General features: G+C 42.9%; 3 protein-coding genes across 14 annotated transcripts; 2 read left to right on the plus strand and 1 right to left on the minus strand.

Annotated features, from left to right (window-relative positions):
• Positions 1–14,002: 14,002 nt before the first annotated feature.
• On the minus strand, positions 14,003–16,771 carry LOC116417418 (uncharacterized protein DDB_G0283357-like). Of its 2 annotated transcripts, none has more exons than XM_031930438.2 (5): positions 15,467–16,771; positions 15,185–15,400; positions 15,052–15,096; positions 14,670–14,978; positions 14,003–14,604 (listed from the first exon to the last, which is right to left on the minus strand). In XM_031930438.2, exons 1-5 carry the CDS (start codon positions 15,706–15,708, stop codon positions 14,154–14,156), a joined length of 1,263 nt encoding a protein of 420 aa, XP_031786298.1. In that variant the 5' UTR covers positions 15,709–16,771; the 3' UTR covers positions 14,003–14,153. The 2 variants fall into 2 exon arrangements, with proteins under 2 accessions (XP_031786298.1, XP_031786299.1); XM_031930439.2 differs by having other exon boundaries at positions 14,410–14,615; positions 15,467–16,023.
• A 6-nt stretch (positions 16,772–16,777) lies between these two features.
• Positions 16,778–23,735, plus strand: LOC100679448 (probable serine/threonine-protein kinase cdc7). 11 transcript variants are annotated; one of them, XM_032598880.1, is made up of 9 exons: positions 16,778–19,005; positions 20,253–20,692; positions 20,917–21,199; positions 21,288–21,458; positions 21,527–21,808; positions 21,914–22,009; positions 22,076–22,312; positions 22,417–22,662; positions 23,153–23,735. In XM_032598880.1, exons 3-9 carry the CDS (start codon positions 20,924–20,926, stop codon positions 23,702–23,704), a joined length of 1,860 nt encoding a protein of 619 aa, XP_032454771.1. In that variant the 5' UTR covers positions 16,778–19,005; positions 20,253–20,692; positions 20,917–20,923; the 3' UTR covers positions 23,705–23,735. The 11 variants fall into 11 exon arrangements, with proteins under 11 accessions (XP_032454771.1, XP_031786289.1, XP_031786290.1 ...); XM_031930429.2 differs by having other exon boundaries at positions 20,253–21,199; XM_031930430.2 differs by having other exon boundaries at positions 20,256–21,199.
• Positions 23,736–23,743: 8 nt separating this feature from the next.
• On the plus strand, positions 23,744–26,091 carry LOC116417417. The gene is made up of 6 exons (XM_031930437.1): positions 23,744–24,041; positions 24,112–24,246; positions 24,313–25,226; positions 25,292–25,531; positions 25,613–25,882; positions 25,944–26,091. Exons 1-4 carry the CDS (start codon positions 23,776–23,778, stop codon positions 25,456–25,458), a joined length of 1,482 nt encoding a protein of 493 aa, XP_031786297.1. The 5' UTR covers positions 23,744–23,775; the 3' UTR covers positions 25,459–25,531; positions 25,613–25,882; positions 25,944–26,091.
• Positions 26,092–70,887: the final 44,796 nt, after the last annotated feature.

A 70,887-nucleotide genomic window follows, 5' to 3' on the forward strand; every position in this document is an offset into this window, starting at 1 on the left:
AGAAAAAAGTAGGTATCGCAAAAAGTATACCAAAATGAACAGAAACGAATTCTTAGTCGATTGGACCATACTCGTATTTTTGGGTAGTTTCCAGAACCCAATAACCCAATAACCCAATAACCCATTAACCCAAAAAGGCAGAAAAAAGTAGGTATCGCAAAAAGTATACCAAAATGATCAGAAACGAATTCAGTGTCGTGGACCATACTCGTATTTCTGGGTTATTTGAACTTACAAAAAAATTTGAAAAAGATGTCATCTGAAATTTGCTCTCGTTTCCATAACCCAATAACCCAATAACCCAAAAATACAGGAAAATGTAGGTATCGGAAAAAAGTATACGAAAATAATCAGAAACGAATTCTAAGTCGATTTGACCCTACTTGTATTTTTGGGTAGTTTCCAGAACCCAATAACCCAAAAATGCAGAAAAACGTAGGTATCCGAAAACATATAACAAAATAATCAGAAACGAATTCTAAGTTGATTTGACCCTACTCGTATTTTTGGGTAGTTTCCATAACCCAATAACCCAATAACCCAATAACACTAAAATGCAGAAAAAATTAGTCATAGGAAAAAGTATGCCCAAATGATCAGAAACGAATTCTAAGTCGATTTGACCCTACTCGTATTTTTGGGTGGTTTGAACAGAAAAATTTGAAAAAGATGTCATGTGAAATTTGCTCTCGTTTCCATAACCCAATAACCCAAAAATGCAGGAAAAAGTAGGTATCCGAAAAAGTATAACAAAATAATCAGAAACGAATTCTAAGTCGACTTGACCCTACTCGTATTTTTGGGTAGTTTCCATAAACCAATAACCCAATAACCCAATAACACTAAAATGCAGAAAAAATTAGTCATAGGAAAAAGTATGCCCAAATGATCAGAAACGAATTCTAAGTCGATTTGACCCTACTCGTATTTTTGGGTAGTTTCCAGAACCCAATAACCCAATAAACCAATAACCCAATAACCCAAAAATGCAGGAAAAAGTAGGTATCGGTAAAAAGTATACGAAAATAATCAGAAACGAATTCTAAGTCGATTTGACCTACTCGTATTTTTGGGTAGTTTCCATAACCCAATAACCCAATAACCCAAAAATGCAGAAAAAATTAGTTATCGGAAAAGGTATACCAAAATTATCAGAAACGAATTCGAAGTCGATTTCACCCTACTCGTATTTTTGGGTAGTTTCCGGAACCCAATAACCCAATAATCCAAAAATGCAGAAAAAATTAGTTATCGGAAAAAGTATACCAAAATTATCAGAAACGAATTCAAAGTCGATTTGACCCTACTCGTATTTTTGGGTAGTTTCCAGAACCCAATAACCCAATAAACGAATAACCCAATAACCCAAAAATGCAGGAAAAAGTAGGTATCGGTAAAAAGTATACGAAAATAATCAGAAACGAATTCTAAGTCGATTTGACCCTACTCGTATTTTTGGGTAGTTTCCATAACCCAATAACCCAATAACCCAAAAATGCAGAAAAAATTAGTTATCGGGAAAAGTATACCAAAATGATCAGAAACGAATTCTAAGTCGATTTCACCCTACTCGTATTTTTGGATAGTTTCCAGAACCCAATAACCAAAAATGCAGGAAAAAATTAGAAAAATATTAGAGAAATCTAGAAAGACGCGTAAAAATTGTAAAAACTAGTCGGAGATCAGTAAAGTTACCTAGAAATAGCGAATTACTCAAAAATGGCAAAAATGCGCAAAGCTTGGGTGAATTCTAAACCAACAATAGCACGCGAATAATGCAAATTGAATCAATATTAGTCGCCAAAATAGGCTAAAAAACCGCAGAAACTAACTCACCCAATAACCCAAAAAGCTAATTAGTAACCCAAGTTGGGTTATTGGGTTCTTCGGTCATTGGGCTGTAGGGCTTATTGGGTTTTACCCAATAGTAACTTTTTCCGCTCGATCGAATGAAGCCAACAACCCACCCCCTTCGCCCTCAAGTTTCCGAGATACAGCATACGACTACTCGATATGTACTACCATATGTACTATTGACTACTTATCAATGGTCAGTATTCGAAGGCCTTTCCGAATCAATGCTCCTTTCCCCCTTTCTCCCCTCCAAACAATGTAATTCTATGTTTAGGTACCTAATAAAATTGGGTTCCTATATATCTGATAATGATAAATGAAAGAAGAAAAAAAAATAAACATTTTTGGTTTTAAAAATTTGTCCGTTTTTTTTTTCATTAAGACTTGAAAATTTATTTTGCATTTTTGAAAACTGGAGCGAATTTCAGATGACATCTTTTTCAAATTTTTTCTAAGTTCAAATTAGAAAAAATTTGAAAAAGATGTCATCTGAAATTCGCTCCAGTTTTCAAAAATGCAAAATAAATTTTCAAGTCTTAATGAAAAAAAAAACGGACAAATTTTTAAAACCAAAAATGTTTATTTTTTTTTCTTCTTTCATTTATCATTATCAGATATATAGGAACCCAATTTTATTAGGTACCTAAACATAGAATTACATTGTTTGGAGGGGAGAAAGGGGGAAAGGAGCATTGATTCGGAAAGGCCTTCGAATACTGACCATTGATAAGTAGTCAATAGTACATATGGTAGTACATATCGAGTAGTCGTATGCTGTATCTCGGAAACTTGAGGGCGAAGGGGGTGGGTTGTTGGCTTCATTCGATCGAGCGGAAAAAGTTACTATTGGCTAAAACCCAATAAGCCCTACAGCCCAATGACCGAAGTATTTTTGGGTAAGTTCAAATTACCCAAAAATACGAGTATGGCCCAATCGACTAGAATTCGTTTCTGATTATTTTCGTATACTTTTTTCCGATACCTACTTTTTCCTGCATTTTTGGAAACGAGCCTGGTACAAACATTCCCCAAACTATCATCGGCAGTCTTCGGATTGCCGGAGCTAGCGTGCGAGTGTGTGCGCGTGTGAGTGATACTCGAGCAGGGGCGAGAATAAACATTCCCCAAACTATCATCGGTTGTCTTCGGATTGCCGGAGGTAGCGTGCGAGAGTGTGCGCGTGTGAGTGATACTCGAGCAGGGGCGAGAATAAACATTCCCCAAACTATCATCGGCTGTCTTCGGATTGCCGGAGGTAGCGTGCGAGAGTGTGCGCGTGTGAGTGATACTCGAGCATGGGCGAGTAGAAACATTCTCCAAACTATCATCGGCAGTCTTGGGATTGCCGGAGGTAGTGTGCGAGTGTGGCGCGTGTGAGTGATACTCGAGCAGGGGCGAGTATAAATATTCCCCATTGTTTCATTCAGTCTAAGGATTGTTTGAAGCAGTATAGTGTAGTGAAGTGGCAAGCAGCAGCAGTATCATCGATGACTAGGCGGCGGACGACCCGGATCATCAAGTAACAGCGGGACATCACATCGGTGGCAGCGGCGGACTAGGACGAGTACCAGAACACAGGGACCAGGAGAAGGACCAGAGGACATCGCGGGATCGTGGGTAAGTACCTCTCTCTGAGAGTACATAATATAAAGTATGTCAATTATCGTTTCGACGATGCTTGACATGCAAGGGGTACTTTTATTGTTGATGTTGTTTTTGTTGCTGGAAACGAAAACGACATCAACAACAAGATGGAGCCTCGAAACAGCTAGGGCATTAGGAAAGTGTACGTGGGATCTCTTAGTGCCAAAGCCCAGGGCACCCCACGTATGCGAAGGGATGGAGTCGGTAGGGCCCGCCAACGCCCGCTCTATCTCGAACGTAGCTTAGGAGGTTAAGAGGTGTTGCGGCGGGGATGATAGGGCAGCGCCGGTTGGAACCATTAGGGTTCCTCCTGGGATAAGAAGTTTGGTGATCAGGCCAGGCGATTCTTGAAATCACTGCCTATAACCATCGAATTCTTATCACCGGACTAACGCCAGCCAATCATCGTCACGCGACAACGATCTTGTAGATAGGTCTCGTGAGACAAGATCGGCCTCATCGAACAACGATTAGGTCTCAAAGTAGGGTGCGTCTACGCGAAGGTAACACAGCCGACGTTGCTTTTCACGTAGATCCTTTGTAGGTTCGGTTGGTTACGGGCAGGTAGACAATTTATAGTAATTCATCATCAAACAGTGTCATTTCGTTTCTCGCGTCCGGGTAGGTAGGTAGGGTGGCTCTCAAAGGAATATACGTATTAACGCTTAATAATAATAATACAGTGCGTCAATACGAATATTCCACGTACCTATCACCGACGTCCTCGTCGTGAGAGCTTGTAACGACATGTTTGAATGTATCTTGTCGGCTAACGGTGAAAATTTTTGAACATCCGGAAAATTTGTCGGAAAATGAAGAAACATTTGTACTTTTTCTCCCTTTTTAATTGAGTGAAGCAATTTGGGCGGGATTTAAGATTGTTGGGTTAATATTGGGTTATTGGGTTATTGGGTTATTGGGTTATTGGGTTATTGGGTTATTGGGTTATTGGGTTATTGGGTTCTTCGGTCATTGGGCTGTAGGGCTATTGGCTTATTGGGTTTTATTGGGTAACTTTTTCCGCCCGATCGAATGAAGCCAACAACCCACCCCCTTCGCCCTCAAGTTTCCGAGATACAGCATATGACTACTCGATATATACTACCATATGTACTATTGACTACTTATCAATGGTCAGTATTCGAAGGCCTTTCCGAATCAATACCCCCTTCCCCCTTTCCCCCCTCCAAACACTGTAATTCTATGTTTAGGTACCTAATAAAATTGGGTTCCTATATATCTGATAATGATAAATGAAAGGGGAAAAAAAAACATTTTTGGTTTTAAAAATTTGTCCCTGTCTTTTTTTTCATTAAGAAAAACAGACTTGAATATTTTTTTGCATTTTTGAAAACTGGAGCGAATTTCAGATGACATCTTTTTCAAATTTTGTCTAAGTTCAAATTACCCAAAAATACGAGTATGGTCCAATCGACTCAGAATTCGTTTCTGATCATTTTGGTATACTTTTTCCGATACCTACTTTTTTCTGTATTTTTGGGTTATTGGGTTATTGGGTTATGGAAACTAGAGCGAATTTCAGATGACATCTTTTTCAAATTTTGTCTAAGTTTAAATTACCCAAAAATACGAGTATGGTCCAATCGACTCAGAATTCGTTTCTGATCATTTTGGTATACTTTTTCCGATACCTACTTTTTTCTGCATTTTTGGAAACTGGAGCCTGGTACAAACATTCCCCAAACTATCATCGGCAGTCTTCGGATTGCCGGAGGTAGCGTGCGAGTGTGTGCGCGTGTGAGTGATACTCGAGCAGGGGCGAGAATAAACATTCCCCAAACTATCATCGGCTGTCTTCGGATTGCTGGAGGTAGCGTGCGAGTGTGTGCGAGTGTGTGCGCGTGTGAGTGATACTCGAGCAGGGGCGAGTATAAACATTCCCCAAACTATCATCATCAGTCTTCGGATTGCCGGAGGTAGCGTGCGAGTGTGTGCGCGTGTGAGTGATACTCGAGCAGGGGCGAGTATAAATATTCCCCATTGTTTCATTCAGTCTAAGGATTGTTTGAAGCAGTATAGTGTAGTGAAGTGGCAAGCAGCAGCAGCATCATCGATGACTAGGCGGCGGACGACCCGGATCATGAAGTACCAGCGGGACATCACATCGGTGGCAGCGGCGGACTAGGACGAGGACCAGAACACCGGGACCAGGAGAAGGACCAGAGGACATCGCGGGATCGTGGGTAAGTACCTCTCTCTGAGAGTACATAATATAAAGTATGTCAATTATCGTTTCGACGATGCTTGACATGCAAGGGGTGCTTTTGTTGCTGGAAACGAAAACGACATCAACAACAAGATGGAGCCTCGAAACAGCTAGGGCATTAGGAAAGTGTACGTGGGATCTCTTAGTGCCAAAGCCCAGGGCACCCCACGTATGCGAAGGGATGGAGTCGGTAGGGCCCGCCAACGCCCGCTCTATCTCGAACGTAGCTTAGGAGGTTAAGAGGTGTTGCGGCGGGGATGACAGGGCAGCGCCGGTTGGAACCATTAGGGTTCCTCCTGGGATAAGAAGTTTGGTGATCAGGCCAGGCGATTCTTGAAATCACTGCCTATAACCATCGAATTCTTATCACCGGAGTAACGCCAGCCAATCATCGTCACGCGACAACGATCTTGTAGATAGGTCTCGTGAGACAAGATCGGCCTCATCGAACAACGATTAGGTCTCAAAGTAGGGTGCGTCTACGCGAAGGTAACACAGCCGACGTTGCTTTTCACGTAGATCCTTTGTAGGTTCGGTTGGTTACGGGCAGGTAGACAATTTATAGTAATCATCATCTATCAGTGTCATTTCGTTTCTCGCGTCCGGGTAGGTAGGTAGGGTGGCTCTCAAAGGAATATACGTATTAACGCTTAATAATAATAATACAGTGCGTCAATACGAATATTCCACGTACCTATCACCGACGTCCTCGTCGTGAGAGCTTGTAACGACATGTTTGAATGTATCTTGTCGGCTAACGGTGAAAATTTTTGAACATCCGGAAAATTTGTCGGAAAATGAAGAAACATTTATACTTTTTCTCCCTTTTTAATTGAGTGAAGCAATTTGGGCGGGATTTAAGATTGTTGGGTTAATATTGGGTTATTGGGTTATTGGGTTATTGGGTTATTGGGTTATTGGGTTATTGGGTTATTGGGTTATTGGGTTATTGGGTTATTGGGTTATTGGGTTCTTCGGTCATTGGGCTGGAGGGCTATTGGCTTATTGGGTTTTATTGGGTAACTTTTTCCGCCCGATCGAATGAAGCCAACAACCCACCCCCTTCGCCCTCAAGTTTCCGAGATACAGCATACGACTACTCGATATATACTACCATATTTACTATTGACTACTTATCAATGGTCAGTACTCGAAGGCCTTTCCGAATCAATACCCCCTTCCCCCTTTCCCCCCTCCAAACACTGTAATTCTATGTTTAGGTACCTAATAAAATTGGGTTCCTATATATCTGATAATGATAAATGAAAGAGAAAAAAAAAATAAACATTTTTGGTTTTAAAAATTTTTCCCTAAGTCTTTTTTTTCATTAAGAAAAACAGACTTGAAAATTATTTTTTGCATTTTTGAAAACTAGAGCGAATTTCAGATGACCTCTATTTCAAGTTTTTCTATGTTCAAATTACCCAAAAATACGAGTATGGTCCAATCGGCTTAGAATCCGTTTCTGATTATTTTCCTATACTTTTTTCCGATACCTACTTTTTTCTGCATTTTTGGAAACTGGAGCCTGGTATAAACATTCCCCAAACTATCATCGGCAGTCTTCGGATTGCCGGAGCTAGCGTGCGAGTGTGTGCGCGTGTGAGTGATACTCGAGCAGGGGCGAGAATAAACATTCCCCAAACTATCAGCGGCTGTCTTCGGATTGCCGGAGGTAGCGTGCGAGTGTGTGCGCGTGTGAGTGATACTCGAGCAGGGGCGAGTATAAACATTCCCCAAACTATCATCGGCAGTCTTCGGATTGCCGGAGGTAACGTGCGAGTGTGTGCGCGTGTGAGTGATACTCGAGCAGGGGCGAGTATAAATATTCCCCATTGTTTCATTCAGTCTAAGGATTGTTTGAAGCAGTATAGTGTAGTGAAGTGGCAAGCAGCAGCAGCATCATCGATGACTAGGCCGCGGACGACCCGGATCATCAAGTACCAGCGGGACATCACATCAGAGGCAGCGGCGGTCTAGGACGAGGACCAGAACACCGGGACCAGGAGAAGGACCAGAGGACATCGCGGGATCGTGGGTAAGTACCTCTCTCTGAGAGTACATAATATAAAGTATGTCAATTATCGTTTCGACGATGCTTGACATGCAAGGGGTGCTTTTGTTGCTGGAAACGAAAACGACATCAACAACAAGATGGAGCCTCGAAACAGCTAGGCATTAGGAAAGTGTACGTGGGATCTCTTAGTGCCAAAGCCCAGGGCACCCCACGTATGCGAAGGGATAGAGTCGGTAGGGCCCGCCAACGCCCGCTCTATCTCGAACGTAGCTTAGGAGGTTAAGAGGTGTTGCGGCGGGGATGATAGGGCAGCGCCGGTTGGAACCATTAGGGTTCCTCCTGGGATAAGAAGTTTGGTGATCAGGCCAGGCGATTCTTGAAATCACTGCCTATAACCATCGAATTCTTATCACCGGAGTAACGCCAGCCAATCATCGTCACGCGACAACGATCTTGTAGATAGGTCTCGTGAGACAAGATCGGCCTCATCGAACAACGATTAGGTCTCAAAGTAGGGTGCGTCTACGCGAAGGTAACATAGCCGACGTTGCTTTTCACGTAGATCCTTTGTAGGTTCGGTTGGTTACGGGCAGGTAGACAATTTATAGTAATCATCATCTATCAGTGTCATTTCGTTTCCCGCGTCCGGGTAGGTAGGTTATTGGGTTATTGGGTTATTGGGTTATTGGGTTATTTGGGTTATTGGGTTATTGGGTTATTGGGTTATTGGGTTATTGGGTTATTGGGTTATTGGGTTATTGGGTTATTGGGTTATTGGGTTATTGGGTTATTGGGTTCTTCGGTCATTTGGCTGGAGGGCTATTGGGTTATTGGGTTTTATTGGGTAACTTTTTCCGCCCGATCGAATGAAGCCAACAACCCACCCCCTTCGCCCTCAAGTTTCCGAGATACAGCATACGACTACTCGATATATACTACCATATGTACTATTGACTACTTATCAATGGTCAGTACTCGAAGGCCTTTCCGAATCAATACCCCCTTCCCCCTTTCCCCCCTCCAAACACTGTAATTCTATGTTTAGGTACCTAATAAAATTGGGTTCCTATATATCTGATAATGATAAATGAAAGAGGAAAAAAAAATAAACATTTTTGGTTTTAAAAATTTTTCCCTAAGTCTTTTTTTTCATTAAGAAAAACAGGCTTGAAAATTTTTTTTGCATTTTTGAAAACGAGCGAATTTCAGGTGACCTCTATTTCAAATTTTTTCTAAGTTCAAATTACCCAAAAATACGAGTATGGTCCAATCGACTCAGAATTCGTTTCTGATCATTTTGGTATACTTCTTCCGGTACCTACTTTTTTCTGCATTTTTGGGTTATTGGGTTATGGAAACTACCCAAAATACGAATAGGGTCAAATCGACTTAGAATTCGTTTCTGATTATTTTCGTATACTTTTCCCGATACCTACTTTTTTCTGCATTTTTGGATAATTGGGTAATTGGGTTATTGGGTTATTGGGTTCTGGAAACTACCCAAAAATACGAGTAGGGTCAAATCGACTTAGAATTCGTTTCTGATTATTTTCGTGTACTTTTTTCCGATACCTACTTTTTTCTGCATTTTTGGGTAATTGGGTAATTGGGTTATTGGGTAATTGGGTTATTGGGTTATTGGGTTATTGGGTTATTGGGTTATTGGGTTATTGGGTTCTTCGGTCATTTGGCTGGAGGGCTATTGGGTTATTGGGTTTTATTGGGTAACTTTTTCCGCCCGATCGAATGAAGCCAACAACCCACCCCCTTCGCCCTCAAGTTTCCGAGATACAGCATACGACTACTCGATATATACTACCATATGTACTATTGACTACTTATCAATGGTCAGTACTCGAAGGCCTTTCCGAATCAATACCCCCTTCCCCCTTTCCCCCCTCCAAACACTGTAATTCTATGTTTAGGTACCTAATAAAATTGGGTTCCTATATATCTGATAATGATAAATGAAAGAGGAAAAAAAAATAAACATTTTTGGTTTTAAAAATTTTTCCCTAAGTCTTTTTTTTCATTAAGAAAAACAGACTTGAAAATTTTTTTTGCATTTTTGAAAACGAGCGAATTTCAGGTGACCTCTATTTCAAATTTTTTCTAAGTTCAAATTACCCAAAAATACGAGTATGGTCCAATCGACTCAGAATTCGTTTCTGATCATTTTGGTATACTTCTTCCGGTACCTACTTTTTTCTGCATTTTTGGGTTATTGGGTTATGGAAACTACCCAAAATACGAATAGGGTCAAATCGACTTAGAATTCGTTTCTGATTATTTTCGTATACTTTTCCCGATACCTACTTTTTTCTGCATTTTGTGGATAATTGGGTAATTGGGTTATTGGGTTATTGGGTTCTGGAAACTACCCAAAAATACGAGTAGGGTCAAATCGACTTAGAATTCGTTTCTGATTATTTTCGTGTACTTTTTTCCGATACCTACTTTTTTCTGCATTTTTGGGTAATTGGGTAATTGGGTTATTGGGTAATTGGGTTATTGGGTTATTGGGTTATTGGGTTCTTCGGTCATTGGGCTGTAGGGCTATTGGGTTATTGGGTTATTGGGTTATTGGGTTATTGGGTTATTGGGTTATTGGGTTATTGGGTTATTGGGTTATTGGGTTATTGGGTTATTGGGTTATTGGGTTCTTCGGTCATTTGGCTGGAGGGCTATTGGGTTATTGGGTTTTATTGGGTAACTTTTTCCGCCCGATCGAATGAAGCCAACAACCCACCCCCTTCGCCCTCAAGTTTCCGAGATACAGCATACGACTACTCGATATATACTACCATATGTACTATTGACTACTTATCAATGGTCAGTACTCGAAGGCCTTTCCGAATCAATACCCCCTTCCCCCTTTCCCCCCTCCAAACACTGTAATTCTATGTTTAGGTACCTAATAAAATTGGGTTCCTATATATCTGATAATGATAAATGAAAGAGGAAAAAAAAATAAACATTTTTGGTTTTAAAAATTTTTCCCTAAGTCTTTTTTTTCATTAAGAAAAACAGACTTGAAAATTTTTTTTGCATTTTTGAAAACGAGCGAATTTCAGGTGACCTCTATTTCAAATTTTTTCTAAGTTCAAATTACCCAAAAATACGAGTATGGTCCAATCGACTCAGAATTCGTTTCTGATCATTTTGGTATACTTCTTCCGGTACCTACTTTTTTCTGCATTTTTGGGTTATTGGGTTATGGAAACTACCCAAAATACGAATAGGGTCAAATCGACTTAGAATTCGTTTCTGATTATTTTCGTATACTTTTCCCGATACCTACTTTTTTCTGCATTTTTGGATAATTGGGTAATTGGGTTATTGGGTTATTGGGTTCTGGAAACTACCCAAAAATACGAGTAGGGTCAAATCGACTTAGAATTCGTTTCTGATTATTTTCGTGTACTTTTTTCCGATACCTACTTTTTTCTGCATTTTTGGGTAATTGGGTAATTGGGTTATTGGGTAATTGGGTTATTGGGTTATTGGGTTATTGGGTTCTTCGGTCATTTGGCTGGAGGGCTATTGGGTTATTGGGTTTTATTGGGTAACTTTTTCCGCCCGATCGAATGAAGCCAACAACCCACCCCCTTCGCCCTCAAGTTTCCGAGATACAGCATACGACTACTCGATATATACTACCATATGTACTATTGACTACTTATCAATGGTCAGTACTCGAAGGCCTTTCCGAATCAATACCCCCTTCCCCCTTTCCCCCCTCCAAACACTGTAATTCTATGTTTAGGTACCTAATAAAATTGGGTTCCTATATATCTGATAATGATAAATGAAAGAGGAAAAAAAAATAAACATTTTTGGTTTTAAAAATTTTTCCCTAAGTCTTTTTTTTCATTAAGAAAAACAGGCTTGAAAATTTTTTTTGCATTTTTGAAAACGAGCGAATTTCAGGTGACCTCTATTTCAAATTTTTTCTAAGTTCAAATTACCCAAAAATACGAGTATGGTCCAATCGACTCAGAATTCGTTTCTGATCATTTTGGTATACTTCTTCCGGTACCTACTTTTTTCTGCATTTTTGGGTTATTGGGTTATGGAAACTACCCAAAATACGAATAGGGTCAAATCGACTTAGAATTCGTTTCTGATTATTTTCGTATACTTTTCCCGATACCTACTTTTTTCTGCATTTTTGGATAATTGGGTAATTGGGTTATTGGGTTATTGGGTTCTGGAAACTACCCAAAAATACGAGTAGGGTCAAATCGACTTAGAATTCGTTTCTGATTATTTTCGTGTACTTTTTTCCGATACCTACTTTTTTCTGCATTTTTGGGTAATTGGGTAATTGGGTTATTGGGTAATTGGGTTATTGGGTTATTGGGTTATTGGGTTATTGGGTTATTGGGTTATTGGGTTCTTCGGTCATTTGGCTGGAGGGCTATTGGGTTATTGGGTTTTATTGGGTAACTTTTTCCGCCCGATCGAATGAAGCCAACAACCCACCCCCTTCGCCCTCAAGTTTCCGAGATACAGCATACGACTACTCGATATATACTACCATATGTACTATTGACTACTTATCAATGGTCAGTACTCGAAGGCCTTTCCGAATCAATACCCCCTTCCCCCTTTCCCCCCTCCAAACACTGTAATTCTATGTTTAGGTACCTAATAAAATTGGGTTCCTATATATCTGATAATGATAAATGAAAGAGGAAAAAAAAATAAACATTTTTGGTTTTAAAAATTTTTCCCTAAGTCTTTTTTTTCATTAAGAAAAACAGACTTGAAAATTTTTTTTGCATTTTTGAAAACGAGCGAATTTCAGGTGACCTCTATTTCAAATTTTTTCTAAGTTCAAATTACCCAAAAATACGAGTATGGTCCAATCGACTCAGAATTCGTTTCTGATCATTTTGGTATACTTCTTCCGGTACCTACTTTTTTCTGCATTTTTGGGTTATTGGGTTATGGAAACTACCCAAAATACGAATAGGGTCAAATCGACTTAGAATTCGTTTCTGATTATTTTCGTATACTTTTCCCGATACCTACTTTTTTCTGCATTTTGTGGATAATTGGGTAATTGGGTTATTGGGTTATTGGGTTCTGGAAACTACCCAAAAATACGAGTAGGGTCAAATCGACTTAGAATTCGTTTCTGATTATTTTCGTGTACTTTTTTCCGATACCTACTTTTTTCTGCATTTTTGGGTAATTGGGTAATTGGGTTATTGGGTAATTGGGTTATTGGGTTATTGGGTTATTGGGTTCTTCGGTCATTGAAAACTTCACGAATAATCGGTTAAAAGTGCTCTAGAACCGTCTAAAACGGTTCTCCTGCGCGAGATTTAGCGTTTCAGCTACCCAGTTTTACGAGATATCGGTATATAACCCAAAATGGGTTATTGGGACATTGGGTAATTTACCCAAATAACCCACGAATTATCCCAAAATTACCCACCCGACGACCCAGTTTACCCCAAATGGGTAAACTGGGGTTTACCCAAATAACCCAAATGGCAACCCACTTTACCCCAAATGGGTAAACTGGGTAGCTCAATGAGATATTTTGGGTTACGAGGTGGGTTATTTTGGGTAAAAGTGGAGAAATTCCCGGAAATTGATTGATTGATTGAATTTCCCCGTGGATTACCCCACTTTCTCGATTCCCGCGATAATTAATGCACGCGCGAAAACGTCGACGGAAAGCGCAGCACGCACTCTATCCAACAGGCGCTCTAGTTCAAAAAACTCTCGTGTTGTTTTCTGTTTCCTAAATTACTTTTTTGTTACAATACACCCAAACAGTGCACATACACCCAAATTTTTAAGCTGATTTTTCAGTTTTACACGGCGCCGTGTAAAAAAGAACCATTTAAGTCACACGTATCGTAATGTACTTACATAGGTTGTTCCATTTCTTACTGCTGTTCTTGCTGCCGCTGTCGTTGTTGTTGCTGTTGTTGAACATAAAGAAGAAATAAATTAATATAATCCATTTTCTGACTCGCAAAAAAAAAAACAAGTTATGAAAACGTCGAATTTCCACACCACCCAGGGGGTATCGACGCGGCGCGTTGGGTTTTTTACGTGGTCCCTTCGCCTAGAGCCCTACACACCACGGGATTTTATGTACTGGGGGAATAAAAAATCATTCGTTAATTAAAATCTAATTTTATTAACCATAAAACAACATTAATAAATTAATATCCTACGTGTGTATGTGTGTGTGTGTGTGTGTGTGTATCCGCGTGTATGTAAGTATGTGTATATGTGTGTGCATGTGTGTGTATGCGCATGTGGAACGTATGTATTTGCGTGTATATGTGTGTATGTGTGTATGTGTGTATGCATGTGGAACGTATGTATGTGCATGTGTATGTGCGTGCATGTGTATGTGTGTGCGTGCATGTGTGCAACAAAGCTTCATCGTCGTCTACCCCTTCGGGTAGGATCATTTTTCCTCATAAGGTAGCTCCCATATGCCGCATCATAAAAGGCTTGGGCTTCCTCTACAGACAGACCGTACAGGGAAAACTTCTGTGCCCCCATCTCGCAAACATGCTTGTCTACGGTGCGTAGACACGCATGGTATGACTTTTGCATACGGTCTGTCTGACGAGGAAACCGCCCGCCCGTCAACCTGAAAAAATTGGCTGCTACATATAGTGCTTTACGCACATGTGTAGCAGTACAAAATTTCAGGTTGCCGACCGGGTAGCCTTCCAGATCCGGCATCGGTTCTAACTCCCTTATGAAGTCCCGATTGTGGGCAAACTTTCCCCTAGACCTCCTCTGCGGTCCACGGAAGCCATTCGCTACCGCTTCCGGTATCGGGTGAGGAGGTAAGGGGGGAGGTAGCTGCTCTTCTTGGTCACTGAAAAGAAACTTTGGAAAGAGTAGAGTAAGATGACAACACACACGAATTAACTATTCACTTACTCTTGCAGCTGTGCCTGCTCCTGTTGTGGTGGTGATTGTTGGTGTTGTGGTGGTTGAATATGTTGTGGTGGTTGTTGGTGTTGTGGTGGTGGTTGTTGATGTTGTGGTGATTGCTGTTGCTGTTGTGGTAGTGGTTGTTGGTGTTGTGGTGGTTGAATATGTTGTGGTGGTTGTTGGTGTTGTGGTGGTGGTTGTTGATGTTGTAGTGGATGTTGCTGTTCTGGTGATTGCTGTTGCTGTTGTGGTAGTGGTTCGAGGTGTTGCGGTTGTTGCTGCTGCTCCTCCTGCTGTGCTCCTCCTGCTGTGATCCTGCAATTTAGAGATAGATATTTATTTAAATTAATAAGTCAAAACACAAAAGGAAATCAGAGGAAAAACTTACGCATTCCTAAGAACCAAAAATTCCTCCAATTCATCAAATAGTGATCTGTAAAAAATAAAGTCTCCTATAAAAACCTTTATAAAAGGTAAAATAATAATATAAATATTTGAGAGTTAGATATTATTGAACATACAATTCTGGTGGAGCTGTCGGGTCTACGTTCTCTTGGTCGCCGACATACTCGGCGGCCAAGTTTCGCCTCGCCCCACGACGAGCTCTGGAGCAGCCGTTGGAGCCAACAACCGGTTGGAGAACCGACGACCGTGGCGTAACCGCGGCTCGTGGCGTCATTGGCCTCTCCAACGAGGATGTTGGCGTTCGGGGCAGCGGCGAGTACAGCAATGAAGGGCTATCGCAAACAATAAAAATATGATTTTAGTAACTAAAATATAAAAGGAAAAAAAAGAAAAAATACCTCAGCCTAGCCTTCTTCGCAGAAACTTGGCGGCTTCTGCTGCTGCCACTGCTACTGTTGCTGCTGCTGCTGCTGCTGTTGTTGTTGCTGCTGCTGCTGCTGCCACTACTGCTGCTGCCACTGCTGTTGCTGCCACTGCTGCTGCTGCCACTTCTGCTGCTGCCACTGCTGCTGCTGCCACTGCTGCTGCTGCCACTGCTGCTGCTGCTGGCAGTGGGGTTGCTGCTGTTTATTTTGTTCATGTTAATTACTACAAAATAAAAAAAAAAAGTTCTTTGGGTGATTTTCAGATTAAAGGGCGGTAGGAGGTGTTAGTTTCGAGGGCGCTACAGACAAGTGAAGAATTCATACTTAATTTCATTATTACAAAAAATGTTTGGACATTTTTATCCAAAAAGTCCAACCTTTTTTTTGTAATAATGAAATTAATCATGAATTCTTCACCTGACGCTATTAACATGTTGCAAACCGTCAAATTATTGCATAATCATAATTTGGTTTGCATGATAATACTATTGAATCTGAAGAAAAAGCATGCATCAAACAGAGATAGAGGATAACAACGGTAGCTCACACCTACACAGCTATTCCATGATAGTACTCCCTAGCTGCTAATAGACGAGAGAGAGAGAGAGAGAGAGAGAGAGAGAGAGAGAGAGAGAGAGAGAGAGAGAGAGAGAGAGAGAGAGAGAGAGAGCGAAAGAGTGCATGCCTGGTACACGAGGACTGCTCCCAACCCCACGGCGGATGATAGCTCACACCTCCCGCATGACGCGAGATTACCGACCTAACACCGAAAGCGACCGCGAACCGGATTATGCGATTCCCAACCCTCACGGCGGATAGCTCACACCACCCTCTTATGACGCGATACCGACGCGAACCGAAGCCTCACCATTAGCCGCTGCTGCAGAAGCAACGTTGCCCGGCTCACGCGACTTGGACGCTAGTGAGACACATGAAGTAGAAGTATCCTGTCCGGAAGATACTCTTACTTCCGTGAGCCAAAAAAAAAAATCAGAAAGATTCTTCTGCTTCGACGAATAATAGCGAAAAGTGTAGCATCTGATCCCTATCAATTGTTAGCAAGAAATAAGAGTTAGCTAAAGGAAATAAAAAGTGAATACCGGAAAGGAAAACGATCAGCGCAATTGTTTTAGTGTCCCAGACGAAATTATTAGTTACATGGAATTTTAGGCTAATTATCTCGCAAATGATGAAGAAAAAACTAAAAATAGAAGCATAGAAAAAGTAAAAGAGCATTTGGTTCTGAGAGAAGAAAAATAGAAGGCCCTCACCATCAGCCGTTGCATGTACGATGTATATTTTATATATACATGCGCGCGTACGCGCAACGTTGCCCAGCTCTCACGATCGTGGACGTTGGTGAATAGGCGCATGGAAAATGCGCTTGCATAGAGCGCTATAGCATGTCTATGCAATATGCAAGCGCAGCCTCCTTGAGAGCTATACGATGAGGCCGGCCTAGCTCGCGCCCTAACTGCAAGACCGTTTCGGCAGACAATAGCAGCGAGTGCAATGTGGCGCCCGAAGGACGCTGCTGGTGGCATCGTAGTCTGGTGATTATCGGGATCGACCCACCTCTTAATCAAGAGGTGTTACTCTAACGGCCCTACACCAGAGCAGAGTACCGCGTGCGGAGCCGGCTCCGACCAGCCTTACGCTGCATTCCCCGCCGAACCCCGATTTTTTACAATTAAACAACTAATTACATCTACCTGGCTACGTCGGGTCGAAGGTCGGGCGTGTGCTGTGCCCTCGCGATAGCCTAACACCCTCTTCCCTCGCACAGGTGGGGTGTCGTGAGATGGTGACACCGGAAAATTGGTCAAGTTGGGATCGATCACCGAGCCCGCCTGCTTTTGCAAGAACAAGTATTGACTGCAAAATTTATCTGTTCTTGCAGAAGCAAGCGAGCCCGAGAACCAAGTCCCGAATGCCCACCTGCACTGAGTGCTTTCCCTAACTAGTTCGAGACTCCAGACACTCAAGAGTGAATGTCGAGTCCCTTGCATACAAACGGTCGAGCAAATGCACAAGACATTTGCTCGACTATTTGTATACTTAATAATATGTACTCCCAGAGGGAGGTACTTACCCATGTTTCCGCGATGTACTGGTCCTGGTCCGCCGCCGCCGCCGATGTCCACCTGGTACTGGTCCTCGATGATGATGATGATGATGATGTTGATGGTCCGCTGCTGTTGCTTGTCACTGCACTACACTTCAATTAACTTCACACGGGGATATAAGTGGGATGCAATAGGAATTAGAGGTATATTTTAAGTCGCCTCGTCTCGACTCAGGGAAAGGTACGGGAATTGTAAAAGGGGTTTAACTTGTAACGCGCTGCCCCATACTCAGCGCGGTGTGCAACTACGGCACACAGACGTGAAGAACTTTAATTTATATGGCGCAGGTACTCGCTCTGCGCTGCAAACGGATGCACTAACTCCAGAGAAGTTTAATTTATATAGCGCAGCTCCTTGCTCTGCGCTGCAAACATCCCCACGAAACCCCGTAGAACTTTAATTTATATAGCGCAGGTTCTCGCTCTGCGCTTCAAACACATCCAGAGAAGTTTAATTTATATAGCGCATTTCCTCAGCATTATAAAGGAAGGCATTCCGTGCTTTTACAGTTATATCGTGGTGCGAGCGGTTTTGCCGTGATGACCAGCCGTTTTTCCGTGGTAACAAGCGATTTTACCGTGGTGACCTGCGGTTTGCCGTGGTGACCTGCGGTTTGCCGTGGTAACCAGCGATTTTACCGTGGTGACCTGCGGTTTGCCGTGGTGACCTGCGATTTTACCGTGGTGACCTGCGGTTTGCCGTGGTGACCTGCGGTTTTGCCGTGGTGACCTGCGGTTTACCGTGGTGACCAGTGGTTTTGCCGTGGTTTGCCGTGGTGACCTGCGGTTTACCGTGATGACCAGTAGTTTTGCCGTGGTGACCTGCGATTTGCCGTGTTAACCAGCGATTTTACCGTGATGACCTGCGGTTTGCCGTGGTGACCTGCGATTTTACCGTGGTGACCTGCGGTTTGCCGTGGTGACCTGCGGTTTTGCCGTGGTGACCTGCGGTTTACCGTGCTAACCAGTGGTTTTGCCGTGGTTTGCCGTGGTGACCTGCGGTTTGCCGTGGTGACCTGCGATTTTACCGTGGTGACCTGCGGTTTTGCCGTGGTGACCTGCGGTTTGCCGTGGTGACCAACGATTCTGCTATAAATACGGCCGCGCTCAACGCTACCGATCATTCGTTCGCCGACCGCCACATGAACATCATAGGAGTAACAAGTCAGCAGTCCACGTCACTCCAGGCTTCAGGATATCCAGGGTCGCTCGAGACCGTCTACCGCTCATAGGGACTTTGGCTTCCTGGTCACCAGGGTGTTAGGATCTACAAGGTCATCCGGTCTCAAGGCTCTACAAGGCCATCCGGTCTCAAGGCTCTACAAGGCTACATCCGGTCTCAAGGCTTCCAGGGTCATCCACATCCACGGAAACAGTAATTTGAAGGGTATTGTATCATCTTTAGAGATAGGGCAGTAGGAGTATATGCAGGACCACCAGTGCCAAAGCCGAGGGCACCCTGCATATGCGAGGCGCAAAGTCGGAAGAGCCCACCAATGCTCACTCTGTTGCCGAAAAATTAGGAGGTTAAGAGATGTTGCGAGGGGATGACAGGGCAGTGCCGGTTGGAACCATTAGGGTTCCGCATGGGATAAGAGATGACGGTGACCAGGCCAGGCGATTCTTGAGATCACTGCCTATGACCATCGAATTTCTTATCACCGGAGTAACATCAGCCATCATCGCCACGCGACAACGATCTTGTAGATAGGTCACGTGAGACAAGATCGGTCTCCTCGTTCATCACTAGGTTCGTAGTAGGGTGCGTCTACGCGAATGTAACACAGCCCACGTTGCATTTTCGTAGATTCTCTAGGTCCGGGTAGGCAAAATAACTGGATAGTCGATTCTCTCTGTTAATTATGTAATACTAAGTCCAGCGCGATACGCGGGCGTAGTTTTGTTGCCCAGTTCGTTACTTGGACTTCTAAAACTTTCCTTAAAATTTTACAATATGTTCTTTAAAAAGTGATACGGAATAAGTAAAGCCGCTGAAAATGCTAAATTCATATTTCTGATTTGGAATGATTTGAAAATAATGATTTTATTGTTATAATTACAATTACAATTTAAATTTTGGTGCCATAACACAGATGTCGCTTCATAACCAATAAACCTTGGCAACTAATCAGAATCACGTATTAAATGCATTGACAGCAAATGCTTCATGATATAGGCCATCACGTATTTTTTAAGAGGGGAATGTAAACGCTTGCTGAAGTTAGCCTTTAAACTTGAAGGGATGTCGTGTCCAAGTATACTGTTCTTCTATTACAGATAATTTTTTCAACCCAGCGCTCAATGATAAATGTTAGGATTAATAATTTTTTCTACCGAAGTAAAGTTCAATCGCGCTTTTTCATTTTCTTTTAGATTGGGAATACAAAATATTTTGTGGCGGTTTTGCGCAGCTATAAAGACGACACCCTTAAAATGAATTATATATAAGACCGAAAAATAAAGAAAATATCTAATTCTTTCTGATTGATTATCTGCATTTAAATCGAGCCAAGTAACTTGAGACGGTTAAGCGCGGAGAAGCTTCGCGGCGGTGTTTTTATCGCGAAATATTTGCACTTTCTGTCTTACGTGCGTCTATTACTTTTCCCAACTCATAATGCGATATTTTTTTAGTAGCTCATCGTTGTCTACGCTCTCGCGATGAAATCAACAGCAAATCGTCCTAAACGACGATCACAACGGCGAAATAGAAAAATACGGCGTCTTTTTGATCGTCTTAAGGAGAATCCTCGGTCGAGCGACGATTCTCAGATTGTGCAGGTGCGAAGAAACAGTAAATTCGTAGTTCCCCAGCCCACATCTGCTTTACCATCCCCGGCCGACTTGGGATTAGTTCTTTCAGGCGAAGAACGTTTGAAATTCCCAAAAAGTCCGACGCCCGAGTCAGCCGCGCCCAACCGAGAGAATCCCTCGCGACCGCCAGCCAAGTCGGAGGCAGCCCTCGGTGGAGGTGTACGGATTCCCACAAAACCAAAACTGTTTGTGCCACCTTTGCGGCCCGTGCTAGCTGAAAAAAGTCCATTCCAACGACTTTCCAACGACCGTCTGAAAAAGTAATCAACGACACTCATTGCAATTAATTACGGAAAAATAAATCAATCGGCTCTTTTTAGGGCCAACAAACAATAACGTAGCATACGAAACGTCCCTTGTCCTCTGTACAAATTAAAAATGGCCGATTTTTTTGCATTCGAATATGTCAGATTCGATTGGATTTTTTCTTTCCGCGTATGCAAGTAAATATTTTAATTCATTACTTATACTCATTATGAAACAGATAAACGATGGCCGGAAGAGGCAAGCAATGGCCAAGAAATTATCTAAATCAGAACCAACAACCTTTCTACGTAGAAAATGACGACGATGATGATTACGTTGATGATGATGATGATTACGAGAATGAGAAGGTTACTCTCGCAGGGCTGCTAACAGAGATGAGTGACATAGATAAAGATATGGAGGTGCTTGTTGAAAAAAAGAAGGCAATAGTAGATAAAATGAAAAGGATAATCAGTACTGAAAAAGATCAAACCAGTTCCCATCCGCAGACTTTATATCGCGTAAGGCCAAAAATCGTTATTTTAGAAATCTGAACATTAACGTTTTTAATTTTGTAAGTTAAAATACTCATGGATCATAATTTTGTAGCCTCCACCATCATCATTCTCCAATAATAGTAAAAGAATAAAGAATCAATCTCGCGCTGTACTTCCGTTTACGGCAACATCATCTGCTGTGGGTTCAAATAATAATTCGAATAGGCAGTTACCGCTTCAACAGAGTTATTCGTATAACGACGAACAGCGACATCGTCAAATGGTAATTTACATTATTTATTTGTTTCTCTTACGGATAATAGTATAATATTTTTTTACAACTTAAACCAGCTTCCCTTTGAGGATCAAAAACTACAAAAACAACAGCTCCAGCAGCTAAATTATTATCAGCAACTTCAGCAGCAACAATTATTAATGACCATGACGATGAACAATAATGTCAAATTAGGGATGTCAAGTTCCGTCCTTTCTGAGTCCAACCCGTCTACCTTTATTTCTTCTACACAGCATCCTCATGAGCTCCTTCAGCAACAGCAGCAGCAGCAGCAGCTGCAATCCGAGAATTTGATGCGATATATAAAAAAAAGAAGTCAGCATTATCCAATTGATCAGGTCAAATTGAAATGAATTTTTGTTTACAATATTCATACATGCATATACGTATATGTGCAAGCATTAAAAAATAATAGAAAAATAAAGTAGTTGTATTCGTTTTAGATGGAATCCACATCCCTATCGAATAATGTGTTGTTATCGAACAACGAACAAGGGCAAACTAATAAAGATAATACAATAAGGCCATTCGATGAAAAGGTATGGCAAAACAAAATTGAGTTAAATTGACCCGATAAAATTCATTAATTTAATTCATTGTTACAGCGACGACGACATGATATCAGCTTGCAAAATAATGATAGTTTTGTTAACAAGTACAATTATAATTTTGATGACTTTAACGATGATGACGATAATTGTGATGATAATGGTCACGAGGCTCAACAATATGATAATGAATCAGATGAAAACAATGAAGATGCGAATAACACTGCTCAGAAGGATCAAGACGACGCCGCTCAGCCTCAGGCAAAATCTACTAAAAAACCTACCAATTTAACGGTAAGCGAATTGCTGGCTATTATACTCTATCATATTCCAAATTTACCATTTTTCTGATCTTTATAAATTTCGGTTGGTTAAACGTAAATTCGATTTTTATTTAGGTTACTCGCCGTATGTTTACGCGATCAGAAGTGGAAACACTTATAAAGAGAACGTTTAAAAACTATCAATCAAAAGGCGTCTTTTACTCAGAAGATTTAAATTTACCGGATAAAAGTACTATGTCGTGTCGAAAGCGCGCCGGAAAATCAATCCAAAAAATGAATCCTGATGAATTAAAAACTTTGTTAAAATGTACGATGCCGGAAGCTCAGGAATTTGCTGACTTTGTTAACAATATGAGATTTGTATAACTATATAAAAAACTGTTAATTTTTAAATTTTGAATTGTTTATTTACCTCTCTCTCTCTCTCTCTCTCTTACGCTACCGCCTGTGGTCTTAATCTATTTTCCACTATGCTTCCTTCATTTTCCCCTAGCTACAAATTAGTTTCTTTTACGCTCTACGTCGTTCAAATTTTGGGGTTTTTCATCCCTTTTTTCGCGATAACAAATTTACTCTGTAATGAAAATTTTCGGTAGGCTTAACTCGCTTGATTAACTTCTCTGTTCTTCTTTCCGGAGAGATTGTGGGTGGCATTGATTTTGAATTTCGTATTTGAAAATCTTGATCAGGGCCGCCTAGGCTAGCCTGTGCGGGCTGGCAGGTTTTGAATCTCACAGAAGGGGGCGTTGGAGGGGGCCCCCTTCAACCAATCTCTTATTTATTCTCTTTCAATTGTAAATCTTTAATCAGTGTGCACTAAGAGTGATTATGAAATATTTTATTGCCGCAGAAAAAAGATGCAGTGGATGCTAACGAAGATAATAATAATTTACATTTTTTTCAACTGGAAGACCATACCGATGCACGCATAAGAAGGTGTACAGCGGATTTTGATTCTATCGTCGTTGTCGGACGCAGTATCGATGTATTCAAGATAAGGAAAAAATTCGATTTGAGTACGGGAAAAAATGTCGTAAGAATATCTGATCAAAAGAAAACAACGTGTCTTCTTGATCCTGCAAATGAAAAATTGTGGTTTGAGTTTAAATTGGGAGGATACATGAATAACTCGATCAATGTATTGTTTTCTATTAAGAGGAATTATTTCCAAAAAATAACAAAATGGCTAACGAACACGAGGAAGAAGAAAGTAACGACGGCGGAGTCACTCGACCCATTTTCTCATTTTTTTTTGAAGAAATTGTTAAAAAGGCTTCTAAACGTTTGCCTGAAAATTGTCGAACATTGCGTTATAGTAATATCACAAATTTTACTCTTCACGACAGCACTAAAATGCCGTCTGTGTACTCGGAAGATTGGGGGTCCTTCTGCAAATCAATAGATACGTTATTGCACGACAGCGAAAATATTAAAACTATGGAAAACCGGTGACACATATGCGACCTTTTTTTCATGCGATATGCGCATGGGCTTAAGTTATCCGATTCGGAGAGATGCCCAAATTTCGTACGCTTCATGACGGAGGACATGGACGTTGACTTAATGTCTGGCAATGCTGAAGTAGTTCAAATTCATATAGCCAACACGATCGAGCCAATGGACGATTACGCTGTTGTCATTGACTATTCCAAGCTGGGTCACGATGTTTTTAAAAAGGCAAAGGATGCATGTCGTTACAGATCCATGTTTCTACACGACTACGGTCATGTAACTTCCAGGTTAATATTAAATATTTATGATTATAAATAAATAGTCGTTATAGAACATTTAATCGTTTTGATTTCGCAGGCTATGCTCATCTTCCGCGTTGTGGGACAACGTCACCTATGTACAGGCATACCTACCCGAAATTCACGCTTACATGTGTCGGCTTCGGAAAAGATGGGGCAGCGTGACAGGATACGTAGTGGCCGGAGGCTACAGGTACATCGACAAAACATAATAACGTACGCGCATATAATGATATAATGATACAATGTTGCATTTCAGTTGTTTTTTGAATACGCTTCCATTACACAAAAATATGAAACGATTAGTATCCGATGCAAAAGGTCGAATGGCAGATTATAAAACTGGTTTCGAGGTACTGAGAACGTCAGCTTCCTTGAGAATAGAAGAAGTAAGGACTTTTCAAGGTTCAACGTGTTTAAAGAACGCACAAAATTCTTTTGAGAACGTAGGCTTCTTGACCAGCAGCGCTAAGAAATTCTTCGAATGCGGTTCCGTGTGCGTAGCTAGCAACTGGACTAGATATATGACTTGGCGTATCCAGGGAGATTTGGATTTTCTAGTTAAGTGTTACGATCTAGTTAATGCAACGGCAGGGAATTCGCTAACACGAGCAACCATAGAAGAGTGTTACGATTCCGAACTGCGTTTACGTTATTTTTTATATGGGCGTTGGCCTAATTGTCCCGATGCCCGTATTACTTGGTTGCTGAATAGTCCAAGGGAAGGATTCAGAGGTGCAAATGTTGAAGAAGGCACGTATGTATTTAGGCGACAGACTGCTGGTGAAATGCTCAAGCTAAGCGAGCGACGACAGTTACGGCAACCTCCCATCACCTTTAAGGATGAGTTTTTCGGATGGCCATTTATGAAGGTGGCGATTGTTGAAATGACGCAGTACTATCCCGAAGAGGAAACAGACTTGGACAAGCAAGCCAATCAAACGTTGGATTTAAAAATTCATTTTTTGATGACAAGGCTTATCGGATTTTCCCGATTGAATCACGGTTTCTCCGATTATACTTTTCGTTTTGTCGAACATGCTTTTTCTAGACGAGCTATACAAACCATGATATTAAAACAAGGCAAAGATCAGATGGAAAAAGCTTACATAAGTGGTGTTGTTCCAGTGTCGACTCTTGTTAAGAGTATATTGAATCCCAATACAAAAACAGGTAATTAATAACAGATCTAAATTTACTTTACCGATTAATTTTCAATTCTCTTCCTTTATTTATAGGCATGTTAATCAGAAGCACCGTATATCTACCCGAACCCATGGATCATTGGCAAAATGTAATTCGGAATTTCGTAAAAAAACACGTTCAAGTATTCCCGATGGCTTTGCTGAGCAAAAAAGCATCATCAACGTTACAAATGGTACGAGATTCGGGACCCAACAGTTAAGGAAAAAGAAGAGGCACATACGCTCGATCCCGAATATATCAAATGCCTCAATCTCAAGCAGTTTCAACCAAAAGTTTGTAAAACATTTAATCTTCCTTGACAACTTTGTTTCTGTTACTTTTATAAATAATCATCGAAACAATCACTCTTTCAGAAGATAGACAGAAGATTATTAAATTTAAAGCAAAACAAGTCGATGGTTAAGCCATCGGTGTCATCCAAGGCCTCACAGACGGAAAACACTACTTGCGAAAACGTTGTATACAAGCAAAGAAAATTTAATGTAAAATTATTCCTCGAGCGACAATCGTCAAAAAAAAGACGCCCGCCTACGGAAATGGTAGAGGACAAGAATGAGGACGAAGTCAGTGACTCTGATAAATCGACGTCATCATCGTCAACGACAGCAGAAGCAACATCAGAGGTAGATATTTCATTTGAACAAATTTTTCTAAGAATAATTAAATTTAATGTTTTGTTTTCAGACGGATGCATCCATTCCTGTAGCGACAGCGGCAAACAGAAGAATAAGAAGACGCGTAAAAATACAATCGTCATCCTCATCTTCGTCGTCGTGATATGAATTAAGAAAAATGTAATTAAAAATACACGTATTAATGCATCATTTGAAAATTGTCTTGTTCTTTTAATGCAGCCGTGATAATAAGCCATCTGGCATCACGACGGTCCCAAGCCCGATAATGCAGAGGGAAGAATAAAGACTAATAGAAAAAAAATTAACTTGAGAAATTAAAAGGTTTTATTCCTTTTTTGTAAATTTTTTTGAGTATTACAGTAGTACAACTCCTTTATATTATTTATTAACGATTTTATTCAATTGATTGATCGCGACAATATGTCCGGTAAACTCTCCGGGCGTACAAAGCAGCAAGTTCAGGAGAGATTCTTTAAAATTCTCAGAAATTCACGGCTGAAGACTACAGAAGACTGATGGGGTAACGTTAAGGAGAATCGTATTTTTAATTATCACTTTAGCTTCTTTTATCCGAACATATAAACTTGGGTCAATCAAATTTTTAAGCATTTCGGGGCTGGGGCAACGATGTCCACAGTCTTTCGTGGCAAAAGTCTAAAGTCATGACAAAATGGCAAAAAATCTCTGAATAACATCCTAACAATCGGTAAAAAAGTGAAATAATTCACAAGAATCTTGAGAGAGGTCATGAAAAATCATTATCGCGGGAAAGGAGTCACAGTACTTGTCGTATGTTGAGGTAATTTTTTGACTATTTCGCCGTAAAAGCAATCACCTACACAGTCTTGTACGAAATACAGAAAAAGCAATTGACTTACAAAAATATTACAGAAATCTAGAAAGACGCGTAAAAAATTGTAATGGCTTGGGTTAATTCTAAACCAACAAAAGCACGCGATGAATGCAAATTGAATCAATTTTAGTCGCCAATTGAGGCTACAAAACCGCAGAAACTAACTCACCCAATAACCCAACAAGCTAAAAATCAGCTGAAATCTCAACTCGGTAGTAAACATTTTTTAGCAGAGTTGGGTCAGCGTAACCCAACCCGCAAAAGCTGAGTTAATCTTAACCCAAAACATCTGAAAAATGCAAAAATTGAGTTATTTTGAACACTGAAAAAATTCGAAAAGCTGGGTCAATTTAAACCCAAGGGAGCCCTAAAAATTGTGAAAACTAACTCAACCAGTAACCCAACAAGCAGTTAAAATAGTTTTAAAAGTTGAGTTAATCTTAACCCAATAACCCAACAAAAACACGCGAAAAGGGCAGAAAGCTGAGTTAATTTTAACCTAATTAGACCCCAGTTGAAGTAAATACTAACCCAACAAACTAAAAACTAACTCAACAAACGTCTGCGCGTCCTAAATTAACCCAACAGGTCATCCCAATAACCCGTCAACAAGCGAAAATCAGCTACAATCTCAACTCTAACGAAGTAAAAATCGAAAAATTTCGCGCAGGCGCGCGCTTTTTTCTAGCAGAGCTGGGGTCAGTGTAACCCAATAACCCGAAATGTTAACCCAAGATAACCCAACTCCACCGCCAGCGACTCTCGCGCGCAAAGTTGAATACTAACCCAAGTTGGGTTATTGGGTTATTGGGTTATTGGGTTATTGGGTTATTGGGTTATTGGGTGTTATTGGGTTATTGGGTTATTAGGTTATTGGGTATTGGGTTATTGGGTTATTGGGTTATTGGGTTATTGGGTGTTATTGGGTTATTGGGTTATTGGGTTATTGGGTTATTGGACGGTTAATTGGGTTAATTTTATTGGGTTATTGGGTTATGGGTTATTGGTTTTGGTTATTGGGTTATTGGGTTATTGTGGTTATTGGGTTTATTGGGTTATTGGGTTATTGGGTTATTGGTTTAATTGGGTTATTGGGTTATTGGGTTATTGGGTTATTGGGTTATTGGGTTACGGGTAGTGGATTTAAGCATTTCAGTTTTAGAGAGATCGCTTTACCTTTGCTCGCCTTCGTCCGATTTGCTGATTAAATTATCATCGATCTCGCTGCGCTCGGGCAGGTGGATTTAACAAGCGCGCGGTGAAGGTTTATTTAAGCATTTCAGTTTTAGATTGACTGCCCAGGGGCAAGTGGATTTGGGCATTTAAGTTTTAGAGAGACGCACGTGTTTCCTCGCCTTCACTCTTGCCGATTGTTCATTATCGAACTCGCTGCCTCGGGGTAGGTGATTTCTAAGCATTTCCAGTTTTAGAGAGATCGCTTGACTTTGCTCGCCTTCGTCCGATTTTGCTGATTAAATTATCATCAAACCGCTGCGCGGGCAGGTTTATTCTGAGTAACTGAAACATTTCAATTTTAGAGATCTCCCACCTTCCTCCGACGGCCGGACTAAATTATCATCGAACTCGCCGCGCCTCGGGTAGGTGGATTTCTAAGCATTTCAGTTTTAGAGAGATCGCTCGTTTTTGCTCGCCTCTCCTTCGATTTGCCGATTAAATATTATTTCTCAAACTGCTGCGCGGGGCAGGTTTTATTTGAGTAATTGAAACATTTCCAATTTTAGAGAGATCTCTACCTTCCTCCGATTTGCCGATTAAATTATTACCGAACTCGCTGCGCTCGGGGTAGGTTGATTTAAACATTAAAGTTTAAGATTGATCGCTCGCTTTTACTCGCCTTCGCGATTTGCCGACTAAATTGAGCATCGAACTCCGCTGCGCTCGGGGTAGGTGGATTTAAACATTTCACTTTATAGTGAACGCTTCGCCTTGCTCGCCTTCCTCCGATTTCCAGGTACAAATTATTAATACTCCACTCTCGCTGCGCCGGGGTCGGTGGATTTAAGCATTTAAGTTTCAGAGAGATCGCACGACTTTGCTCGCCTCTTCTGGATTTTGCCGATTAAAATATTATCGAATCCCGCTGCGCCTGGGGTAGGTGGACGTAACATTCCCAGTTTAACATTGATCGCTCGCTTTTTGCTCGCCTCCTCGATGAGCCGACTAAATTATTATCGAACTCGCTGCGCTCGGGGTATGGATTTGGGCACAAGTTTTAGAGAGATAACACGACTTTGCCTGCCTTCTTCTGATTTTACCGGATTAAAATTATTATCGAAACTGCTAAAAGGGGCAGGTTTATTTGAGTAATTTAAACATTTCAATTTTAGAGAGATCTCGCCTTCCCTCCGATTTGCCGACTAAATTATTTTCCTCGAACTCACTGCGTTCTGGGTAGGTGGATTTAAAATACTTCAGTTTTAGAGAGATCGCTCGCTTTTGCTCGCCTTCCTTCGATTTGCCGATTAAATCATTATCGAACTCGCTGCGCGGGGAAGGTTTATTTCTGAACATTTTAGTTTTAGAGTGACTTCGTCTTAGGGCAATTGATTTAAGCATTTAAGTTTCAGAGAGATCGCACGACTTTGCTCGCCTTCTTCTGATTTGGCTGATTAAATTATTATCGAATTTCGCCGCGCCGGGGTGGCAGGTGGATTTAAACATTTCAGTTTTAGAGAGAACGGTCGACTTTGCTCGCCTCTCGTCCGATATGCCGATTAAATTATCATCGAAACCGCTGCGCCGGCAAGTTTATTTGAGTATTTCAGTTTTAGGATATCTCCTCGCCTTAGGGCGCAAGTGGATTTAAGCATTTAAGGTTTAGAGAGCGCACAACTTTGCTCGCCTCCCGCGATTTGCCGACCAAATTATTATCGAATTCGCTGCGCTCGGGATAAGTGGATTTTAAGCATTTAAATGTTTGAGAGAACGCTCGCCTTTGCTCGCCTTCCTTCGGTTTGGTTGACTGAATTATTATCGAACTCGCTGCGCGCGGTGAAGGTTTATTTAAGCATTTCAGTTTTAGGATTGATCTCTCGCCTTAGGGCAAGTGGATTTAAGTATTTAAGTTTTAGAGAGATCGCACGTTTCTCGCCTTCTTCTGATTTGCCGATTAAATTATTATCGAACTCGCTGCTCTCGCAGGTGGATTTAAGCATTTCAGCTTTTGTATATCGCTTGACTTTGCTCGCCTTCGTCCGATTTTGCCGATTAAATTATTACCGATCTCTGCCAAGCTCGGGGTAGGTGGATTTAACATTTCAGTTTATGATTGATCGCTCGCTTACCTTCCCGCGATTTGGCTGATTAAATTATCATCGAATCCCTCGCTGCGCTCGGGGAAGGTGGATTTAAATATTTCAGCTTAAGATTGATCGCTCTCGGGCTTTACTCGCCTTCCCGCGATTTGCCGACCAAATTATCGAATCCCGCTGCGCCTGGGTAGGTGGATTTAAGCATTTCAGTTTTAGAGAGAACGCTCGCCTTGCCTCGCCTTCCTTCGGTTTGTTGGACTGAATTAATATCGAACTTCTGCTGCGCGCGGGAAGGTTTATTTAAGCATTTCAGTTTTAGAGAGATCGCCCACCTTTGCTAACCTTCCTGCGATTTTGCCGACTAAATTATTATCGAATCCCGCTGCGCTCGGGGTAAAGTGGATTTACGCATTTAAACAGTTTGAGATCGCTCCCCTTGCTCGCCTTCCTTCGGTTTGCTGACTGAATTATTATCGAACTTCGCTGCGCGCGGTGAAGGTTTTCTATTTAAGCATTAAATTATTTAAGTTTTAAAGATGATCGCTTGACTTTGCTCTCGCCTCTTCTTGAATTGCCCATTAAATTATCATCGAATTTCGCTGCGCTCGGGGTAGGTGGATTTTAAACATTTCAATTTTAGAGATCGCTCTGCCTCCTCCGATTTGCAGACCAAATTATTAATAAACTCTGCAGACTTGGGGTGAGGAATTTGGCACCACTCTTATAAGTGAACTCCTTGCCTTTGCTCGCCATCCTCCGATTTGCAGACCGTACTATTGCTAATGATTTGCCGAATAAATTATTATCGAATCCCCGCTGCGCTCGGGGTGGTGGATTTTAAACATTTCACTTTTATAAGTGAACGGCTCGCCTTTGCCTTCGACTTCCTCCGATTTGCAGACCAAATACTAAATTTCGCTGCGCTCGGGGTCGGTAGATCGTTGGAGCATTTGGGTTTAGAGAGATCGCACGACTTTGCCTGCCTTCTTCTGACGGCCGATTAAATTATTATCGAACTCGCTGTGCTTCGGGGTAGTGGATTTAAACATTTCAGTTTAATATTGATCGCTCGCTTTTGCTCTCGCCCTTCCTTCTTCGATCAGCCGACTAAATTATTATCGAACTCGCTGCTCGGGTAGGTGGATTTTAAAACATTTCAATTTTAGAGAGATCGTCGATTTTTACCGCCTTCCTTCGATTTGACCATTGAATTATTATCAAACTCGCGCGCGGGAAGGTCTATTTGAGGATTTCAGTTTAGAGTGATCTCTCGCCTTAGGGCAAGTGGATTTAAGTATTTAAGTTTTTAGAGAGATCGTAATGATCTGCTCGCCTTCTTCTGATTTGCCGATTAAATTGATATCGAACTCGCTGTGCTCGGGGTAGGTGGATTTAAGCATTTCAGTTTTAGAGAGATCGCTTGACTTTGCTCACCTTCGTCCGATTTGCCGATTAAATTATTTATCGATCTCCTGCGCTCGGGGTAGGTGGATTTAAACATTTCAGTTTACATCGATCACCGCTTTACCGCCTTCCTGCGATTTGCCGACTAAATTATTATCGAACTCGCTGGTGCCGGGGGTAGGTGGATTTTAAACATTTCACTTATAAGGAACCTCGCCTTGCTCTCACCGGGATTTGCAGACCAAATTATTAAGCAAACTCGCGCGCGGGGAAGGCTTCTATTTGAGCATTTCAGTTTTAAGTGATCTCTCGGGTCTGTGGGCAATTGGATTTAAGCATTTAAGTTTCAGAGAGATCGCACGACTTTGCCTGCCTTCTTCTGATTTGCTGATTAATTCATATTGAACTCGCTGCGCTCGGGGTAGGTGGGATTTAAACATTTCAGTTTTAGAGAGATCGCCTGCCTTCCTCCGATTTGGCAGACCAAATTATTACTAAACTCTCTGCACGGGGTGAGTGAATTTAAGCACCACTTTATAAGTGAACCCACGCCTTGCTCGCCATCCTCCGATTTGCAGACCAAATTATTGCTAAACTCGCTGCGAGCGGGGAAGGTTTATTTAAGCATTTCAGTTTTTTAGATTGATCTCTCGCCCAGCGCGGATTGGCATTTAAGTTTGTGAGAGATCGCACGGCCTGCTCTGCCTTCTTCTGATTTGCCGATTAAATTATTATCGAACTTGCTGCGCTCGGGGTAGGTGGATTTCAAAACATTTCACTTTATAAGTGAACGCTCGCCTTTGCTCGCCTCCTGATTTGCAGACCAAATTATTACTGCAACCTCGCTGCGCTCGAGGTCGGTGGATTTAAGCATTTAAGTTTTAGAGAGATCGCATCGACTTTGCTCCGCCTTCTTCTGCTTTGCCGATCAAATTATTATCGAACTGCTGCGCGGGCAGGTTTATTGGAGTAATTTAAACATTTCCAATTTTAGAGAGATCTCTCAGTCTGATTTGCCGACTAAATTATTCTCGAACTCGCCCGGGGTAGGTGGATTTTAAGCATTTCAGTTTTAGGAGAGATCGCTCGCATTTTGCCTCGCCTTCGTGCGACGGCAGAATAAATTATTATCAACCTCGCAGCGCTCGGGGTAGGTGGGCTTAAGCATTTCAGTTTTAGAGATCGTCGGCTTTTTACTCGCCTTCCCGCGATTTGCCGACTAAATTATTATCGAACTCGCGCTTCGTGGGGTAGTGGATTTAAACATTTCACTTTATAGTGAACGCTCAGTCTTGCTCGCTTCCTCCGATTTGCAGACCAAATTATTACTAAACTCGTTGCGCTTCCGGCCGCGGATTTAAGCATTTGCTCTTTAGAGAGATCACGACTTTGCTCGCCTTCTATTTGCTGATTAAATTATTATCGAACTCGCCGGCACTGGGGTAGGTGGATTTTAAACATTTCAGTTTAACATTGATCGCTTCAGCTATTGCTCGCCCCTCGATGAGCCGACTAAATTATTATCGAATTTCGCCGCGCTCAGTAGGCGGATTTACACGGTGCCTTTAGAGATCGTGTACCGACTTTGCTCGCCTTCTTCTGATTTCCTACTGATTAAAATTATTATCGAAACTGGCTGCGCGGGGCAGGTTTATTTGAGTAATTTAAACATTTCAATTTTGTGAGAGATCTCTCGCCTTCCTCCGATTTTGCCGACTAAATTATTCTCGAACTCACTGGCAAGTGGGTAGGTGGATTTAAACATTTCCCAGTTTTAGAGAGATCGCTCGCTTTTTGCTCGCCTTCCTTCGATTTGCCGATTAAATCATTATCGAACTTCGCTGCGCGCGGGAAGGTTTATTTGAGCATTTCCAGTTTTAGAGTGACTCTCGTCTTAGGGGCAATTGGATTTAAGCATTTGCCTTTTAGAGAGACGCATCGTCTTTCCTCGCCTCTTCTGCTTTGGTAGCCGATTAAATTATTATCGAATCGCCGCGCCTCGGGGTAGGTGGATTTAAATACTTCAGTTTAAGATTGATCGCTCGCTTCTTTACCGCCTTCCTGCGATTTGCCGACTAAATTAATATCGAACTCGCTGCGCTCGGGGTAGGTGGATTTCGCCATTTCAGTTTTAGAGAGAACGCCTGCCTTTGCTCGCCTTCCTTCGGTTTGTTGGATCGAACATCGAACTCGCTGCGCGCGGGGAAGGTTTATTAAGCATTTCAGTTTTAGAGAGATCGCCCACCTTTGCTAACCTTCCCAAGTGATTTGCCGACTAAATTATGATTGAATTCATACGCCTGCAAGTGGATTTCACGCATTTAAATGTTTGAGAGATCGCTCCCCTTTGCTCGCCTTCCTTCGGCTCTATTGACTGAATTATTATCGAACTCGCGCGCGGTGAATGCTTATTTAAACATTTCAGTTTTTAGATTGATCTCTCGCCTTAGGGCGCGGATTTAAGTATTTAAGTTTTAGAGAGATCGCACAACTTTGCTCGCCTCCCTTCCGATTTGCAGACCAAATTATTATTACTTAAACTCGCTGGTACTCGGGGTCGGTGGATTTAAGCATTTAAATTTTAGAGAGATCGCTTGACTTTGCTCGTCTTCGTCCGGATTTGCCGATTAAATTATCATCGAACTCAGCGCCGCCCTCGGGTAGTGGACAAAGGTTCAGTTTTAGAGAGAACGCTCGGCTTTGCCTCGCCTCCCTTCTGATTTGCAGGTCGACTAAATTATTAGCGAAAGAAGGCGCGCGTGGCAAGTGGATTTCAAGCATTTAAGCTCTTGTAGAGAGATCTCACGTCTCTTTCCTCGCCTTCTTCTGATTTGCCGATTAAATTATTATCGAATTTCGCTGCGCTCGGGGTGGGTGGATTTAAGCATTCTAGCTTTAGAGAGATCGCTTGACTTTGCTCGCCTTCGTCCGATAGCGCCGATTAAATTATCATCGAACCGCTGCGCCGGGCAGGTTTATTTGAGTATTTCAGTTTTAGAGCATCTCGCCTTAGGGCAAGTGGATTTGGCATTTAAGTTTTAGAGAGATCGCACAACTTCGTCTTCGCCTTCCTGCGGATTTGGTCGACTAAATTATTATCAAACTCGCTGCGCTCGGGATACAAGTGGATTTAAGCATTTAAACATGTTTGAGAGAACGCTCGACTTGATCGCCTTCCTTCGGTTTGCTTGACTGAATTATTATCGAACTTCGCTGCGCGCGGTGAAGGTTTATATTTACATTAAATTATTTGGGTTTTAAAGAGATCAAGTTTTGACTTTGCTCTCGCCTTCTTCTGGTTCGCTCCATTAAATTATCATCGAATCCCCGCTGCGCTCGGGGTAGGTGGATTTAAACATTTCAATTTTAGAGAGATCGCTCGCCTTCCTCCGATTTGCAGACCAAATTATTACTAAACTCTCTTGCACTTGGGGTGAGACCAAGCAATCTAATTTTATAAGTGAACCCTTGCCTTTGCTCGCCATCCTCCGGATTTGCAGACCAAATTATTGGGCAATGATTTGCCGATTAAATTGAGTTATCGAACTCCGGGCTGCGCCTTCGGGTAGGTGGATTTCTAAAACATTTCAATTTTATAAGTGAATCGCCTTTGCTCGACTTCCTCCGATTTGCAGACCAAATTATTACTAACCTCGCTGCGCTCCGGGGTCGGTGGATTTTAAGCACGGTTTTAGAGAGATCGCGCACGACTTTGCTCGCCTTCTTCTGATTTGCCGATTAAATTATTATCGAACTCGCTGTGCTCGGGGGTAGGTGGATTTTAAACATTTCAGTTTAATATTGATCGCTCGCTTTTGCTCGCCTTCCTTCGATGAGCCGACTAAATTATTATCGAACTCGCTGCCCGGGTAGGTGGATTTAAACACTTCAATTTTAGAGAGATCGCTCGATTTTACTCGCCTTCCTTCGATTTGACCATTGAATTATTATCAGCCCGCGGCGCGGGGAAGCGTTTGAGGATTTCAGTTTTAGAGTGATCTCTCGCCTTAGGGCAAGTGGATTTAAGCATTTGCTCTTTTAGAGAGATCGCACGACTTTGCTCGTCCTCTCTTCTGATTTTGCCGATTAAATTATTATCGAACTCGCCGCCTGCAGGTGGATTTAAGATTTCAGTTTTAGAGAGATCGCTTGACTTTGCTCGCTTTCGTCCGATTTGCCGATTAAATTATCATCGATTCTCGCTGCGCTCGGGGTAGGTGGATTTAAACATTTCAGTTTAAGATTGATCGCTCGCTTTACTCGCCTTCCCGCGACGGCCGACTAAATTATTATCGAACTCGCTGCGCTCGGGGTAGGTGGATTTAAACATTTCGGTTTTAGAGAGATCGCTCGCATTTTGCCTGCCTTCGTGCGATTTCCAGACTAAATTATCATCGAATTCCGCTGCGCTCGGGGTAGGTGGATTTAAACATTTCGGTTTTAGAGAGATCGCCTTCGCTTTACCGCCTTCCCAAGTATCGCCGATTAAATTATTGATATCAACTCTCGCAGCGCTCGGGGTAGGTAGATTTCTAAACATTTCAGTTTAAGATTGATCGCTCGCTTTTACTCGCCTTCCTGCGATTTGCCGATTAAATTATCATCGAACTCTCGCTGCGCTCGGGGTAGGTGGATTTAAACATTTCAGTTTAAGATTGATCGCTCGCTTTTTACTCGCCTTCCCGCGATTTGCCGGGATTAAATTGTCATCGAATCCCGCTGCGCCTCGGGTAGGTGGATTTCAAACATTTCCAGTTTAAGATTGATCGCTCGCTTCTTTACTCGCCTTCCCGCGATTTGCCGATTAAACAAACATCGAACTCGCCGCGCTCGGGTAGGTGGATTAAACATTTCGGTTTTAGAGATCGCTCGCATTTTGCCCGCCTTCGTGCGATTTCCAGACTAACCATCATCGAACTCGCGCCGGGGTAGGTGGATTTAAACATTCTCGGTTTTTAGAGAGATAGCTCAGTACTGCTCTCGCCTCGTGCGATTCAGACTAAATTATTAATAACCTCGCGCAGCGCTCGGGGTAGGTGGATTTAAACATTTCGGTTTTGCAGACGCTCTGCTTTTTACCTCGCCTTCCTGCGATTTCCGTCGATTAAAATTATCAACCCCCGCAGCGCCTGGGTAGGTAGATTTAAACATTTCAGTTTAAGATTGATCGCTCGCTTTACTCGCCCTCTCCCGCGACGGCCGGGATTAAATTATCATCGAACCTTCCGCTGAGCCTCGGGGCAGTGGGGTTTAAGCATTTCAGTTTAAGATTGATCGCTCGCTTTTACCGCCTTCCCGCGATTTGCCGATTAAATTATTTTCATCGAACTCGCTGCGCCTGGGGTAGGTGGATTCCAAACATTTCGGTTTTAGAGAGACGCTTCGCTTCTTTACTCGCCTTCCTGCGATTTGCCGATTAAATTACCGATCTCGCCGCGCCTGGCGGCAGGTGGATTTAAGCATTTCAGTTTTAGAGAGATCGCTGACTTTGCTCGCCTTCGTCCGATATGCCGATTAAATTATCATCGAACTCGCTGCGCTCGGGTAGGTGGATTTTAAAATATTTCCAGTTTAAGATTGATCGCTCGCTTTTACTCGCCTTCCTGCGATTTGCCGATTAAATTGTTTCATCGAATTCCGCCGCGCTCGGGTAGGTGGATTTAAGCATTTCAGTTTTAGAGAGATCGCTTGACTTTGCTCGCCGTCGTCCGGATTTGCCGGGATTAAACATCGAACTCGCTGCGCTCGGGTAGGTGGATTTTAAATATTTCCAGTTTAAGATTGATCGCCCGCTTTACTCGCCTTCCCGCGATTTGCCGATTAAATTGTCATCGAATTCGCCGCGCTCGGGGCAGGTGGATTTAAACATTTCGGTTTAAGAGAGATCGTCGCATTTTGCTCGCCTTCGTGCGATTTCCAGACTAAATTATCATCGAACTCGCTGCGCCTGCAGGTGGATTTTAAACATTTCGGTTTTAGAGAGACTGCTTCCGCTTTACTCGCCTTCGCGAGATTTTACCGATTAAATTATCAACGAACTCGCTGCGTCGGGGTAGGTAGATTTAAACATTTCAGTTTAAGATTGATCGCTCGCTTTACTCAGCTCTTCCCGCGATTTGCCGATTAAATTATCATCGAACTCGCTGAGCTCGGGTAGGTGGGTTTACATTTCAGTTTAAGATTGATCGCTCGCTTTTACTCGCCTTCCCGCGATTTGCCGATTAAATTATCATCGAACTCGCTGCGCTCGGGTAGGTGGATTTTAAACATTTCGGTTTTAGAGAGATCGCTCGCTTCTTACTCGCCTTCCTGCGATTTCCCGGATTAAATTATCATCGAACTCGCTGCGCTCGGGGTAGTGATTTAAACATTTCAGTTTAAGATTGATCGCTCGCTTTACTCGCCTTCCTGCGATTTTGCCGATTTCAAATTGTCATCGAACTCGCTGTACTCGGGGTAGTTGGATTTTAAACATTTCGGTTTTAGAGAGAATGCTCGCATTTTGCCCGCCTCGTGCGATTTGTGACCAAATTATTAATAACCTCGCAGCGCGTAGGTGGGCTTAAGCATTTCAGTTTTAGAGAGATCGCGTGACTTTGCTCGCCTTCGTCCGGATTTGCCGATTAAATTATCATCGAACTCGCTGCGCTCGCAGGTGGATTTAAATATTTCAGTTTAAGATTGATCGCTCGCTTTACTCGCCTTCCCGCGATTTGCCGATTAAATTGTCATCGAACTCGCTGCGCCTGCAGTGATTTAAACATTTCGGTTTAAGATTGATCGCTCGCTTTTACTCGCCTTCCCGCGATTTGCCGATTAAATTATCAATCGAACTCGCTGAGCTCGTAGGTGGGCGGCGCATTTCAGCCATGATTGATCGCTCGCTTTACCGCCTTCCCGCGATTTGCCGATTAAATTATCATCGAATTTCGCCGCGCCTCGGGGTAGGTGGATTTAAACATTCTCGGTTTTAGAGAGATCGCTCGCTTTTACTCGCCTTCCTGCGATTTCGATTAAAATTATTATCGAACTCGCTGCGCTCGGGGTAGGTGGATCAAACATTTCAGTTTAAGATTGATCGCTCGCTTTACCGCCTTCCCAAGATTTGCCGATTAAATTGTTACCGAACTCGCCGCGCCCGGGGTAGCTGGATACAAACATTTCTGTTTTGAGAGATCGCTCGCATTTTGCTCGCCTTCGTGCGATTCCGTGACTAAATTATCATCGAACTCGCTGCGCCTCGGGTAGGTGGATTTAAACATTTCGGTTTTAGAGAGAATGTCAGCATTTTGCTCGCCTTCGCACTTCCAGACCAAATTATTATCAACCGCCTGCAGGTGGGTTTAAGCATATCAGCTCTACAGAAATCGCAGGAAGGCGAGTAAAAGCGAGCGATCAATCTTAAACTGAAATGTTTAAATCTACCTACCCCGACGCAGCGAGTTCGTTGATAATTTAATCGGCAAATCGCAGGAAGGCGAGTAAAAGCGAGCGATCTCTCTAAAACCGAAATGTTTAAATCCACCTACCCCGAGCGCAGCGAGTTCGATGATAATTTAGTCTGGAAATCGCACGAAGGCGAGCAAAATGCGAGCGATCTCTCTTAAACCGAAATGTTTAAATCCACCTACCCCGAGCGCAGCGAGTTCGATGACAATTTAATCGGCAAATCGCAGGAAGGCGAGTAAAAGCGAGCGATCAATCTTAAACTGAAATATTTAAATCCACCTACCCCGAGCGCAGCGAGTTCGATGATAATTTAATCGGCAAATCGGACGACGGCGAGCAAAGTCAAGCGATCTCTCTAAAACTGAAATGCTTAAATCCACCTACCCCGAGCGCAGCGAGTTCGATGACAATTTAATCGGCAAATCGCAGGAAGGCGAGTAAAAGCGAGCGATCAATCTTAAACTGAAATATTTAAATCCACCTACCCCGAGCGCAGCGAGTTCGATGATAATTTAATCGGCATATCGGACGAAGGCGAGCAAAGTCAAGCGATCTCTCTAAAACTGAAATGCTTAAATCCACCTACCCTTGAGCGCAGCGAGATCGATGATAATTTAATCGGCAAATCGCAGGAAGGCGAGTAAAAGCGAGCGATCTCTCTAAAACCGAAATGTTTAAATCCACCTACCCCGAGCGCAGCGAGTTCGATGATAATTTAATCGGCAAATCGCAGGAAGGCGAGTAAAAGCGAGCGATCAATCTTAAACTGAAATGCTTAAACCCACCTACCCCGAGCTCAGCGAGTTCGATGATAATTTAATCGGCAAATCGCAGGAAGGCGAGTAAAAGCGAGCGATCAATCTTAAACTGAAATGTTTAAATCTACCTACCCCGAGCGCTGCGAGGTTGATAATAATTTAATCGGCAAATCGCAGGAAGGCGAGTAAAAGCGAGCGATCTCTCTAAAACCGAAATGTTTAAATCCACCTACCCCGAGCGCTGCGAGGTTGATAATAATTTAGTCTGGAAATCGCACGAAGGCGAGCAAAATGCGAGCTATCTCTCTAAAACCGAAATGTTTAAATCCACCTACCCCGAGCGCAGCGAGTTCGATGATAATTTAGTCTGGAAATCGCACGAAGGCGAGCAAAATGCGAGCGATCTCTCTAAAACCGAAATGTTTAAATCCACCTACCCCGAGCGCAGCGAGTTCGATGACAATTTAATCGGCAAATCGCAGGAAGGCGAGTAAAAGCGAGCGATCAATCTTAAACTGAAATGTTTAAATCCACCTACCCCGAGCGCAGCGAGTTCGATGACAATTTAATCGGCAAATCGCAGGAAGGCGAGTAAAAGCGAGCGATCAATCTTAAACTGAAATGTTTAAATCCACCTACCCCGAGCGCAGCGAGTTCGATGATAATTTAATCGGCAAATCGCAGGAAGGCGAGTAAAAGCGAGCGATCAATCTTAAACTGAAATGTTTAAATCTACCTACCCCGAGCGCTGCGAGGTTGATAATAATTTAATCGGCAAATCGCAGGAAGGCGAGTAAAAGCGAGCGATCTCTCTAAAACCGAAATGTTTAAATCCACCTACCCCGAGCGCAGCGAGTTCGATGATAATTTAGTCTGGAAATCGCACGAAGGCGAGCAAAATGCGAGCGATCTCTCTAAAACCGAAATGTTTAAATCCACCTACCCCGAGCGCAGCGAGTTCGATAATAATTTAGTCGGCAAATCGCAGGAAGGCGAGTAAAAGCGAGCGATCAATCTTAAACTGAAATGTTTAAATCCACCTACCCCGAGCGCAGCGAGATCGATGATAATTTAATCGGCAAATCGGACGAAAGCGAGCAAAGTCAAGCGATCTCTCTAAAACTGAAATGCTTAAATCCACCTACCCCGAGCACAGCGAGTTCGATAATAATTTAATCGGCAAATCAGAAGAAGGCGAGCAAAGTCGTGCGATCTCTCTAAAACTTAAATACTTAAATCCACTTGCCCCTAAGGCGAGAGATCACTCTAAAACTGAAATCCTCAAATAGACCTTCCCCGCGCGCCGCGAGTTCGATAATAATTCAATGGTCAAATCGAAGGAAGGCGAGTAAAATCGAGCGATCTCTCTAAAATTGAAATGTTTAAATCCACCTACCCCGAGAGCAGCGAGTTCGATAATAATTTAGTCGGCTCATCGAAGGAAGGCGAGCAAAAGCGAGCGATCAATGTTAAACTGAAATGTTTAAATCCACCTACCCCGAGCACAGCGAGTTCGATAATAATTTAATCGGCAAATCAGAAGAAGGCGAGCAAAGTCGTGCGATCTCTCTAAAACTTAAATGCTTAAATCCACCGACCCCGAGCGCAGCGAGTTTAGTAATAATTTGGTCTGCAAATCGGAGGAAGTCGAGCAAAGGCGAGCGTTCACTTATAAAGTGAAATGTTTAAATCCACCTACCCCGAGCGCAGCGAGTTCGATAATAATTTAATCGGCAAATCATTAGCAATAATTTGGTCTGCAAATCGGAGGATGGCGAGCAAAGGCAAGGGTTCACTTATAAAGTGAATTGCTTAAATTCACTCACCCCAAGTGCAGAGAGTTTAGTAATAATTTGGTCTGCAAATCGGAGGAAGGCGAGCGATCTCTCTAAAATTGAAATGTTTAAATCCACCTACCCCGAGCGCAGCGAGTTCGATGATAATTTAATGGGCAATTCAGAAGAAGGCGAGCAAAGTCAAGCGATCTCTTTAAAACTTAAATAATTTAATGCTTAAATAAACCTTCACCGCGCGCAGCGAGTTCGATAATAATTCAGTCAGCAAACCGAAGGAAGGCGATCAAAGTCGAGCGTTCTCTCAAACATTTAAATGCTTAAATCCACTTATCCCGAGCGCAGCGAGTTTGATAATAATTTAGTCGGCAAATCGCAGGAAGGCGAGCAAAGTTGTGCGATCTCTCTAAAACTTAAATACTTAAATCCACTTGCCCCTAAGGCGAGAGATCACTCTAAAACTGAAATACTCAAATAAACCTGCCCGGCGCAGCGAGTTCGATGATAATTTAATCGGCATATCGGACGAAGGCGAGCAAAGTCAAGCGATCTCTCTAAAACTGAAATGCTTAAATCCACCCACCCCGAGCGCAGCGAGTTCGATAATAATTTAATCGGCAAATCAGAAGAAGGCGAGGAAAGACGTGAGATCTCTCTAAAACTTAAATACTTAAATCCACTTGCCACGCGCGCAGCGCTTTCGCTAATAATTTAGTCGGCAAATCAGAAGGAGGCGGGCAAAGCCGAGCGTTCTCTCTAAAACTGAACTGCTTAAATCCACCTACCCCGAGGGCAGCGAGTTCGATGATAATTTAATCGGCAAATCGGACGAAGGCGAGCAAAGTCAAGCGATCTCTCTAAAATTTAAATGCTTAAATCCACCGACCCCGAGCGCAGCGAGTTTAGTAATAATTTGGTCTGCAAATCGGAAGGAGGCGAGCAAAGTTGTGCGATCTCTCTAAAACTTAAATACTTAAATCCACTTGCCCCTAAGGCGAGAGATCAATCTAAAACTGAAATGTTTAAATAAACATTCACCGCGCGCAGCGAGTTCGATAATAATTCAGTCAGCAAACCGAAGGAAGGCGAGCAAAGGGGAGCGATCTCTCAAACATTTAAATGCGTAAATCCACTTACCCCGAGCGTAGCGAGTTCGATAATAATTTAGTCGGCAAATCGCAGGAAGGTTAGCAAAGGTGGGCGATCTCTCTAAAACTGAAATGCTTAAATAAACCTTCCCCGCGCGCAGCGAGTTCGATATTAATTCAGTCAACAAACCGAAGGAAGGCGAGCAAAGGCGAGCGTTCTCTCTAAAACTGAAATGCTTAAATCCACCTACCCCGAGCGCAGCGAGTTCGATATTAATTTAGTCGGCAAATCGCAGGAAGGCGAGTAAAAGCGAGCGATCAATCTTAAACTGAAATATTTAAATCCACCTACCCCGAGCGCAGCGATTTCGATAATAATTTAATCGGCAAAGCAGAAGAAGGCGAGGAAAGACGTGCGATCTCTCTAAAACTTAAATACTTAAATCCAATTGCCCCTAAGACGAGAGATCACTCTAAAACTAAAATGCTCAAATAAACCTTCCCCGCGCGCAGCGAGTTCGATAATGATTTAATCGGCAAATCGAAGGAAGGCGAGCAAAAGCGAGCGATCTCTCTAAAACTGAAATGTTTAAATCCACCTACCCAGAACGCAGTGAGTTCGAGAATAATTTAGTCGGCAAATCGGAGGAAGGCGAGAGATCTCTCTAAAATTGAAATGTTTAAATTACTCAAATAAACCTGCCCCGCGCAGCGAGTTCGATAATAATTTAATCGGTAAATCAGAAGAAGGCGAGCAAAGTCGTGCGATCTCTCTAAAACTTAAATGCTTAAATCCGCCTACCCCGAGCGCAGCGAGTTCGATAATAATTTAGTCGGCTCATCGAGGGAGGCGAGCAATAGCGAGCGATCAATGTTAAACTGAAATGTTTAAATCCACCTACCCCGAGCGCAGCGAGTTCGATAATAATTTAATCGGCAAATCAGAAGAAGGCGAGCAAAGTCGTGCGATCTCTCTAAAACTTAAATGCTTAAATCCACCGACCCCGAGCGCAACGAGTTTAGTAATAATTTGGTCTGCAAATCGGAGGAAGGCGAGCAAGGCGAGCGTTCACTTATAAAGTGAAATGTTTAAATCCACCTACCCCGAGCGCAGCGAGTTCGATAATAATTTAGTCGGCAAATCGCAGGAAGGCGAGTAAAAGCGAGCGATCTCTCTAAAACTGAAATGCTTAAACCCACCTACCCCGAGCGCTGCGAGGTTGATAATAATTTATTCTGCAAATCGCACGAAGGCGAGCAAAATGCGAGCGATCTCTCTAAAACTGAAATGCTTAAATCCACCTACCCCGAACGCAGCGAGTTCGAGAATAATTTAGTCGGCAAATCGGAGGAAGGCGAGAGATCTCTCTAAAATTGAAATGTTTAAATTACTCAAATAAACCTGCCCCGCGCAGCGAGTTCGATAATAATTTAATCGGCAAAGCAGAAGAAGGCGAGCAAAGTCGTGCGATCTCTCTAAAACTTAAATGCTTAAATCCACCGACCTCGAGCGCAGCGAGTTTAGTAATAATTTGGTCTGCAAATCGGAGGAAGGCGAGCAAAGGCGAGCGTTCACTTATAAAGTGAAATGTTTAAATCCACCTACCCCGAGCGCAGCAAGTTCGATAATAATTTAATCGGCAAATCAGAAGAAGGCGAGCAAAGTCGTGCGATCTCTCTAAAACTTAAATACTTAAATCCACTTGCCCCTAAGGCGAGAGATCAATCTAAAACTGAAATGCTTAAATAAACCTTCCCCGCTCGCAGCGAGTTTAGCAATAATTTGGTCTGCAAATCGGAGGATGGCGAGCAAAGGCGTGGGTTCACTTATAAAGTGAATTGCTTAAATTCACTCACCCCAAGTGCAGAGAGTTTAGTAATAATTTGGTCTGCAAATCGGAGGAAGGCGAGCGATCTCTCTAAAACTGAAATGTTTAAATCCACCTACCCCGAGCGCAGCGAGTTCGATAATAAATTAATCGGCAAATCAGAAGAAGGCGAGCAAAGTCGTGCGATCTCTCTGAAACTTAAATGCTTAAATCCAATTGCCCCTAAGACGAGAGATCACTCTAAAACTGAAATGCTCAAATAAACCTTCCCCGCGCGCAGCGAGTTTAGCAATAATTTGGTCTGCAAATCGGTGGATGGCGAGCAAAGGCGAGGGTTCACTTATAAAGTGAAATGTTTAAATCCACCTACCCCGAGCGCAGCGAGTTCGATAATAATTTAGTCGGCAAATCGCAGGAAGGCGAGTAAAAGCGAGCGATCAATCTTAAACTGAAATGTTTAAATCCACCTACCCCGAGCGCAGCGAGATCGATGATAATTTAATCGGCAAATCGGACGAAGGCGAGCAAAGTCAAGCGATCTCTCTAAAACTGAAATGCTTAAATCCACCTACCCCGAGCACAGCGAGTTCGATAATAATTTAATCGGCAAATCAGAAGAAGGCGAGCAAAGTCGTGCGATCTCTCTAAAACTTAAATACTTAAATCCACTTGCCCCTAAGGCGAGAGATCACTCTAAAACTGAAATCCTCAAATAGACCTTCCCCGCGCGCCGCGAGTTCGATAATAATTCAATGGTCAAATCGAAGGAAGGCGAGTAAAATCGAGCGATCTCTCTAAAATTGAAATGTTTAAATCCACCTACCCCGAGAGCAGCGAGTTCGATAATAATTTAGTCGGCTGATCGAAGGAAGGCGAGCAAAAGCGAGCGATCAATGTTAAACTGAAATGTTTAAATCCACCTACCCCGAGCACAGCGAGTTCGATAATAATTTAATCGGCAAATCAGAAGAAGGCGAGCAAAGTCGTGCGATCTCTCTAAAACTTAAATGCTCAAATCTACCGACCCCGAGCGCAGCGAGTTTAGTAATAATTTGGTCTGCAAATCGGAGGAAGTCGAGCAAAGGCGAGCGTTCACTTATAAAGTGAAATGTTTAAATCCACCTACCCCGAGCGCAGCGAGTTCGATAATAATTTATTCGGCAAATCATTAGCAATAATTTGGTCTGCAAATCGGAGGATGGCGAGCAAAGGCAAGGGTTCACTTATAAAGTGAATTGCTTAAATTCACTCACCCCAAGTGCAGAGAGTTTAGTAATAATTTGGTCTGCAAATCGGAGGAAGGCGAGCGATCTCTCTAAAATTGAAATGTTTAAATCCACCTACCCCGAGCGCAGCGAGTTCGATGATAATTTAATGGGCAATTCAGAAGAAGGCGAGCAAAGTCAAGCGATCTCTTTAAAACTTAAATAATTTAATGCTTAAATAAACCTTCACCGCGCGCAGCGAGTTCGATAATAATTCAGTCAGCAAACCGAAGGAAGGCGAGCAAAGGGGAGCGATCTCTCAAACATTTAAATGCGTAAATCCACTTACCCCGAGCGCAGCGAGTTCGATAATAATTTAGTCGGCAAATCGCAGGAAGGTTAGCAAAGGTGGGCGATCTCTCTAAAACTGAAATGCTTAAATAAACCTTCCCCGCGCGCAGCGAGTTCGATATTAATTCAGTCAACAAACCGAAGGAAGGCGAGCAAAGGCGAGCGTTCTCTCTAAAACTGAAATGCTTAAATCCACCTACCCCGAGCGCAGCGAGTTCGATATTAATTTAGTCGGCAAATCGCAGGAAGGCGAGTAAAAGCGAGCGATCAATCTTAAACTGAAATATTTAAATCCACCTTCCCCGAGCGCAGCGAGTTCGATGATAATTTAATCGGCAAATCGCAGGAAGGCGAGTAAAAGCGAGCGATCAATCATAAACTGAAATGTTTAAATCCACCTACCCCGAGCGCAGCGAGATCGATGATAATTTAATCGGCAAATCGGACGAAGGCGAGCAAAGTCAAGCGATCTCTCTAAAACTGAAATGCTTAAATCCACCTACCCCGAGAGCAGCGAGTTCGATAATAATTTAATCGGCAAATCAGAAGAAGGCGAGGAAACACGTGCGATCTCTCTAAAACTTAAATACTTAAATCCACTTGCCCCTAAGGCGAGAGATCAATCTAAAACTGAAATGCTTAAATAAACCTTCACCGCGCGCAGCGAGTTCGATAATAATTCAGTCAGCAAACCGAAGGAAGGCGAGCAAAGGCGAGCGTTCTCTCAAACATTTAAATGCTTAAATCCACTTATCCCGAGCGCAGCGAGTTCGATAATAATTTAGTCGGCAAATCGCAGGAAGGCGAGCAAAGTTGTGCGCTCTCTCTAAACCTTAAATACTTAAATCCACTTGCCCCTAAGGCGAGAGATCACTCTAAAACTGAAATACTCAAATAAACTTGCCCGGCGCAGCGAGTTCGATGATAATTTAATCGGCATATCGGACGAAGGCGAGCAAAGTCGTGCGTTCTCTCTAAAACTGAAATGTTTAAATCCACCTACCCCGAGCGCAGCGAGTTCGATAATAATTTAATCGGCAAATCAGAAGAAGGCGAGCAAAGTCGTGCGATCTCTCTGAAACTTAAATGCTTAAATCCAATTGCCCCTAAGACGAGAGATCACTCTAAAACTAAAATGTTCAAATAAACCTTCCCCGCGCGCAGCGAGTTCGATAATGATTTAATCGGCAAATCGAAGGAAGGCGAGCAAAAGCGAGCGATCTCTCTAAAACTGAAATGTTTAAATCCACCTACCCAGAACGCAGTGAGTTCGAGAATAATTTAGTCGGCAAATCGGAGGAAGGCGAGAGATCTCTCTAAAATTGAAATGTTTAAATTACTCAAATAAACCTGCCCCGCGCAGCGAGTTCGATAATAATTTAATCGGTAAATCAGAAGAAGGCGAGCAAAGTCGTGTTATCTCTCTAAAACTTAAATGCTTAAATCCGCCTACCCCGAGCGCAGCGAGTTCGATAATAATTTAGTCGGCTCATCGAGGGAGGCGAGCAAAAGCGAGCGATCAATGTTAAACTGAAATGTTTAAATCCACCTACCCCGAGCGCAGCGAGTTCGATAATATTTTAATCGGCAAATCAGAAGAAGGCGAGCAAAGTCGTGCGATCTCTCTAAAACTTAAATGCTTAAATCCACCGACCCCGAGCGCAGCGAGTTGAGTAATAATTTGGCCTGCAAATCGGAGGAAGGCGAGCAAGGCGAGCGTTCACTTATAAAGTGAAATGTTTAAATCCACCTACCCCGAGCGCAGCGAGTTCGATAATAATTTAGTCGGCAAATCGCAGGAAGGCGAGTAAAAGCGAGCGATCAATCTTAAACTTTAATGTTTAAATCAACCTACCCCGAGCGCAGCGAGTTCGATGATAATTTAATCGGCAAATCGGAGGAAGGTGAGAGATCTCTCTAAAATTGAAATGTTTCAATTACTCAAATAAACCTGCCCCGCGCAGCGAGTTTGATAATAATTTAATCGGCAAATCGAAGGAAGGCGAGCAAAAACGAGCGATCTCTCTAAAACTGAAATGCTTAAATCCACCTACCCCGAGCGCAGCGAGTTCGATGATAATTTAGTCGGCAAATCGGAGGAAGGTGAGAGATCTCTCTAAAATTGAAATGTTTCAATTACTCAAATAAACCTGCCCCGCGCAGCGAGTTTGATGATAATTTAATCGGCAAATCGGACGAAGGCGAGCAAAGTCAAGCGATCTCTCTAAAACTGAAATGCTTAAATCCACCTACCCCGAGAGCAGCGAGTTCGATAATAATTTAATCGGCAAATCAGAAGAAGGCGAGGAAACACGTGCGATCTCTCTAAAACTTAAATACTTAAATCCACTTGCCCCTAAGGCGAGAGATCAATCTAAAACTGAAATGCTTAAATAAACCTTCACCGCGCGCTTGTTAAATCCACCTACCCCGAGCGCAGCGAGATCGATGATAATTTAATCGGCAAATCGGACGAAGGCGAGCAAAGTCAAGCGATCTCTCTAAAACTGAAATGCTTAAATCCACCTACCCCGAGAGCAGCGAGTTCGATAATAATTTAATCGGCAAATCAGAAGAAGGCGAGGAAACACGTGCGATCTCTCTAAAACTTAAATACTTAAATCCACTTGCCCCTAAGGCGAGAGATCAATCTAAAACTGAAATGCTTAAATAAACCTTCACCGCGCGCAGCGAGTTCGATAATAATTCAGTCAGCAAACCGAAGGAAGGCGAGCAAAGGCGAGCGTTCTCTCAAACATTTAAATGCTTAAATCCACTTATCCCGAGCGCAGCGAGTTCGATAATAATTTAGTCGGCAAATCGCAGGAAGGCGAGCAAAGTTGTGCGATCTCTCTAAACCTTAAATACTTAAATCCACTTGCCCCTAAGGCGAGAGATCACTCTAAAACTGAAATACTCAAATAAACCTGCCCGGCGCAGCGAGTTCGATGATAATTTAATCGGCATATCGGACGAAGGCGAGCAAAGTCAAGCGATCTCTCTAAAACTGAAATGCTTAAATCCACCTACCCCGAGCAAAGCGAGTTCGTTAATAATTTAGTCGGCTCATCGAAGGAAGGCGAGCAAAAGCGAGCGATCAATGTTAAACTGAAATGTTTAATTCCACCTACCCCGAGCGTAGCGAGTTCGATAATAATTTAGTCGGCAAATCAGAAGAAGGCGAGCAAAGTCGTGCGATCTCTCTGAAACTTAAATGCTTAAATCCAATTGCCCCTAAGACGAGAGATCACTCTAAAACTAAAATGTTCAAATAAACCTTCCCCGCGCGCAGCGAGTTCGATAATGATTTAATCGGCAAATCGAAGGAAGGCGAGCAAAAGCGAGCGATCTCTCTAAAACTGAAATGTTTAAATCCACCTACCCAGAACGCAGTGAGTTCGAGAATAATTTAGTCGGCAAATCGGAGGAAGGCGAGAGATCTCTCTAAAATTGAAATGTTTAAATTACTCAAATAAACCTGCCCCGCGCAGCGAGTTCGATAATAATTTAATCGGTAAATCAGAAGAAGGCGAGCAAAGTCGTGTTATCTCTCTAAAACTTAAATGCTTAAATCCGCCTACCCCGAGCGCAGCGAGTTCGATAATAATTTAGTCGGCTCATCGGAGGAAGGTGAGAGATCTCTCTAAAATTGAAATGTTTCAATTACTCAAATAAACCTGCCCCGCGCAGCGAGTTTGATAATAATTTAATCGGCAAATCGAAGGAAGGCGAGCAAAAGCGAGCGATCAATCTTAAACTTTAATGTTTAAATCTACCTACCCCGAGCGCAGCGAGTTCGATGATAATTTAATCGGCAAATCGGAGGAAGGTGAGAGATCTCTCTAAAATTGAAATGTTTCAATTACTCAAATAAACCTGCCCCGCGCAGCGAGTTTGATAATAATTTAATCGGCAAATCGAAGGAAGGCGAGCAAAAACGAGCGATCTCTCTAAAACTGAAATGCTTAAATCCACCTACCCCGAGCGCAGCGAGTTCGATGATAATTTAGTCGGCAAATCGGAGGAAGGTGAGAGATCTCTCTAAAATTGAAATGTTTCAATTACTCAAATAAACCTGCCCCGCGCAGCGAGTTTGATGATAATTTAATCGGCAAATCGGACGAAGGCGAGCAAAGTCAAGCGATCTCTCTAAAACTGAAATGCTTAAATCCACCTACCCCGAGAGCAGCGAGTTCGATAATAATTTAATCGGCAAATCAGAAGAAGGCGAGGAAACACGTGCGATCTCTCTAAAACTTAAATACTTAAATCCACTTGCCCCTAAGGCGAGAGATCAATCTAAAACTGAAATGCTTAAATAAACCTTCACCGCGCGCAGCGAGTTCGATAATAATTCAGTCAGCAAACCGAAGGAAGGCGAGCAAAGGCGAGCGTTCTCTCAAACATTTAAATGCTTAAATCCACTTATCCCGAGCGCAGCGAGTTCGATGATAATTTAGTCGGCAAATCGCAGGAAGGCGAGCAAAGTTGTGCGATCTCTCTAAAACTGAAATGCTTAAATCCACCTACCCCGAGAGCAGCGAGTTCGATAATAATTTAATCGGCAAATCAGAAGAAGGCGAGGAAACACGTGCGATCTCTCTAAAACTTAAATACTTAAATCCACTTGCCCCTAAGGCGAGAGATCAATCTAAAACTGAAATGCTTAAATAAACCTTCACCGCGCGCAGCGAGTTCGATAATAATTCAGTCAGCAAACCGAAGGAAGGCGAGCAAAGGCGAGCGTTCTCTCAAACATTTAAATGCTTAAATCCACTTATCCCGAGCGCAGCGAGTTCGATGATAATTTAGTCGGCAAATCGCAGGAAGGCGAGCAAAGTTGTGCGATCTCTCTAAAACTTAAATACTTAAATCCACTTGCCCCTAAGGCGAGAGATCACTCTAAAACTGAAATACTCAAATAAACCTGCCCGACGCAGCGAGTTCGATGATAATTTAATCGGCATATCGGACGAAGGCGAGCAAAGTCAAGCGATCTCTCTAAAACTGAAATGCTTAAATCCACCTACCCCGAGCGCAGCGAGATCGATGATAATTTAATCGGCAAATCGGACGAAGGCGAGCAAAGTCAAGCGATCTCTCTAAAACTGAAATGCTTAAATCCACCTACCCCGAGCACAGCGAGTTCGATAATAATTTAATCGGCAAATCAGAAGAAGGCGAGCAAAGTCGTGCGATCTCTCTAAAACTTAAATACTTAAATCCACTTGCCCCTAAGGCGAGAGATCACTCTAAAACTGAAATCCTCAAATAGACCTTCCCCGCGCGCCGCGAGTTCGATAATAATTCAGTCAGCAAACCGAAGGAAGGCGAGCAAAGGCGAGCGTTCTCTCAAACATTTAAATGCTTAAATCCACTTATCCCGAGCGCAGCGAGTTCGATGATAATTTAGTCGGCAAATCGCAGGAAGGCGAGCAAAGTTGTGCGATCTCTCTAAAACTTAAATACTTAAATCCACTTGCCCCTAAGGCGAGAGATCACTCTAAAACTGAAATACTCAAATAAACCTGCCCGACGCAGCGAGTTCGATGATAATTTAATCGGCATATCGGACGAAGGCGAGCAAAGTCAAGCGATCTCTCTAAAACTGAAATGCTTAAATCCACCTACCCCGAGCGCAGCGAGATCGATGATAATTTAATCGGCAAATCGGACGAAGGCGAGCAAAGTCAAGCGATCTCTCTAAAACTGAAATGCTTAAATCCACCTACCCCGAGCACAGCGAGTTCGATAATAATTTAATCGGCAAATCAGAAGAAGGCGAGCAAAGTCGTGCGATCTCTCTAAAACTTAAATACTTAAATCCACTTGCCCCTAAGGCGAGAGATCACTCTAAAACTGAAATCCTCAAATAGACCTTCCCCGCGCGCCGCGAGTTCGATAATAATTCAATGGTCAAATCGAAGGAAGGCGAGTAAAATCGAGCGATCTCTCTAAAATTGAAATGTTTAAATCCACCTACCCCGAGAGCAGCGAGTTCGATAATAATTTAGTCGGCTGATCGAAGGAAGGCGAGCAAAAGCGAGCGATCAATGTTAAACTGAAATGTTTAAATCCACCTACCCCGAGCACAGCGAGTTCGATAATAATTTAATCGGCAAATCAGAAGAAGGCGAGCAAAGTCGTGCGATCTCTCTAAAACTTAAATGCTCAAATCTACCGACCCCGAGCGCAGCGAGTTTAGTAATAATTTGGTCTGCAAATCGGAGGAAGTCGAGCAAAGGCGAGCGTTCACTTATAAAGTGAAATGTTTAAATCCACCTACCCCGAGCGCAGCGAGTTCGATAATAATTTATTCGGCAAATCATTAGCAATAATTTGGTCTGCAAATCGGAGGATGGCGAGCAAAGGCAAGGGTTCACTTATAAAGTGAATTGCTTAAATTCACTCACCCCAAGTGCAGAGAGTTTAGTAATAATTTGGTCTGCAAATCGGAGGAAGGCGAGCGATCTCTCTAAAATTGAAATGTTTAAATCCACCTACCCCGAGCGCAGCGAGTTCGATGATAATTTAATGGGCAATTCAGAAGAAGGCGAGCAAAGTCAAGCGATCTCTTTAAAACTTAAATAATTTAATGCTTAAATAAACCTTCACCGCGCGCAGCGAGTTCGATAATAATTCAGTCAGCAAACCGAAGGAAGGCGAGCAAAGGGGAGCGATCTCTCAAACATTTAAATGCGTAAATCCACTTACCCCGAGCGCAGCGAGTTCGATAATAATTTAGTCGGCAAATCGCAGGAAGGTTAGCAAAGGTGGGCGATCTCTCTAAAACTGAAATGCTTAAATAAACCTTCCCCGCGCGCAGCGAGTTCGATATTAATTCAGTCAACAAACCGAAGGAAGGCGAGCAAAGGCGAGCGTTCTCTCTAAAACTGAAATGCTTAAATCCACCTACCCCGAGCGCAGCGAGTTCGATATTAATTTAGTCGGCAAATCGCAGGAAGGCGAGTAAAAGCGAGCGATCAATCTTAAACTGAAATATTTAAATCCACCTTCCCCGAGCGCAGCGAGTTCGATGATAATTTAATCGGCAAATCGCAGGAAGGCGAGTAAAAGCGAGCGATCAATCATAAACTGAAATGTTTAAATCCACCTACCCCGAGCGCAGCGAGATCGATGATAATTTAATCGGCAAATCGGACGAAGGCGAGCAAAGTCAAGCGATCTCTCTAAAACTGAAATGCTTAAATCCACCTACCCCGAGAGCAGCGAGTTCGATAATAATTTAATCGGCAAATCAGAAGAAGGCGAGGAAACACGTGCGATCTCTCTAAAACTTAAATACTTAAATCCACTTGCCCCTAAGGCGAGAGATCAATCTAAAACTGAAATGCTTAAATAAACCTTCACCGCGCGCAGCGAGTTCGATAATAATTCAGTCAGCAAACCGAAGGAAGGCGAGCAAAGGCGAGCGTTCTCTCAAACATTTAAATGCTTAAATCCACTTATCCCGAGCGCAGCGAGTTCGATAATAATTTAGTCGGCAAATCGCAGGAAGGCGAGCAAAGTTGTGCGCTCTCTCTAAACCTTAAATACTTAAATCCACTTGCCCCTAAGGCGAGAGATCACTCTAAAACTGAAATACTCAAATAAACTTGCCCGGCGCAGCGAGTTCGATGATAATTTAATCGGCATATCGGACGAAGGCGAGCAAAGTCGTGCGTTCTCTCTAAAACTGAAATGTTTAAATCCACCTACCCCGAGCGCAGCGAGTTCGATAATAATTTAATCGGCAAATCAGAAGAAGGCGAGCAAAGTCGTGCGATCTCTCTGAAACTTAAATGCTTAAATCCAATTGCCCCTAAGACGAGAGATCACTCTAAAACTAAAATGTTCAAATAAACCTTCCCCGCGCGCAGCGAGTTCGATAATGATTTAATCGGCAAATCGAAGGAAGGCGAGCAAAAGCGAGCGATCTCTCTAAAACTGAAATGTTTAAATCCACCTACCCAGAACGCAGTGAGTTCGAGAATAATTTAGTCGGCAAATCGGAGGAAGGCGAGAGATCTCTCTAAAATTGAAATGTTTAAATTACTCAAATAAACCTGCCCCGCGCAGCGAGTTCGATAATAATTTAATCGGTAAATCAGAAGAAGGCGAGCAAAGTCGTGTTATCTCTCTAAAACTTAAATGCTTAAATCCGCCTACCCCGAGCGCAGCGAGTTCGATAATAATTTAGTCGGCTCATCGAGGGAGGCGAGCAAAAGCGAGCGATCAATGTTAAACTGAAATGTTTAAATCCACCTACCCCGAGCGCAGCGAGTTCGATAATATTTTAATCGGCAAATCAGAAGAAGGCGAGCAAAGTCGTGCGATCTCTCTAAAACTTAAATGCTTAAATCCACCGACCCCGAGCGCAGCGAGTTGAGTAATAATTTGGCCTGCAAATCGGAGGAAGGCGAGCAAGGCGAGCGTTCACTTATAAAGTGAAATGTTTAAATCCACCTACCCCGAGCGCAGCGAGTTCGATAATAATTTAGTCGGCAAATCGCAGGAAGGCGAGTAAAAGCGAGCGATCAATCTTAAACTTTAATGTTTAAATCAACCTACCCCGAGCGCAGCGAGTTCGATGATAATTTAATCGGCAAATCGGAGGAAGGTGAGAGATCTCTCTAAAATTGAAATGTTTCAATTACTCAAATAAACCTGCCCCGCGCAGCGAGTTTGATAATAATTTAATCGGCAAATCGAAGGAAGGCGAGCAAAAACGAGCGATCTCTCTAAAACTGAAATGCTTAAATCCACCTACCCCGAGCGCAGCGAGTTCGATGATAATTTAGTCGGCAAATCGGAGGAAGGTGAGAGATCTCTCTAAAATTGAAATGTTTCAATTACTCAAATAAACCTGCCCCGCGCAGCGAGTTTGATGATAATTTAATCGGCAAATCGGACGAAGGCGAGCAAAGTCAAGCGATCTCTCTAAAACTGAAATGCTTAAATCCACCTACCCCGAGAGCAGCGAGTTCGATAATAATTTAATCGGCAAATCAGAAGAAGGCGAGGAAACACGTGCGATCTCTCTAAAACTTAAATACTTAAATCCACTTGCCCCTAAGGCGAGAGATCAATCTAAAACTGAAATGCTTAAATAAACCTTCACCGCGCGCTTGTTAAATCCACCTACCCCGAGCGCAGCGAGATCGATGATAATTTAATCGGCAAATCGGACGAAGGCGAGCAAAGTCAAGCGATCTCTCTAAAACTGAAATGCTTAAATCCACCTACCCCGAGAGCAGCGAGTTCGATAATAATTTAATCGGCAAATCAGAAGAAGGCGAGGAAACACGTGCGATCTCTCTAAAACTTAAATACTTAAATCCACTTGCCCCTAAGGCGAGAGATCAATCTAAAACTGAAATGCTTAAATAAACCTTCACCGCGCGCAGCGAGTTCGATAATAATTCAGTCAGCAAACCGAAGGAAGGCGAGCAAAGGCGAGCGTTCTCTCAAACATTTAAATGCTTAAATCCACTTATCCCGAGCGCAGCGAGTTCGATAATAATTTAGTCGGCAAATCGCAGGAAGGCGAGCAAAGTTGTGCGATCTCTCTAAACCTTAAATACTTAAATCCACTTGCCCCTAAGGCGAGAGATCACTCTAAAACTGAAATACTCAAATAAACCTGCCCGGCGCAGCGAGTTCGATGATAATTTAATCGGCATATCGGACGAAGGCGAGCAAAGTCAAGCGATCTCTCTAAAACTGAAATGCTTAAATCCACCTACCCCGAGCAAAGCGAGTTCGTTAATAATTTAGTCGGCTCATCGAAGGAAGGCGAGCAAAAGCGAGCGATCAATGTTAAACTGAAATGTTTAATTCCACCTACCCCGAGCGTAGCGAGTTCGATAATAATTTAGTCGGCAAATCAGAAGAAGGCGAGCAAAGTCGTGCGATCTCTCTGAAACTTAAATGCTTAAATCCAATTGCCCCTAAGACGAGAGATCACTCTAAAACTAAAATGTTCAAATAAACCTTCCCCGCGCGCAGCGAGTTCGATAATGATTTAATCGGCAAATCGAAGGAAGGCGAGCAAAAGCGAGCGATCTCTCTAAAACTGAAATGTTTAAATCCACCTACCCAGAACGCAGTGAGTTCGAGAATAATTTAGTCGGCAAATCGGAGGAAGGCGAGAGATCTCTCTAAAATTGAAATGTTTAAATTACTCAAATAAACCTGCCCCGCGCAGCGAGTTCGATAATAATTTAATCGGTAAATCAGAAGAAGGCGAGCAAAGTCGTGTTATCTCTCTAAAACTTAAATGCTTAAATCCGCCTACCCCGAGCGCAGCGAGTTCGATAATAATTTAGTCGGCTCATCGGAGGAAGGTGAGAGATCTCTCTAAAATTGAAATGTTTCAATTACTCAAATAAACCTGCCCCGCGCAGCGAGTTTGATAATAATTTAATCGGCAAATCGAAGGAAGGCGAGCAAAAGCGAGCGATCAATCTTAAACTTTAATGTTTAAATCTACCTACCCCGAGCGCAGCGAGTTCGATGATAATTTAATCGGCAAATCGGAGGAAGGTGAGAGATCTCTCTAAAATTGAAATGTTTCAATTACTCAAATAAACCTGCCCCGCGCAGCGAGTTTGATAATAATTTAATCGGCAAATCGAAGGAAGGCGAGCAAAAACGAGCGATCTCTCTAAAACTGAAATGCTTAAATCCACCTACCCCGAGCGCAGCGAGTTCGATGATAATTTAGTCGGCAAATCGGAGGAAGGTGAGAGATCTCTCTAAAATTGAAATGTTTCAATTACTCAAATAAACCTGCCCCGCGCAGCGAGTTTGATGATAATTTAATCGGCAAATCGGACGAAGGCGAGCAAAGTCAAGCGATCTCTCTAAAACTGAAATGCTTAAATCCACCTACCCCGAGAGCAGCGAGTTCGATAATAATTTAATCGGCAAATCAGAAGAAGGCGAGGAAACACGTGCGATCTCTCTAAAACTTAAATACTTAAATCCACTTGCCCCTAAGGCGAGAGATCAATCTAAAACTGAAATGCTTAAATAAACCTTCACCGCGCGCAGCGAGTTCGATAATAATTCAGTCAGCAAACCGAAGGAAGGCGAGCAAAGGCGAGCGTTCTCTCAAACATTTAAATGCTTAAATCCACTTATCCCGAGCGCAGCGAGTTCGATGATAATTTAGTCGGCAAATCGCAGGAAGGCGAGCAAAGTTGTGCGATCTCTCTAAAACTTAAATACTTAAATCCACTTGCCCCTAAGGCGAGAGATCACTCTAAAACTGAAATACTCAAATAAACCTGCCCGACGCAGCGAGTTCGATGATAATTTAATCGGCATATCGGACGAAGGCGAGCAAAGTCAAGCGATCTCTCTAAAACTGAAATGCTTAAATCCACCTACCCCGAGCGCAGCGAGTTCGTTAATAATTTAGTCGGCTCATTGAAGGAAGGCGAGCAAAAGCGAGCGATCAATGTTAAACTGAAATGTTTAAATCCACCTACCCCGAGCGCAGCGAGTTCGATAATAATTTAATCGGCAAATCAGAAGAAGGCGAGCAAAGTCGTGCGATCTCTCTAAAACTTAAATGCTTAAATCCACCGACCCCGAGCGCAACGAGTTTAGTAATAATTTGGTCTGCAAATCGGAGGAAGGCGAGCAAGGCGAGCGTTCACTTATAAAGTGAAATGTTTAAATCCACCTACCCCGAGCGCAGCAAGTTCGATAATAATTTAGTCGGCAAATCGCAGGAAGGCGAGCAAAGTTGTGCGATCTCTCTAAAACTTAAATACTTAAATCCACTTGCCCCTAAGGCGAGAGATCACTCTAAAACTGAAATACTCAAATAAACCTGCCCGGCGCAGCGAGTTCGATGATAATTTAATCGGCATATCGGACGAAGGCGAGCAAAGTCAAGCGATCTCTCTAAAACTGAAATGCTTAAATCCACCTACCCCGAGCGCAGCGAGTTCATTAATAATTTAGTCGGCTCATCGAAGGAAGGCGAGCAAAAGCGAGCGATCAATGTTAAACTGAAATGTTTAATTCCACCTACCCCGAGCAAAGCGAGTTCGTTAATAATTTAGTCGGCTCATCGAAGGAAGGCGAGCAAAAGCGAGCGATCAATGTTAAACTGAAATGTTTAATTCCACCTACCCCGAGCGTAGCGAGTTCGATAATAATTTAGTCGGCAAATCAGAAGAAGGCGAGCAAAGTCGTGCGATCTCTCTGAAACTTAAATGCTTAAATCCAATTGCCCCTAAGACGAGAGATCACTCTAAAACTAAAATGTTCAAATAAACCTTCCCCGCGCGCAGCGAGTTCGATAATGATTTAATCGGCAAATCGAAGGAAGGCGAGCAAAAGCGAGCGATCTCTCTAAAACTGAAATGTTTAAATCCACCTACCCAGAACGCAGTGAGTTCGAGAATAATTTAGTCGGCAAATCGGAGGAAGGCGAGAGATCTCTCTAAAATTGAAATGTTTAAATTACTCAAATAAACCTGCCCCGCGCAGCGAGTTCGATAATAATTTAATCGGTAAATCAGAAGAAGGCGAGCAAAGTCGTGTTATCTCTCTAAAACTTAAATGCTTAAATCCGCCTACCCCGAGCGCAGCGAGTTCGATAATAATTTAGTCGGCTCATCGGAGGAAGGTGAGAGATCTCTCTAAAATTGAAATGTTTCAATTACTCAAATAAACCTGCCCCGCGCAGCGAGTTTGATAATAATTTAATCGGCAAATCGAAGGAAGGCGAGCAAAAGCGAGCGATCAATCTTAAACTTTAATGTTTAAATCTACCTACCCCGAGCGCAGCGAGTTCGATGATAATTTAATCGGCAAATCGGAGGAAGGTGAGAGATCTCTCTAAAATTGAAATGTTTCAATTACTCAAATAAACCTGCCCCGCGCAGCGAGTTTGATAATAATTTAATCGGCAAATCGAAGGAAGGCGAGCAAAAACGAGCGATCTCTCTAAAACTGAAATGCTTAAATCCACCTACCCCGAGCGCAGCGAGTTCGATGATAATTTAGTCGGCAAATCGGAGGAAGGTGAGAGATCTCTCTAAAATTGAAATGTTTCAATTACTCAAATAAACCTGCCCCGCGCAGCGAGTTTGATGATAATTTAATCGGCAAATCAGAAGAAGGCGAGGAAACACGTGCGATCTTTCTAAAACTTAAATACTTAAATCCACTTGCCCCTAAGGCGAGAGATCAATCTAAAACTGAAATGCTTAAATAAACCTTCACCGCGCGCAGCGAGTTCGATAATAATTCAGTCAGCAAACCGAAGGAAGGCGAGCAAAGGCGAGCGTTCTCTCAAACATTTAAATGCTTAAATCCACTTATCCCGAGCGCAGCGAGTTCGATGATAATTTAGTCGGCAAATCGCAGGAAGGCGAGCAAAGTTGTGCGATCTCTCTAAAACTTAAATACTTAAATCCACTTGCCCCTAAGGCGAGAGATCACTCTAAAACTGAAATACTCAAATAAACCTGCCCGACGCAGCGAGTTCGATGATAATTTAATCGGCATATCGGACGAAGGCGAGCAAAGTCAAGCGATCTCTCTAAAACTGAAATGCTTAAATCCACCTACCCCGAGCGCAGCGAGTTCGTTAATAATTTAGTCGGCTCATTGAAGGAAGGCGAGCAAAAGCGAGCGATCAATGTTAAACTGAAATGTTTAAATCCACCTACCCCGAGCGCAGCGAGTTCGATAATAATTTAATCGGCAAATCAGAAGAAGGCGAGCAAAGTCGTGCGATCTCTCTAAAACTTAAATGCTTAAATCCACCGACCCCGAGCGCAACGAGTTTAGTAATAATTTGGTCTGCAAATCGGAGGAAGGCGAGCAAGGCGAGCGTTCACTTATAAAGTGAAATGTTTAAATCCACCTACCCCGAGCGCAGCAAGTTCGATAATAATTTAGTCGGCAAATCGCAGGAAGGCGAGCAAAGTTGTGCGATCTCTCTAAAACTTAAATACTTAAATCCACTTGCCCCTAAGGCGAGAGATCACTCTAAAACTGAAATACTCAAATAAACCTGCCCGGCGCAGCGAGTTCGATGATAATTTAATCGGCATATCGGACGAAGGCGAGCAAAGTCAAGCGATCTCTCTAAAACTGAAATGCTTAAATCCACCTACCCCGAGCGCAGCGAGTTCATTAATAATTTAGTCGGCTCATCGAAGGAAGGCGAGCAAAAGCGAGCGATCAATGTTAAACTGAAATGTTTAATTCCACCTACCCCGAGCGTAGCGAGTTCGATAATAATTTAGTCGGCAAATTGGTGGAAGGCGAGCAAAGTCGTGCGTTCTCTCTAAAACTGAAATGTTTAAATCCACCTACCCCGAGCGCAGCGAGTTCGATAATAATTTAATCGGCAAATCAGAAGAAGGCGAGCAAAGTCGTGCGATCTCTCTGAAACTTAAATGCTTAAATCCAATTGCCCCTAAGACGAGAGATCACTCTAAAACTAAAATGCTCAAATAAACCTTCCCCGCGCGCAGCGAGTTCGATAATGATTTAATCGGCAAATCGAAGGAAGGCGAGCAAAAGCGAGCGATCTCTCTAAAACTGAAATGTTTAAATCCACCTACCCAGAACGCAGTGAGTTCGAGAATAATTTAGTTGGCAAATCGGAGGAAGGCGAGAGATCTCTCTAAAATTGAAATGTTTAAATTACTCAAATAAACCTGCCCCGCGCAGCGAGTTCGATAATAATTTAATCGGTAAATCAGAAGAAGGCGAGCAAAGTCGTGTTATCTCTCTAAAACTTAAATGCTTAAATCCGCCTACCCCGAGCGCAGCGAGTTCGATAATAATTTAGTCGGCTCATCGAGGGAGGCGAGCAAAAGCGAGCGATCTCTCTAAAACTTAAATACTTAAATCCACTTGCCACGCGCGCAGCGCTTTCGCTAATAATTTAGTCGGCAAATCAGAAGGAGGCGGGCAAAGCCGAGCGTTCTCTCTAAAACTGAACTGCTTAAATCCACCTACCCCGAGGGCAGCGAGTTCGATGATAATTTAATCGGCAAATCGGACGAAGGCGAGCAAAAGCGAGCGATCAATGTTAAACTTAAATGCTTATCAGAAGAAGGCGAGGAAAGACGTGCGATCTCTCTAAAACTTAAATACTTAAATCCACTTGCTCCTAAGGCGAGAGATCACTCTAAAACTGAAATACTCAAATAAACCTGCCCGGAGCAGCGAGTTCGATAATAATTCAGTCAGCAAACGGAAGGAAGGCGAGCAAAGGCGAGCGTTCTATCAAACATTTAAATGCTTAAATCCACAGTTCGATGATAATTTAGTCGGCAAATCGGAGGAAGGTGAGAGATCTCTCTAAAATTGAAATGTTTCAATTACTCAAATAAACCTGCCCCGCGCAGCGAGTTTGATAATAATTTAATCGGCAAATCGAAGGAAGGCGAGCAAAAGCGAGCGATCTCTCTAAAACTGAAATGCTTAAATCCACCTACCCCGAGCGCAGCGAGTTTGATAATAATTTAGTCGGCAAATCGCAGGAAGGCGAGCAAAGTTGTGCGATCTCTCTAAAACTTAAATACTTAAATCCACTTGCCCCTAAGGCGAGAGATCACTCTAAAACTGAAATACTCAAATAAACCTTCCCCGCGCGCAGCGAGTTTAGCAATAATTTGGTCTGCAAATCGGAGGTTGGCGAGCAAAGGCGAGGGTTCACTTATAAAGTGAATTGCTTAAATTCACTCCCCCCAAGTGCAGAGAGTTTAGTAATAATTTGGTCTGCAAATCGGAGGAAGGCGAGCGATCTCTCTAAAATTGAAATGTTTAAATCCACCTACCCCGAGCGCAGCGAGTTTAGTAATAATTTGGTCTGCAAATCGGAAGGAGGCGAGCAAAATGCGAGCGAACTCTCTAAAACTGAAATGCTTAAATCCACCTACCCCGAGCGCAGCGAGTTCGATGATAATTTAATCGGCAAATCAGAAGAAGGCGAGCAAAGTCGTGCGTATCTCTCTATAACTTAAATGCTGAAATCCACCGACCCCGAGCGCAGCGAGTTTAGCAATAATTTGGTCTGCAAATCGGAAGGAGGCGAGCAAAGTCAAGCGATCTCTCTAAAACTGAAATGCTTAAATCCACCTACCCCGAGAGCAGCGAGTTCGATAATAATTTAGTCGGCTCATCGAAGGACGGCGAGCAAAAGCGAGCGATCAATGTTAAACTGAAATGTTTAAATCCACCTTCCCTGAGCGCAGCGAGTTCGATAATCATTTAATCGGCAAATCAGAAGAAGGCGAGCAAAGTCGTGCGATCTCTCTAAAACTTAAATGCTTAAATCCACCGACCCCGAGCGCAGCGAGTTTAGTAATAATTTGGTCTGCAAATCAGAAGGAGGCGAGCAAAATGCGAGCGAACTCTCTAAAACTGAAATGTTTAAATCCACCTACCCCGAGCGCAGCGAGTTCGATGATAATTTAATCGGCAAATCAGAAGAAGGCGAGCAAAGTCGTGCGTATCTCTCTAAAACTTAAATGCTTAAATCCACCGACCCCGAGCGCAGCGAGTTTAGCAATAATTTGGTCTGCAAATCGGAGGATGGCGAGCAAAGGCGAGGGTTCACTTATAAAGTGAATTGCTTAAATTCACTCACCCCAAGTGCAGAGAGTTTAGTAATAATTTGGTCTGCAAATCGGAGGAAGGCGAGCAAAGGCGAGCGTTCACTTATAAAGTGAAATGTTTAAATCCACCTACCCCGAGCGCAGCGAGTTCGATAATAATTTAATCGGCAAATCAGAAGAAGGCGAGCAAAGTCATGCGATCTCTCTAAAACTTAAATGTTTAAATCCACCTACCCCGAGCGCAGCGAGTTCGATAATAATTCAGTCAGCAAACCGAAGGAAGGCGAGCAAAGGCGAGCATTCTCTCAAACATTTAAATGCTTAAATCCACCTATCCCGAGCGCAGCGAGTACGATAATAATTAAATCGGAAAATCAGAAGAAGGCGAGGAAAGTCAAGCGATCTCTTTAAAACTTAAATACTTTAATGCTTAAATAAACCTTCACCGCGCGCAGCGAGTTCGATAATAATTCAGTCAGCAAACCGAAGGAAGGCGATCAAAGGCGAGCGTTCTCTCAAACATTTAAATGCTTAAATCCACTTATCCCGAGCGCAGCGAGTTTCATAATAATTTAGTCGGCAAATCGCAGGAAGGCGAGCAAAGTTGTGCGATCTCTCTAAAACTTAAATACTTAAATCCACTTGCCCCTAAGGCGAGAGATCACTCTAAAACTGAAATACTCAAATAAACCTGCCCGGCGCAGCGAGTTCGATGATAATTTAATCGGCATATCGGACGAAGGCGAGCAAAGTCAAGCGATCTCTCTAAAACTGAAATGCTTAAATCCACCTACCCCGAGCGCAGCGAGTTCGATAATAATTTAATCGGCAAATCAGAAGAAGGCGAGGAAAGACGTGCGCTCTCTCTAAAACTTAAATACTTAAATCCACTTAACACGCGCGCAGCGCTTTCGCTAATAATTTAGTCGGCAAATCAGAAGGAGGCGGGCAAAGCCGAGCGTTCTCTCTAAAACTGAACTGCTTAAATCCACCTACCCCGAGGGCAGCGAGTTCGATGATAATTTAATCGGCAAATCGGACGAAGGCGAGCAAAAGCGAGCGATCAATGTTAAACTTAAATGCTTATCAGAAGAAGGCGAGGAAAGACGTGCGATCTCTCTAAAACTTAAATACTTAAATCCACTTGCTCCTAAGGCGAGAGATCACTCTAAAACTGAAATACTCAAATAAACCTGCCCGGCGCAGCGAGTTCGATAATAATTCAGTCAGCAAACGGAAGGAAGGCGAGCAAAGGCGAGCGTTCTATCAAACATTTAAATGCTTAAATCCAATTACCCCGAGCGCAGCGAGTTCGATAATAATTCAGTCAGCAAACCGAAGGAAGGCGAGCAAAGGCGAGCATTCTCTCAAACATTTAAATGCTTAAATCCACTTGCCACGCGCGCAGCGAGTTCGATAATAATTTAGTCGGCAAATCAGAAGGAGGCGGGCAAAGCCGAGCGTTCTCTCTAAAACTGAATTGCTTAAATCCACCTACCCCGAGGGCAGCGAGTTCGATGATAATTTAATCGGCAAATCGGACGAAGGCGAGCAAAAGCGAGCGATCAATGTTAAACTTAAATGCTTATCAGAAGAAGGCGAGGAAAGACGTGCGATCTCTCTAAAACTTAAATACTTAAATCCACTTGCCACGCGCGCAGCGCTTTCGCTAATAATTTAGTCGGCAAATCGGACGAAGGCGAGCAAAAGCGAGCGATCAATGTTAAACTTAAATGCTTATCAGAAGAAGGCGAGGAAAGACGTGCGATCTCTCTAAAACTTAAATACTCAAATAAACCTGCCCGGCGCAGCGAGTTCGATAATAATTCAGTCAGCAAACGGAAGGAAGGCGAGCAAAGGCGAGCGTTCTATCAAACATTTAAATGCTTAAATCCACTTACCCCGAGCGCAGCGAGTTCGATAATAATTCAGTCAGCAAACCGAAGGAAGGCGAGCAAAGGCGAGCATTCTCTCAAACATTTAAATGCTTAAATCCACCTATCCCGAGCGCAGCGAGTACGATAATAATTAAATCGGAAAATCAGAAGAAGGCGAGGAAAGACGTGCGATCTCTCTAAAACTTAAGTGCTTAAATCCACTTGCCACGCGCGCAGCGAGTTCGATAATAATTTAGTCGGCAAATCAGAAGGAGGCGGGCAAAGCCGAGCGTTCTCTCTAAAACTGAATTGCTTAAATCCACCTACCCCGAGGGCAGCGATTTCGATGATAATTTAATCGGCAAATCGGACGAAGGCGAGCAAAAGCGAGCGATCAATGTTAAACTTAAATGCTTATCAGAAGAAGGCGAGGAAAGACGTGCGATCTCTCTAAAACTTAAATACTTAAATCCACTTGCCCCTACGGCGAGAGATCACTCTAAAACAGAAATACTCAAATAAACCTGCCGGCTCAGCGATTTCGATAATAATTTAATCAGCAAATCAGAAGAAGACGAGGAAAGACGTGCGATCTCTCTAAAACTTAAATACTTAAATCCACTTGCCACGCGCGCAGCGAGTTCGATAATAATTTAGTCGGCAAATCAGAAGGAGGCGGGCAAAGCCGAGCGTTCTCTCTAAAACTGAATTGCTTAAATACACCTACCCCGAGGGCAGCGAGTTCGATGATAATTTAATCGGCAAATCGCAGGAAGGTTAGCTAAGGTGGGCGATCTCTCTAAAACTGAAATGCTTAAATCCACCTACCCCGAGCGCAGCGAGTTCGATGATAATTTAATGGGCAAATCAGAAGAAGGCGAGCAAGGTTGTGCGATCTCTTTAAAACTTGAATACTTAAATCCACTTGCCCCTAAGGCGAGAGATCAATCTAAATCTGAAATGCTTAAATAAACCTTGCCCGCGCGCAGCGAGTTCGATAATAATTCAGTCAGCAAACCGAAGGAAGGCGAGCAAAGGCGAGCATTCTCTGAAACATTTAAATGCTTAAATCCACCTATCCCGAGCGCAGCGAGTTCGATAATAATTAAATCGGAAAATCAGAAGAAGGCGAGGAAAGACGTGCGATCTCTCTAAAACTTAAGTGCTTAAATCCACTTGCCCCTAAGGCGAGAGATCACTCTAAAACAGAAATACTCAAATAAACCTGCCGGCTCAGCGATTTCGATAATAATTTAATCAGCAAATCAGAAGAAGACGAGGAAAGACGTGCGATCTCTCTAAAACTTAAATACTTAAATCCACTTGCCACGCGCGCAGCGAGTTCGATGATAATTTAATCGGCAAATCGCAGGAAGGCGAGTAAAAGCGAGCGATCAATCTTAAACTGAAATGTTTAAATCCACCTACCCCGAGCGCAGCGAGTTCGATATTAATTTAGTCGGTAAATCGCAGGAAGGCGAGCAAAGTTGTGCGATCTCTCTAAAACTTAAATACTTAAATCCACTTGCCCCTAAGGCGAGAGATCACTCTAAAACTGAAATACTCAAATAAACGTGCCCGGCGCAGCGATTTCGATAATAATTTCATGGGCAAATCAGAAGAAGGCGAGCAAAGGCGAGCGTTCTCTCAAACATTTAAATGCTTAAATCCACTTACCCCGAGCGCAGCGAGTTCGATAATAATTTAATCGGCAAATCGCAGGAAGGCGAGTAAAAGCGAGCGATCAATCTTAAACTGAAATGTTTAAATCCACCTACCCCGAGCGCAGCGAGTTCGATGATAATTTAATCGGCAAATCAGAAGAAGGCGAGCAAAGTTGTGCGATCTCTCTAAAACTTAAATACTTAAATCCACTTGCCCCTAAGGCGAGAGATCACTCTAAAACAGAAATACTCAAATAAACCTGCCGGCTCAGCGATTTCGATAATAATTTAATCAGCAAATCAGAAGAAGACGAGGAAAGACGTGCGATCTCTCTAAAACTTAAATACTTAAATCCACTTGCCACGCGCGCAGCGAGTTCGATGATAATTTAATCGGCAAATCGCAGGAAGGCGAGTAAAAGCGAGCGATCAATCTTAAACTGAAATGTTTAAATCCACCTACCCCGAGCGCAGCGAGTTCGATATTAATTTAGTCGGTAAATCGCAGGAAGGCGAGCAAAGTTGTGCGATCTCTCTAAAACTTAAATACTTAAATCCACTTGCCCCTAAGGCGAGAGATCACTCTAAAACAGAAATACTCAAATAAACCTGCCGGCTCAGCGATTTCGATAATAATTTAATCAGCAAATCCGAAGAAGACGAGGAAAGACGTGCGATCTCTCTAAAACTTAAATACTTAAATCCACTTGCCACGCGCGCAGCGAGTTCGATAATAATTTAGTCGGCAAATCAGAAGGAGGCGGGCTAAGCCGTGCGTTCTCTCTAAAACTGAATTGCTTAAATACACCTACCCCGAGGGCAGCGAGTTCGATGATAATTTAATCGGCAAATCGCAGGAAGGTTAGCTAAGGTGGGCGATCTCTCTAAAACTGAAATGCTTAAATCCACCTACCCCGAGCGCAGCGAGTTCGATGATAATTTAATGGGCAAATCAGAAGAAGGCGAGCAAGGTTGTGCGATCTCTTTAAAACTTGAATACTTAAATCCACTTGCCCCTAAGGCGAGAGATCAATCTAAATCTGAAATGCTTAAATAAACCTTGCCCGCGCGCAGCGAGTTCGATAATAATTCAGTCAGCAAACCGAAGGAAGGCGAGCAAAGGCGAGCATTCTCTGAAACATTTAAATGCTTAAATCCACCTATCCCGAGCGCAGCGAGTTCGATAATAATTAAATCGGAAAATCAGAAGAAGGCGAGGAAAGACGTGCGATCTCTCTAAAACTTAAGTGCTTAAATCCACTTGCCCCTAAGGCGAGAGATCACTCTAAAACAGAAATACTCAAATAAACCTGCCGGCTCAGCGATTTCGATAATAATTTAATCAGCAAATCAGAAGAAGACGAGGAAAGACGTGCGATCTCTCTAAAACTTAAATACTTAAATCCACTTGCCACGCGCGCAGCGAGTTCGATGATAATTTAATCGGCAAATCGCAGGAAGGCGAGTAAAAGCGAGCGATCAATCTTAAACTGAAATGTTTAAATCCACCTACCCCGAGCGCAGCGAGTTCGATATTAATTTAGTCGGTAAATCGCAGGAAGGCGAGCAAAGTTGTGCGATCTCTCTAAAACTTAAATACTTAAATCCACTTGCCCCTAAGGCGAGAGATCACTCTAAAACTGAAATACTCAAATAAACGTGCCCGGCGCAGCGATTTCGATAATAATTTCATGGGCAAATCAGAAGAAGGCGAGCAAAGGCGAGCGTTCTCTCAAACATTTAAATGCTTAAATCCACTTACCCCGAGCGCAGCGAGTTCGATAATAATTTAATCGGCAAATCGCAGGAAGGCGAGTAAAAGCGAGCGATCAATCTTAAACTGAAATGTTTAAATCCACCTACCCCGAGCGCAGCGAGTTCGATGATAATTTAATCGGCAAATCAGAAGAAGGCGAGCAAAGTTGTGCGATCTCTCTAAAACTTAAATACTTAAATCCACTTGCCCCTAAGGCGAGAGATCACTCTAAAACAGAAATACTCAAATAAACCTGCCGGCTCAGCGATTTCGATAATAATTTAATCAGCAAATCAGAAGAAGACGAGGAAAGACGTGCGATCTCTCTAAAACTTAAATACTTAAATCCACTTGCCACGCGCGCAGCGAGTTCGATGATAATTTAATCGGCAAATCGCAGGAAGGCGAGTAAAAGCGAGCGATCAATCTTAAACTGAAATGTTTAAATCCACCTACCCCGAGCGCAGCGAGTTCGATATTAATTTAGTCGGTAAATCGCAGGAAGGCGAGCAAAGTTGTGCGATCTCTCTAAAACTTAAATACTTAAATCCACTTGCCCCTAAGGCGAGAGATCACTCTAAAACAGAAATACTCAAATAAACCTGCCGGCTCAGCGATTTCGATAATAATTTAATCAGCAAATCCGAAGAAGACGAGGAAAGACGTGCGATCTCTCTAAAACTTAAATACTTAAATCCACTTGCCACGCGCGCAGCGAGTTCGATAATAATTTAGTCGGCAAATCAGAAGGAGGCGGGCTAAGCCGTGCGTTCTCTCTAAAACTGAATTGCTTAAATACACCTACCCCGAGGGCAGCGAGTTCGATGATAATTTAATCGGCAAATCGCAGGAAGGTTAGCTAAGGTGGGCGATCTCTCTAAAACTGAAATGCTTAAATCCACCTACCCCGAGCGCAGCGAGTTCGATGATAATTTAATGGGCAAATCAGAAGAAGGCGAGCAAGGTTGTGCGATCTCTTTAAAACTTGAATACTTAAATCCACTTGCCCCTAAGGCGAGAGATCAATCTAAATCTGAAATGCTTAAATAAACCTTGCCCGCGCGCAGCGAGTTCGATAATAATTCAGTCAGCAAACCGAAGGAAGGCGAGCAAAGGCGAGCATTCTCTCAAACATTTAAATGCTTAAATCCACCTATCCCGAGCGCAGCGAGTTCGATGATAATTTAATCGGCAAATCGCACGAAGGCGAGCAAAATGCGAGCGATCTCTCTAAAACCGAAATGTTTAAACCCACCTACCCAGAGCGCTGCGAGGTTGATAATAATTTAGTCTGGAAATCGCACGAAGGCGAGCAAAATGCGAGCGATCTCTCTAAAACCGAAATGTTTAAATCCACCTACCCCGAGCGCAGCGAGTTCGATGATAATTTAATCGGCAAATCGCAGGAAGGCGAGTATAAGCGAGCGATCAATCTTAAACTGAAATGTTTAAATCCACCTACCCCGAGCGCAGCGAGTTCGATGATAATTTAATCGGCAAATCAGAAGAAGCCGAGGAAAGACGTGCGATCTCTCTAAAACTTAAATACTTAAATCCACTTGCTCCTAAGGCGAGAAATCACTCTAAAACTGAAATTCTCAAATAAACCTGCCCGGCGCAGCGAGTTCGATAATAATTTAGTCGGCAAATCGCAGGAAGGCGAGCAAAGTTGTGCGATCTCTCTAAAACTGAAATGCTTAAACACACCTGCCCCGAGCGCTGCGAGGTTGATAATAATTTAGTCTGGAAATCGCAGGAAGGTTAGCAAAGGTGGGCGATCTATCTAAAACTGAAATGCTTAAACCCACCTACCCCGAGCGCTGCGAGGTTGATAATAATATAGTCTGGAAATCGCACAAAGGCGAGCAAAATGCGAGCGATCTCTCTAAAACCGAAATATTTAAATCCACCTACCCCGAGCGCAGCGAGTTCGATAATAATTTAATCGGCATATCGGACGAAGGCGAGCAAAGTCAAGCGATCTCTCTAAAACTGAAATGCTTAAATCCACCTGCCCTTGAGCGCAGCGAGTTCGATGATAATTTAATGGGCAAATCGCAGGAAGGTTAGCTAAGGTGGGCGATCTCTCTAAAACTGAAGTGCTTAAACCCACCTACCCCGAGCGCAGCGAGTTCGATGATAATTTAATCGGCAAATCGCAGGAAGGCGAGTAAAAGCGAGCGATCAATCTTAAACTGAAATGTTTAAATCCACCTACCCCGAGCGCACCGAGTTCGATGATAATTTAATCGGCAAATCGGACGAACGCGAGCAAAGTCAAGCGATCTCTCTAAAACTGAAATGCTTAAATGCACCTACCACGAGCGCAGCGAATTTAATAATAATTTAGTCGGCAAATCGGAGGAAGGCGAGCAAAAGCGAGCGATCTCTCCAAAAAAGAAATGGTTAAACCCACCTACCCCGAGCGCTGCGAGGTTGATAATAATTTAATCTGGAAATCGCACGAAGGCGAGCAAAATGCGAGCGATCTCTCTAAAACGGAAATGTTTAAATCCACCTACCCCGAGCGCAGCGAGTTCGATGATAATTTAGTCTGGAAATCGCACGAAGGCGAGCAAAATGCGAGCGATCTCTCTAAAACTGAAATGTTTAAATCCACCTACCCCGAGCGCACCGAGTTCGATGATAATTTAATGGGCAAATCAGAAGAAGGCGAGCAAAGTTGTGCGATCTCTTTAAAACTTAAATACTTAAATCCACTTGCCACTAAGGCGAGAGATCAATCTAAAACTGAAATGCTTAAATAAACCTTCCCCGTGTGCAGCGAGGTTGATAATAATTCAGTCAGCAAACAGAAGGAAGGCGAGCAAAGGCGAGCGTTCTCTCAAACATTTAAATGCTTAAATCCACTTATCCCGAGCGCAGCGAGTTCGATGATAATTTAATGGGCAAATCAGAAGAAGGCGAGCAAAGTTGTGAGATCTCTCTAAAACTTAAATACTTAAATCCACTTGCTCCTAAGGCGAGAGATCACTCTAAAACTGAAATGCTTAAACACACCTGCCCCGAGCGCTGCGAGGTTGATAATAATTTAATCGGCAAATCGCACGAAGGCGAGCAAAATGCGAGCGA

This window comes from Nasonia vitripennis, chromosome 4 (genome assembly GCF_009193385.2).
Source record: "Nasonia vitripennis strain AsymCx chromosome 4, Nvit_psr_1.1, whole genome shotgun sequence".
Taxonomy (NCBI): Eukaryota; Metazoa; Arthropoda; class Insecta; order Hymenoptera; family Pteromalidae; genus Nasonia; species Nasonia vitripennis.

Bases quoted from the DNA above. Each gene is read 5' to 3' on its own strand.
- LOC116417418 (XM_031930438.2), bottom strand. From the start codon at position 15,708: ATGAACAAAATAAACAGCAGCAACCCCACTGCCAGCAGCAGCAGCAGT. The intron at 15,401-15,466 runs GTATTTTTTCTT...TGTTTGCGATAG, and splicing joins GCGAAGAAGGCTAGGCTGAG to CCCTTCATTGCTGTACTCGC. The intron at 14,979-15,051 runs GTAAGTTTTTCC...TCTAAATTGCAG, and splicing joins TTTTTGGTTCTTAGGAATGC to GATCACAGCAGGAGGAGCAC.
- LOC100679448 (XM_031930429.2), top strand. From the start codon at position 20,924: ATGGCCGGAAGAGGCAAGCAATGGCCAAGAAATTATCTAAATCAGAAC. The intron at 21,809-21,913 runs GTCAAATTGAAA...TATTCGTTTTAG, and splicing joins AGCATTATCCAATTGATCAG to ATGGAATCCACATCCCTATC. The intron at 22,313-22,416 runs GTAAGCGAATTG...ATTTTTATTTAG, and splicing joins AAAAACCTACCAATTTAACG to GTTACTCGCCGTATGTTTAC.
- LOC116417417 (XM_031930437.1), top strand. From the start codon at position 23,776: ATGCGATATGCGCATGGGCTTAAGTTATCCGATTCGGAGAGATGCCCA. The intron at 24,042-24,111 runs GTTAATATTAAA...TTGATTTCGCAG, and splicing joins TACGGTCATGTAACTTCCAG to GCTATGCTCATCTTCCGCGT. The intron at 24,247-24,312 runs GTACATCGACAA...GTTGCATTTCAG, and splicing joins GTAGTGGCCGGAGGCTACAG to TTGTTTTTTGAATACGCTTC.